The 58,998-nt window shown below is 42.2% G+C and overlaps 1 protein-coding gene across 5 annotated transcripts; it reads right to left on the bottom strand.

Annotated features, from left to right (window-relative positions):
• Nucleotides 1-434: 434 nt before the first annotated feature.
• Nucleotides 435-57,909, bottom strand: LOC112220702 (mitogen-activated protein kinase kinase kinase kinase 4-like). Of its 5 annotated transcripts, none has more exons than XM_024382545.2 (32): nt 57,711-57,904; nt 57,142-57,207; nt 45,177-45,233; nt 42,555-42,680; nt 41,933-42,043; nt 41,409-41,499; nt 41,141-41,271; nt 39,974-40,028; nt 38,811-38,889; nt 37,954-38,126; nt 36,646-36,718; nt 36,000-36,207; nt 35,354-35,485; nt 32,571-32,636; nt 30,550-30,735; nt 30,074-30,253; nt 29,122-29,253; nt 22,418-22,485; nt 21,074-21,153; nt 19,913-20,007; nt 17,530-17,642; nt 15,670-15,760; nt 14,517-14,708; nt 13,703-13,826; nt 13,153-13,320; nt 12,169-12,312; nt 11,841-11,975; nt 10,034-10,134; nt 8,524-8,673; nt 4,463-4,622; nt 3,509-3,648; nt 435-3,294 (listed from the first exon to the last, which is right to left on the bottom strand). In XM_024382545.2, exons 1-32 carry the CDS (start codon nt 57,765-57,767, stop codon nt 3,211-3,213), a joined length of 3,768 nt encoding a protein of 1,255 aa, XP_024238313.2. In that variant the 5' UTR covers nt 57,768-57,904; the 3' UTR covers nt 435-3,210. The 5 variants fall into 5 exon arrangements, with proteins under 5 accessions (XP_024238313.2, XP_042158800.1, XP_042158802.1 ...); XM_042302866.1 differs by having other exon boundaries at nt 14,517-14,606; XM_042302868.1 differs by lacking the exon at nt 14,517-14,708 and having other exon boundaries at nt 57,711-57,903.
• Nucleotides 57,910-58,998: the final 1,089 nt, after the last annotated feature.

Here is a 58,998-nt window from a genome sequence, read left to right as displayed (position 1 = left end):
CCAGACCCTAGCTAGCACACTGCCCAAACACTGTGACTGCTTCAGCAGATACAGGAATACTGTAATCATGTGGAAATTAAATGGAAGTCTTGAATCATCATGTGCAGGTGGAATGCATCATATGTAAGAAATAGCTCTTGTGTGGAAGTCCCTATTACATTGGGTGCCAGTCAGACTTGGTTCCGGGTGAAGATGGAACCCATGTTTCCTGTTTCAGCTCCCAGCTCGATCACTGATTGGCACAGGTGTTGTGTGACATTAATAACTTGGGAACGTTAAAAGGTCGGTCCACTGAAACAACCTCTTCCGTACTCTAGGTGCTGTTCTTAAAGTATAACCATAAGAATGACATAGTCCTAGACTACCTCCAAATGTATCGTTTTGGTTAGTTGATATTGTTCCAATGTTATTCAATGAGCCACTGAACATCACAATAATTTGTCTACATCTTTTATTGTTCAATAGTTTTTTTTTATACAATAACACCCTCAATTAGTGTTACTAATTAATTTCACGGGTTGAGTATACAGTACATGCTGTAAAATGATAAGAAAGTTCCAGTGCAAAAATAAAGCAAAAGAAAGACAAAAGAAAGGACAAAATAAAATACAAATGATATTGCAACACAATTTCAAAGACAAAATGGAAAAATAACAGGTAAGGAAACAATATATTTTGTGGATATTTATCAATATAAAGTGGTCAACTTTATTCTAATTGTTTTTTATACACTATATATATATATATATATATATATTTTGTAGGGGAAAAATGGATCAAGACTGATTGGTCTACCAGTCTTTGCAATAAAATCTCATATAACCGTCAACTACACTCAACATCAAAAACCTTTCGGAATTCTTTCTCCATCTTACTCAAATTCCCGAGAACAAAAACTCAATTTGCTCTGCATCATATAAAGCAGAGAGGAATCTTCACAGCTACACGACACACACCTGACACAAACCATCATCAACCTCCTCAGTCCTTCCTACAGCACACACCTCTCAATAGGACAAGCAAACCCATGATTTCATACAAGAGCACTTCCTGAAATATGGGGGTGGATAGGAGGGGAAATGACACAGTGAGTGCTATGACTCACAATCCTCAACTGCAATATAACTGTCAGTTGAAAAAACAAGTATTTAACTCAGTAACATGTCTGATATCACAACTTTTGCTTAAAATCCCTGTTTTTTATAGAAATAATTACCAACTGTTTACAAATGGACAATATAGTGACTCACTGTCACAAGTTCTACTTAGGCATAAAAAAACAGGAAAAGCTTGTTCAAATGTAAGTTCAGGATAAAAAGTTGAAATGGTTTAAATCTACCCATTCAATCTCTTATTTGAAATTGACAAATTATAACATTTGCATCATACATGCCAAATGAATGAGATATCAACTGAGTGCTCTGTTATTATTTTCAAAAATACTTAATTAAAACCGATCTATTAATAAAAACATTTAGTCAAAACTCAATGTGATTGATTCCTTACCACTTTGCCTTAACTACAAATCTCAGTCAGAATGTAAGTTCTGTAAAAATCTGCGAATTAGACCAATGACAATGAAAGCATTAGTTCATGGAAACTTCATGGAAATCATTATAGGGTAAATATACATTCAAATAATTGCTATGTGAAACTGAGTACCTAACTGGCTATTCCTTCTAATCTAAATATATTGTCAGTTGAATACACCTCATGAGTGAATGCTCACATAAAAATAGGAGATGCTTTTTGGTAACAACAAAATAACAACATCATTTCAAACTGTCCCTTGAAAAAGTTCCTTTTCAGTTGAAAATACAGAACCAGCTGCAGTATTTCTATCATGAAGATAAAGTAACTATAATTGTCCAAACTGGATTTGAAATGAAAATGTTGAGCTCCATTTGGTGGCAAAAAAATCTAAACAAAATAAAACTGGAAAAAAAATACAATTGATTTGAGTTTACATTTCACATTTGTGGTACAGATCAATTATTTCTTAACAAACATTTTTTTTTTTTTTTTTACAAGAGTATATATTTTATAATTTAAAGAGTTGAAAGCCTATTGCTGTTATAACATCATTTTTTAGATCATGACGTATTAAATACAAGATTTAGCTTGATCTAAATCAGATGCAATCTCTGTTTAATGTGATGCTATCAAATTGTTGTAAATAAAGGACTTCAAAAGGACTTCAAATGTATTACACAGTGACAATAAAGCATTTTACATTGAACATTTACAAAAGTGGTCATAGTGCAAAGGGCTAGATCATTTGCAAATCCATTAACCTGTACATAGAGATGACCAGTGGATATAAAATATCTAGAAAACAGTGCAAATAATATGTACATCCACTTACGTACAAAAATACCTATATAGCACGAGGTCAACATCCTGATCCTTTTCTTCTTCCTCTTTAACACGACTTAATGCAAAACATGATCTGTTCTATATCAAGAGATGCAACAGGGTATATAATGCCTATTTGGTCATCTAAATTACGACTAGAAAGTGGAGACCGTAAAACTAAGTATACACCATTGGAATTGCAAGGGCAGTAAATTGACTTAATAGTGAGAAATAAGGACAAGCCATTTGCAGTATCAGTGTCTACATTTAAAAACGATGACTAGCCCACTAATCTGCATTCTTTCTAATGCACTCTTCATTATTAAGGGACTTATGTCAGGCCCTTTGGAGTAACAACATTTGATTTTCATTTCCTGACGTGCAACTTGACTGTGCAACTTTAAAAGCACATAATACTTGCAAATAATACTGGATGGTAAATAGGATTTAACACCAACAATGGCACTTGCTAATAATACAGTGATGAATATACCAACAATCACTTAATAAAAAACGTGTTGATGCATTTCGGATATAAACAAAGAAGCAATTGTGCTTTTAAGTCCATGTGATATTGAGATCAATATGAATTCAAATGTAGGTTGCCAATGTATTTCAAAACATAAAGAATAAGCCCTGTGTATGGCTATTAAGGCGCAATATTCACTACTAGAGCTAGAGACTTGAAATAACCAGCATAAATCCAATGTGTTGGCCTTAGCCACAAAAATAATAAATTAATGCTGATTGCTAATGGTGTATCCTCATATGCATGGGGTTTTGTAGCTGTACTACTAAAGTGTAACTTTAGAGATGATCCCTGTATGAATGTTTGTTGTTTTCAAGCCCCAGAGCTCACCAGTTGAACAGAGAGTTTTGGCCCAGTGTCATGAAGTAGATCTGGCTGCTGCCACCTGACTGCACTGAGGCAAAGAACACCTTCACACAGAAAATAGATGAAGCAGTTAAACATTTACAACTTCCGGTATAATATTCAACACTTACAATATTAAGAACAACATACAGTATGCTAGGACATGTTTTCTGTATCTAGCCAAGCCCTATGTAAGCCCTACAAGTAATATGGGGGGAATAGGGTGTCATGTGAGCTTTGCCCAAGGTATGTTTTGGTGATATTGGGATGTTGTCTTACCTTGTCATTCCTCTCACATAGGAATTTGAGTTTCTGGGCCTTCTTGTGCATGAAGACTCCCTCAAGGTTGCCTGTGTTAGCTGACCTCAGCTCGATGGCTTTGTCTCCCCAGCCCATCACCTGGTTGGACTGCAGGTAGGCTGTGGAGACACACACACCATCACAGACTTAGATTTTGGCACAAATGGCACCTTATTCCCTATACTACTTTTGACCAGGGCCCGTATGGCTCTTGTTAAATGTAGTACACTATATAGGGAATAATGTGCCACTTGGGATGCACCCTTAGTCACTAGACTACACACTCAGGGTTTTAGACCCTCCAAGGGTTTCTGCCTCTCAGTGAGTGCCATGTTGTAAACCAATCTCGAGACGCATCTAGAGATGAAAATCAATAGGTTCCCCTTTACCACACTCTCCTCTTTAGAGCCTACACCCAGAGTTTATTTACACTCTATATACTCTGGTCCATACTCGGGCTGAGCGCTGTCCTGTCTGTGAGTCTATTCCCCACAGACACCCTTTCCCCTTGAATAATGACCTGGCCAATGGACCCAACTAAATGAGTCTAACAGAACTTCTTATTTTTAGAGCCACTGTCCCAAATCTGTCTAGAGGAGTTGGATCCAGCTTGACTCCTCTTTGCACCCAGTGATCCAAGTACAATAAACAAGGTTAACTTCTTGCTTGCGGCATAACAAAAAGGGTCAATACAAGAGACATGCTCTATTTTTAAAATGGTCTGGGTCTGCAGGTCTATCAAATCTATCCATTTTAATATACAATTAGACTTATAAGCGCTAGTTTTTCAATCCGAGTGGAGGTGGAATCTCTCTCTCTCTCTCTCTTTCTCCTGTCTTTCAAGAGATATGCAAACAAGCACGCGCACACACGTACACACGCACAGCCTGCAGGTTTTGATTTGGTGGGTGGCTACGATGTACAGAAACTCACCGACAGATGCAGGCATCTCTCCCCACTGCAGCACTGTTTCCTTGGTGATGCGTCCATAGGTGTCTATGTAGACCCCCTCGTCTTCATAACACACCAGAACCTCCATGCCACTGCTGTTGGGTAGGATGATGATGGCATGGGGCCGGATCACACCCTGGATCTAAGACAGACAAACACACACAGTCAGATGAGATGAGGATAAGATGGGTTACGTCTCAAATGGCATGGTATCCCCTATATAGTGCACTACTTTTGACCAGAGCCCTATGGGCCTGACAGGTGCAATTTAAGACACATCCATAATGTTTTCTATAGTGTAGCTCTCTAGTACAGTGTTATATGGTATTATTCTGTCTGCAAACTCAATTTCCCTGTTAGAAAATAACAATTGACTTGACTTTATTTGACGACAACGGGAAGTGCAGCACAGCACAGCACAGCACAGCACTCTCACTCCAAACCTCATCATCTCTACCAGCATCAGCAGTACTCACCCAGCTACATCCACATCACCAGGGGTAATCCTCCTAATACACCAACTAATAGGTTTGGACGGTAATCAAGACTTTCATACTATTTCTGTACCATACCGGGTATTATCGGAAGTGCACACAAGCGGTGCTATTCCTTAAAATAAAAAAAATATGGATCTTGATCCAGAAGGGGCTGGATTGTCTCTTCTGTAACCAAGTAGCTTGATCTTGCCATCTAGCCACTGAGCTAGCACGTTAGCAATCCAAATGCATAGCTGGAGTCCTGAGCTGGATATAATTGATTAGGCACATCTTGGATAGTTAACTTATAGTTAGTTATAAGCTGTGGCGTAGCACACACCCCTGCAGCCCCCGGTATTAAAATGAATCCGTCGGTATGTCTAAATACCCCAGTATACGGTATATACGGTATATCGCTTAAGCCTACCAGATAACATTGGCTAATAAAACAAAGTATCATTGCTCCCTCACACTCCCACTCTCCCTCCCTGGAACCATCTGGATTCATTCTGTTTGATGAGAAGCTGGTTCAGAGTCAGTGAACTGAGGCTAAACAACATGTTGAATCAGCCGAGTCACTGACTACAGGTGGCAACAGAGAGAGTGTGACAACGCTTAATTGATTCTGTCTCAGCTAATTAATTGCCATACAATGTTTTCACTTAATTTCTTTAATTACAATCTCATTTGCCAAAGACGCTCAGTGATCAGCTCTTTCTCCCCTGACATTGGGATGCAACTCAGGTACCCAAATGAGTGTTGTTACTATGGCTGGGTGAGCTCCACTGAGATGTGATGCAGAGCTACTCATGGGTTGCATGTTTCGTCACAATACTTGTTTTGAACGTTCGTTTTGGACTGATGCCTGATACTACTCAATGCTTCGTCAATGAGCGCTGATGAAGATTTCTTCAAAAGTGCATTAAAGTGGCTTGGAAATACAATGACATTCAACAGCAGGCAAATAATTGGTAGGAAAACCTTTTGTCATAATTTTGATGTCACCATGTTGACTTTAGATGCAGTATAACATTAGCTAGCTAGCTAAGATTGAGGGGAGGCCACTGGATTTTAGCAAGCTAACGTTAGCATTGCTTTGCTATCTAATGACAATATTGCCATCTGTCTAAAGTAAATTTGATGACATGATAATGCTGGCAAAGTTGTTTCCTAATAAATATTTGACTACTTTAGCAATGTCATCGTATTGCCAGGCACTACAGTGTAATTTAGCCTCTGTCCAGAATGACTTGGGCTTATCATCACTTTAGGGCACCATTATGGCGCCGCTGATAGAGGGCGGCTTGAGAACGTTCATAACAATGGCATGATGCGACCGAGTGACGGAGGTGCAACCTATGAATATAACCACTGAACAGCATCTTGGGTTGAATAAGTGGCAGCGAGGCGGAGGAGGGAGCCACTTCTGACCCCCCCCCCCAGGTCCCTCATAAGCACTTGCATAATAGCCAACATTCAAACAATGAGACTGTCTTTTAGTCTCTGTTATCTCTATGAGGATGCAACATTCACACATTCACATACACAACGTTTCTAAGACCACAAGAGATCTACAATAACCCCAAAAAGACCCCTTCGTATAAGAAGATTATAACAAAGTCGTTCTACATAAGAGCTGCTATAAGCGAGTCCACGTACTGGCTTAGACTAGTAGCTTAAACAGCAGGTATAACCTCAAACCCCAAATCCCCAAACAAACCAACACCTCAAACAACCCCAAAAGCTTCTATGTACAGTAAGTCACAGTCACCACAGGACCAGTGTAAGTTACCACAGGACCAGTGTTAGTCACCACAGGACCTGTGTAAGTTACCACAGCACCAGTGTTCGTCACCACAGGATCCCCATACTTGCCCGGCCGAGAGCCTGTCCCCCCAGCTGCCACCCGCTGTCCTCATGCCACTGTGGCTGTGCCACCACAATCCTCAGCATCAACACTGGCATCCACAGACGCAGCGCTATCTTAATCCGCTGCCTCGGTATCCTTATCATCTCATCATCAACCGCAGCCAGCAGGGAGAACGTACGTGGGAGAAAAGTTGTGTGTGTGTGTGTGTGTGAAGGAAAGAATGAGCGGACCAGTGAGTGCCAGTGAGAGTGAGTGAATATGAGAGTGAATGTGAGAGCGAGTGATCGGGTAAAAGAGAAGGACTCTTCTCTTCCGCTGCAGTGTAAGAGACTAAGGCACCAGTGTTATGGAGTGTGTGGTAGTGCTCTCTAAATATATCACTGTTATGAGAAAAAATGGGAGAATAACAGGTCACTTTAGCAGGCACATGGTTTGCCGGCGCTGCCAAGGTATTTTTAGAGCTATCTATCTGGTGAAAAGTAGCACACATGGCTGGAGACTGGGGCCAAAGAGAAGCAGCCAATGATAGCTATGTGGGCCAGCACAGTGGGAGAAGAGGGATAGAGCCACAGGACAACTCTGAGGGCACAGCACTGGGAGGTGGTACAGTGTGTGTGTACAAGTCTATATTTGTGTAGATGTACGCACAAAAGTGAGTGTGCAAGTGTATGTGTATGTGAGTGTGTATTGTGAGTGTGTAATAAAGCTAATTTCCTTCTGAGAATGTATTCTTCCTCTGCTCTGGCTCTCAGCTCCCAGCAGCTCTCTGCAGAATTGTGTGGGTGTGTGGGATTCTCATCAGTAAGAGTAGAGGCTGCCTCAGCTCCCCTGTCCACAGTGACTAAGAGTGCAACAATCTGCACATCTGCATTATTCCACCCTGCTACATCTTGAGCCTCATAGAGGGGTTAGAAGTTATAACTAACACAATAGCCATCACTTGGTTCAGCTGGCTACTCAGTCATTCTCAGCCTCATTCACTTCCTGGTAGTCAGCCAAACACAGCTACCACTGAGATTAACTGATAACTGACCAAGGCTGACCTCCCTGTATCTTCAGACAACTGTTGTGACCGCGGTAGATTACTGGAGTGAAGCTTGAGTTATTTTTCAGTAAATCTGTTTGCTCCCGAGAGGAAAAGCTCCCTAAATGCACTGTATCTCCTTTGCTCTGAGGTAAGTGATGTTTGAGCTTATACCGTGACAGAGCAGAATTTCTACGAGGGGCTTTTCGAGAATTTGACTTTTTAGTCATTTAGCAGACGCTCCTATCCAGAGCGACTTTCGGTTACTGGCCCAACGCTGTTAACCGCCAGTCTGCCTGCCGCTCCAAAGACAAGTGCCACAAGGTCAGATACTGACAGTAGCAGGCCTGGCTTAAACACAAACCCATCCTGTCGATATTATACTGTATCAACCGCATTAGTCAACTGGCTGTGGTGGCAAACAGCTTCTACCCACGTCAACTCTGAGTCAGAACAAAAGATCACGCTGAGTGGCGTGGGTGCAGAGGAGAAGAGCTGCTTATCTGCTATAGAATAGAGACACAGAAACTGTAGGCTGGAGGTCTGGCAGAGACCCAAAGACCCAGGCTGCATGGCCCTGAGAGGGAGAAAGAAGGCTGGGGTGGGGAGAGGGTGGAGGGGGTGTGGGAGAGTTTGGAGGAGGCTGGAGTTGAGTTGGGGGTGGAGGACTCACGTGCGTTGGCAAGTAGAGGTCGTAGGGCGTCCCCGAGTCCACGTCGATGGCGTGGAAGCCCGACAGGGAACCGTAGATGACCTTGAGTCTTTGTCCATCCTCCACCGTCAGGTCCACAGACAGAGGCCTCTGGGGGAGCGAGCCGAACGACTGGATACACACAACAAGGACAGACATTAGGAATGACTTCGGAAGAGTATACAGTATAACTATATTTATAGTATACAGTATAACTATATTTATAGTGTACAGTATAGCTAGAGCCAATAGTTCTTCCTGGTTAAGACATACACTGAGTGTACAAAACATTAGGAACTTTTGCCCTCAAAACATCCTCAATTCATTGGGGCACGGACTCTACAAGGTGTCGAAAGCGTACCACAGGGATGTTGGCCCATGTTGACGCCAATGCTTCCCACAGTTGTGTAAAGTTGGCTGGATGTCCTTTGAGTGGTGGACCATTCTTGACTCAACCAGAAAACTGTTGAGTGTGAAAAACCCACGGTGCGCACCGTTTTGATTGTGTCACGAATTGCAGCGCTGGGTTTTTCACGCTTTCGACACCTACTACCATACCCCATTCAAAGCCATATTTCAATATTTTGTCTTGCCCATTCACCATCTGAATGGCACACATACACAATCCCCGTCTCAATTGTCTCAATCCTTCTTTAAACTGTCTCCTCCCCTTCATCTACCGTGATTAGAGTGGACTTAAGGGATCATAGCGTTCACGTGGATTAACCTGGTCATTCTGTGTCATCGAAAGAGCAGGTGTTCCTAATGTTTTGTACACCCAGGAGCTAACACTAGGAGCTAACCCATGGTGACCACCAAGGTTAGTATATTTCATATCTTTCATGGTTTCTGTGCAGCGAGTAGAAATCATTAAAACTGTTCATTCTAGAAAGATGTGTAAGAAGTAGGGCAAGCCACTGAGGAGAGTTCAGAACTAGGACAGTGTTGTCAAGGTGACCTTAATAGCATTACATATTCTCTTTGCCTATCATTAGAGCATTCTAGATTCACAACGAAAGTATCCCGGTCCCAGATCCGTTTGTGCTTATGCCTACTCCAAGCCAAACATGGTCGTGACAATTCCATAAGGAGTGGCACCCAGGCTACAATGAAAGGACATCGCCATAGAGAAGAAGACAAGTGGAAGGTAGTGTTGACATTTGACATTTTAGTAAGGGGGAAGCTGTTTCCACCATTGGCTCAGCCAGGACAGAGAAGAGCTTGGACTAGGCTGAGCGTGAGCTGCCCTCCCGTAGGTGTGGGAGTGCAAAGAGACCTGAGGTGGCAGAATGGAGTGCTTGGGTTGAGGTGTTGGGTCTGAGCAGAGCCTGAAGGAAGGGATGGGCAGTTCCTCTTGCTGTTCCATTGGTAAGCACCGTGGTAGTGGAAAGTAGTCTTGCAGTGATGCACCATTAATAATATCCTATTCCGACCACTTCACTTCATGTGGATGTGATTATTTTCCTCCATACATATTTGATGTGACTCTCACCTTGAAAGCCATGAACTTGTGGTAAGGCTTGGGAGCCCATGCATACACCTCCACAGCATTCTTCAAGGCAATCACCAGGAACTTAATCTTCTCATATCGAACTGAAATGACATGTAACAAAAAAGCAGGGATTTCAATTAGGATTAGCGATTTCTCCCATAATGGAAACAGAACAAGATAAAGGCTTTCACTACATCAGTCTGTAATACTTACGTGTCAATGGTCTTGAACTAATGATCACTAGACAATCTCAACAAAGAGGTTTGTGGTTGTGCCCCAAATTGCGACCTATTCCATATTTAGTGCACTACTTTTGACCAAGGCCAATGTAAGGAATATGGTGCCATTTAGGACGAAACTCTTGTGTAAACTAAGATTTGAAAGGCAGGAAGCCAATTGCCTTTCACTGAGGCAATAGCAGCATGCCTCCGACTATGAGAAACAATACAGAGGGGAGTGCTGGGAAGGACTGGGAAGGACAGTGCTTCACTATGACATCACATCCTTCCTTGGTTGAAGTCCCTGAGCTGTCCTCACTCTGTCAACACTCTTACTAACCTCAGGAAGAGTCGCAGGAAAGAGAGGCTCACATCTCCTGAGCTCAGCACTAGCACTACACCGTGACACACAATCACTCCCTCACACCCAGTTCACATGCACCCACAATCTCACACACTGACCTATTGTGCTCTAATGGTGTCAGACACTCAGAGAATAGATCCAATCATCTTGAAATAGTTGTTTGCTTGTATTATACACATTGCTTTCGCTGCAGCCGATCACTGCAGCTGTACATAGTCCATCGTTAAATAGCCCACCCAATTTACCTACCTCATCCTCATACTGTTTTTATTTATTTTAATTTTCTGCTCTTTTGCACACCCGTATCTCTACCTGCACATGACCATCTGATCATTTATCACTCCAGTGTTAATCTGCTAAATTGTAATTATTCGCCTACCTCCTCATGCCTTTTGCACACAATGTATATAGACTATTTTTTTCTTTTTTTCTACTGTTATTGACTTGTTAATTGTTTACTCCATGTGTAACTCTGTGTTGTCTGTTCACACTGCTATGCTTTATCTTGGCCAGGTCGGAGTTGTAAATGAGAACTTGTTCTCAACTAGCCTACCTGGTTAAATAAAAAATAAAATACAACAACACAAAAACCTTTGGTAAAGCAGTGATATGTCTAAATATTTTAACATCACTCATATAGGCCTGTCATGCAATACAATGAAAGATTGATCCAACACATCAGTCGTGACGCTATTGTTATGATATGGGGGGTTAGTGTTAGGACATAGATACTTCCACCCTCCATCCCCCAGGTGTCAGCAACCGCGTCTAGTTGCTGAGCCAAGGCTTGACAAGCACATCAGGTTCAGCCAATTAATGGTATAGTCAGTCAGTGTCCCATCTTACAAGCCGTGAGCCTGCTGTTTTTTTTTTTTTTTTTGGAAGCCATGAGGCCTTTCGTTTGTTTTTGAGTCTTTAGTTTGGACATATTTATGTTTCGTCACCATCTGAACAAATGAGAATCCGCTTGGACAGGCCGACTAAGAGGTCAAGAGAGACAGAGCTGGCCCTGGACCAAGGCAAGGTTGCTGTCTCCCTGGGCACATGTACATTCAACACCTAGGTGCATATGCTGATTTCTCATATAAATGCACACATTCATTCAGGTTACAGACAAGGTAACTAGGCCTACGACGCCTAGACGAAGCGAGTGCAACAATATCCGTAAGCTAGGTATTGGTTTCGTAACACATTCATGATCTAAGGCCAGGTAATGTATACTCACCAACTTTGTAGTGCACACATCCTTCCAGATCTCCTACTGAGGTCCAGCCCTGCCTTTTCTCCACCTCTGGGTCGTTCCGTAGGATCTTGTTCCGTAGCCACGACAGGTAGTACAACCTCAGCTTGTTCTTCTTACCTGACAGAGAGGAGACAGTAATGGAGTTTAGAGGACTATAGAATTGGCTGCAAAAGTAGGTGCAAAAAACATTCCAAGACTGACTATTTGTGTGTGTGTATGTTTATCTGTGTGTGTGTGTATGTTTATCTGTGTGTGTGACAGATGTACTGTATATACTTGTGTGTGGCACTACTGTAACTAGTGCAATTACCTGAGATGGTGATGAGCACATTGAGGCCCTCCAGAACGTCCATCTGTTGGAAGCGTCTCCTGCTGATCAGAGAGTAGACCTTCCCCTGACCGCTCCTGTCCAGCAGCCACAGACCATTCTCTGTCCCCACCAGCAGGTTCACACCTGGACCAACACACCATGCCCCTGCGTTAGGCCTCAACATCACAAGCCTCAGCAACAAACTAGGGATGGGCATTTTAAATGATTTCACTATTTCGAAAAACATTATGATATCCGGATATCCGGATAGAGATATAGAGAGAGAGATAGAGATAGAGAGAGATTTGCGCTCTGCTTTTTTAAGCAGAATGGTGGGGGAGGGGCAAGAGAAGAGCAGAGGCCGGTGTATGTGACAGTCTATGTCTGTGGTATGGAAGGAGGGTGAGAGAATGTAGCCAAACCGACTCATGCTAATTAGACAAACTTGTTGCTGCCATAGGTTATCTATCATACCATCTGGTAGTTCCTATTTTGACTGCATCAAATCCTTTTTAAAGAAGCTAGCTAGCTACAGTAGCACGGTTAATTGTCCTCGTCTACAACGCCATTCATATGAAACAACAGGCTACCTGTTGGTTGATCATTGTAGCCTACTCTTTTTCATTTAGACAACTTAATTCCTTAATTTCTATTCCATTTTGCATTGTTTAGAAATTTTCCACTTCACTTGCTACACATGGAAATAGATGATGGAGGTCATTACCACTAAATACAATAATAGGGACATTTTTGGTGTGGGGTGTGCCACGGTTCAAAAAAGGTTGGGAACTACTGCTCTAGACAGTATTGTAAGGTAGAGCTACTACCATATCACAGTAATACATATCCAATCCTTTCAGATCAACACAGTAAGTGTCTAGGGGATGGGGGTTAGGATCAGATTGGGTGTTAATCTCAATGTTATTATAAAGGTGCCTTTCTAGGGGATAAGGGCTAGGGGTCGAGTGTTTAACTGTTGCGTACCCCACAGTCCAGCACAGAGGATCTCGGTGTTGAACTTCTTCTTGTACTTGCGGATCTCGGGGGTGTCGCTCTGGGGTCTGATGTTGGTGGGGTTCACGTTAACCACGGAGCCCTTCCTGTGCCCCTCTCTCCTGATTGGCTCCTGATTAGCGAGCGGCTTGCCACTCGCTGGAGGGGAAAAGCACAACCAATACTCGTATTCACAACCATGGGACGTAATTTTGATGTCAGGCATCTGATCTTATACTAATTACTGTAAACATGTACAGGAGAAAAAACATATGTGAGAGAATCCCTCCCCTCTGTCCCCTCTTATTTTACAATACATATATAAACATACATTGAATGAGATTTATGATAAGATAGTCCTTTTTATAGACCAAAGCATGCTGTTTAGAGACCACCCTAGCATGCAGTGATTTACTGCAGTGCTCGAATGTCTATGGGGCATTTCCTTTGTAGCATAGTGTGTGTGTGTGTGTGTGTGTGTGTGTGTGTGTGTGTGTGTGTGTGTGTGTGTGTGTATGAGTGTGTATATGTTGGCACTCACTGGGACTGTAGCCCACTGGGCTCTGAGGGGGAGAGATCTGCAGCAGCCTGGGGTCAATGAAGGGAGTGAAGGAGGAGGAGGAGGAGGACGAAATGCTTTTCCCTGGAGGACTGTTTACAGGCTTCTGCAAAGGCATCCAAAATCATAATTCATATAAATGAAACAACATCAACAACAATAAATCAAAGACTCCCAGTAGGCTTGATATCAATCTTGAGATGGAAGGGGGAGTGCAAGTCTAAAACTGCTACTTCATCTCCCCCTAGTGGAGAAAGATAAACTCACATCAAATACAAATTCAGTGATCCAACCACTGCACTCTATAAAGTATTACTCTTAAAGGCCCATATTCTTAAAGGCACATATATCAATATCAAATCATTTCTGTCTAACAATTACTGTAATAGTTTTCCATTAAAATGGACAAAAATAGGTTTTTAGCAAGAACAAAATTCTCAAGCAAGAATTTTGCTAGGACTGTCTGGGTGGTCTTCAGTGGGGAGATGAAAATATAAAACTAGCTGTTATTGGCAGAGAGGTTTGGAACTCTCTTTGTTATTGGTCTATTAACCATCTGGTGATGCTACCAGGTAAACCGAAATCCCGCACATGCAAACAGGCCATGAAAATAGGCTGATTAGAATGTCCTATGTAGATTGTATTTTCAAGCAGCAACTATTAGGAAATAACACTGATACATTTTTTTTCACACTTTTACAGTGTTAATTTCTTCAGTTGTTGTACAAAACACAGGAAAAACAGGATTGTGACTGCGCTGGGCCTTTAAATATTTTATGACCTCTAGAGAACTCACATCAAAGTGCGGTCCTCGTCCGCTCGGAGACTGGGGTAAGATGACGTCATGCAGTACGTGCTGCCCCAGGGGCTCATGGGCCGGGCTCTTCTGCAGAAGATCAGGGAGAAGGTAATTCTCATTGCATTCTGATCCTACAGCCATGGGCCTGTGTAGTGGCTGGCCACTCTTAAGGCCTGATGCCACGCTGCTCTGCTTAGAGAAGAGACACACAGCAGAACAGCGGCATAATCCCTCGTTAATACTGCCCGTCTGTCACTCTGTATTCCCTGTGTCACAACAACACTGTGTGGAGGAACAGGCAGCGGCATCTACACACACGCCAATGCTAACGCTGTCTTATGGCAGGAAGGCATTGTTTAGGTTTTCATGACACTAAGTCTCCAATGACTGTTTTTTTTAAGTGGGTGAGTTAAACAAGGATATCAGGCCCTGCTTACACCGTGCCAAGTGGCATTGCATTCATCACTGGAGGTGGAGGAGGAGGCTCTGAGGGGCCTGTGGGAGAACGGCATCAATGGGCTCTGCTCTGCTCCGCTCCATGTTTTAGTTAGTATGCACAAAGTGCCCTCTAGTGTTTGTCATGCAAATGACTCACGCAGGACCGGGGACACGGCTGAGCTCAAGTGGCTCCCTATTCCCTATATCGTACACTAGTTTTGACCAGGGTCTATATGGCTCTGGTCAAAAATAGTGAACTTTATTAGCCAGGGAGTAGGGTACCATTTGGGTCAATGCATGCTGCTGCCTGTGTGAGTAAGTAACAAGATTTCACACTGCATCTGCTCTGTTACAACAAGCCTGAACTCTGACAATGACCCAATTTCCAAATCAGCAGTTCAGGGAAGCCATGTTAAGCAACCTATTAGACCGATTTAATGAAGCTGACTGTGGTATGAACCTGAAGACAATGGACACCACCATCTGTTATCTGACTAAAATATCGATTGAAAGCATGGAACATCATCCCGTTCAATGTTAAGAGTTTGAAACTTATTTGCTATGAGTTTTCATCAAGTGCAGAATAAATATCCGTTACAAGTGAGAGAAGTTCTCAAAGCTAATAAGTGAGTGCACTTTTACACAAAATGTCCTAGAGGTAGTACTGTATGGATGTGGGGGTGTGTGTAGACAGAAGGGTGTGTATGTATACCGTGGTCTGGTTGAGATTATGATGGGGCTGCAGGACAATCCCATCGGGGGCTCCTCGGAAGAACTTGCCCTTCCCATTACTCAATGGAGACCTGGAGAAACACATACAACAGCAGTCAGAGAGAGGAGGCTCATGCAACGTTTAACAAAATTTGACTCAACCTTAGTACATTTTATTCATTCAGCAGACAGTCTTATCCAGAGCGATTTACAGGAGCAATTAGGGTTAAGTGCCTTGCTCAACGGAACAGACAGATTTTTCACCTAGTCGGCTCAGGGATATGAATAAGCAACCTTGCGTTTACCCTCCCAACGCTCTTAACCGCTAGGCTGCCTGCTGCCCTAGTAGTATGCTAGTCAGTGAGCGCTGGTGAGGTTATACTGTATACTGCTTGTTTTTGGCTGTATAAGTATAAATAAATAAATCGATCAATCAATCAAGGTGAACCTAGGGCTGTTGCGGTGACCGTATTACCGCCACACCGGCAGTCACAAGTCATAACCGCAGTCAAATTCCATGTGATTGTCGAGTCACGGTAACTAGGCTTCTCCAAAACTGTGCTCTGATGCCACTGATGGTCAATAATAGCCTACCAAACTTCCTATTGCCTCTATTGTCCCTCTAATTAAACTGACATCAATGCAATCAAAAATCAAACACTTCATCAGGGCCCGGGCATTTAGAGTTTGAGCGGAATGGGATCACCTGTTGCGCAGCGAGAGCCAGCTCCTCATAGCTGTTTGATGCATGGAATGAAATAAGTGTTCCTATAAGCCCATGTTGTGCAAATTTCTATAGGCTTTGCATGAGAACTGAGTTTTGATGGCCTTTATTAAAAAGAGGAGGATCCCATCAGCTTTCTATAGGCTAGGCCTATTATATTTATTTCTCAAGTTTCCTAATATTAAGCACATTGCTTCGCTTTACAACCGGAGTAGCTTACCTGGCTGGCATGTACTGGGGGAAAAGCGTCCTCCATTCGCTATTTAAGTGCATACGGTGACATGTTTTTTCCCCTGCCCCTGTTCCGATAACAGCCCGTTCAGAATCCAAACTAATTTTACACATATATTATATGTGATGGATTAAATAGAGAATAGTCTGATGGGTGAGAATATTATCAAGTGCTTGTCGAATTGTGAATGAGAGACAGATGAAGTGTGTGCAGCCTCCCAAAAAAACAGAGCAAAGCGCATGCCTTTCATGCAACCTTTTTCAAATCATCATTAGTCGCATCATGCAGCCTTAGAATGTATTAGAAATCAAAAGTTATAGCCTAAGGTTTGTATCACAACTAAAGTTGTATAAATAACTCTAAATTAAGCATTTCAATTGATCACTTTGTTAACTGCTCAACACAGAATAGCAAATGACGCATGTCTGCGCACTCTCACGGAAATCGTTTAGGAAAAATATCCTTTCTATTTTATTCAGCTATGTTCAATTGTATTCTTCTTTCTATTAAAATAACATAAAATAATGCCACTGGAAGTATAAGAAAATCTTGTCTGCAAATGTATATGGCCCAGCCAGTGTATGGCACAGCCAGATCAGGGCCTAACATGAGGACAACTCAGAAGCTATTCTGTTCTTCTGAAATAGGCTACAATTTCTTCATATCATAATGTTTCTTTAGACCGGCCTAAAATAAATATTGTGATGGTGTAGGCTATATTAAATAGATTTTTTTTGCTTTTTAAAATGTAGATGTTCCAAATGTCCTCATCAGTGGCTTGTAGGCCATGCATGGAAGCCTGGAGATGTTAATTACCTGTCAATTACTGTAAAACCGGCACTTATGTGCATGACAGTTACCGGTTGACAAAATGTCATGACCGCCACAGCCCTATGTGAACCCACCTGGTTGTCTCCTCATCGTCACTACTCCCGACTTCATCACTGGAAGAGGAGTACTCTGTTGCCTTGACAAATGGACTGAGATTGGACTTGACCCCAGATAAGTGCCCGGAACCCTGAGACAGAAACACAGGGAATAACATAAGAGATAGAACACCAGACATCAGGATTCATGAGACAGACACGTTTATGATAATAATACAGGACTGCTAATGCTAATTGAATATAGGAATAATTGTCACAAGAAGATGACAAACGGCTGAATGCTATTGAATAAAACACAAGGACACTGTGTGTCCCCTGGAGGGAATCAGATACGGGACAGAACGGGGTCCCCATCTGCTGCCTTGTCCTCTGGTCCCGTCGGAATGACCGGAATCTTAACTGGCATTACTTCTCGGAATGGCATACCTCTGACATCAAATCAATAGGCCTAGTCATAAGATGCACTATTTGGTCTAGAACGGATAAGAAGGAATGATACACTATTTAGATGAGGCTATTTATATAGATGAGTCGACGAGGAGGAGTTCCAGCATTCTTTGTTTTGATAAGAGCAAACGCAGATGTTAGACGGTCAGATAGATTCTCCTAATTCAAATCCAGAGGTAATCGGATTCATCAGTCTCTTACCTTTGGTTGTTTTAACAGACGGTCACAAACAACAGTAACCGAACATCTGACGAATACCGAGGCGAGACCAACACGATTGCCTTGAGACTTGGTGACCAAGTTTTCATGTGTTACAAAATGCAGATCTTTTCCACAACCACGGGGCAACTGGAGCCAATAAAGAAAAGAACAACTTGACCCACTGGAAGAGTTCTGATAATCATGGCTGAAAACGACATTATAAATCTAATGTGGGTGAACGAGTAAAGTAACAGATGTAAAATAGTGTTCTAGATGCCGGGATAGCAACAGATGCCGTCCTCTGTGGCTTAGTTGGTCCGCGAATATGTATGCACGCATGACTCTCACTTTGGAAAAAACGCGTCTACTAAATTACATTTTTATTATATATAGATACTAGGGTTGGGCGATGTCAAGCTTTGTCCTATCTTGATGATGTACTAGTAAAACATGATATGATGGTATCGGCCCCTATTGGCCAACCCCAAAAACATTTTATTGAAAAAGTTAATTAAAACAAACTTGCATGCTACAACTTCATGAAAGATAATCTTGTTGAAAGCCTGGTCAGAGGCTAAGTGGAGGCAAATATATATATTTTTTGATTTCTGATGGAGCTTCAGCATGGCCAGGTAGGTGTGTGTTTGTGTGGGGTGCACACGATGGAGTGACAGTCTATACCGTAGTGAGTTAGGTTATAAATCATGGGCTGGATAGAGGCCGTCTTCAGAACGGGTTAATAATTGCTTTATTTGCATCATCCTCCTTTCTTAAAAGGCCTATGGTTTGTTCTATCTCTCATAAAGCTGTGATTGAGAATAGCATATGCCTAAGCCTATAGATTCAGACTTTTATTCGTGTTCTTTTTGAAAGTGGCAACTTTAGGTCAACTCTTTCTTAGGCTATTCAAATATTTGGAAATAGGCTACTGTTCATAACTTTAACTTATGATAGGCCAAGTAGGAGGATAGTTTATTGACAATTTTGTTTTCAACCTTGTATGCATAGCCATGTAGGGTGCTGCTGCACCACCTGAAAAATAGTACAAAAAATAATAATAAAATAAAATAATAATAAAATAATAATAATAATTTGCAGAACCCCAAACTGCTTCCGGCCGCACAGATCATTTATTTCTTAATAAGCTTAAACTTGATTTTTCTATGGACTATTGATACAGATTGTTCTCTCTCATTATTAGTCCCCTGGCTACATTAAGTTTTTAGGCTATTCAAATACATTTATGAGATGGTTTTCCATTAGATTAATTCATTGTTTGATCGGGAGAAAGCCATGCATGCATAAAACGATGAAAGTGTAGGCTAGTCTTGTCCAAAGTAGTTTTAATATCGTATGGCGAGAGAAGAGAGTATAGCCCAAAAATTCTACAGCTCGACATAAGATAGTTAAGGAGTGTCCGTTATAAAGAAAATAGGTTTAGGCTATAAGGTCCATGCATCCGAAATGAGAGAGAGAGAAACAATATGGGTGGAGTTCTCTCTCCACTCTGTCTAGCCTACTTTCCTCTCTTGTGTTCTGTATATAATAAATGTATTGCTAGAGCAAATAGGAATAGGAAAATTACTCAGAATGTCACTCGTGTGCAGTCCTGCTGTGCGCTGTCCGACCCCGTTCTTTACTGCGTGGCGCCAGTCAAGTTCAAATAGGCTAAACCATCGATTATGGCTGTCAGTCATCGTCGATAGACGATGCTATCGTAACATAGCCCAACCCCAATAGATACTGTACACACCCGTTGCTGCAGCAGGGCTGCTTGAGAAGTCTCCTGAGACTTCTTGTACTGTTGAAGACGGCTCTGCAGCATAGGGCTCTCCAGCTTGAAGTAACCTGAAAGAGTCAAAGGAAAATCTCTATCTCACGTTTCATTATGTTGTCCACTCTCTATAAATATTACCAGAGCCATACAGATACTCTAGATAGCTTTGGTGGCTCATTATGTGATCTTTCCTCAAACTATGTATGCTCTGCTAGTATGATGAACAAGTCTAGATAAGGACTAAGGCATGAGGATACATTGTATGGGATTCCTTGTTTTTCTTCTGGCTTACTACCTGAATGCTAAAATGTAAAGCCCTTGTAAAGGACTTGGAAAAGCACTATCAAATGTATCATTATCACTACTCTATTTGAGCTATTGCTCCCTCTTCATGTACAGTATATGAAATCCTTTTACATTTAAACAAAGACATTTATTTACTATATTGTGCGGGAGGCTCCTGAACTGCTTTCTTAAAACTGACGATTACTGGTAAAAAAGGGATATTTTAACATATTACCCAGTCTTTCTTTCTTTCTTTCGCCATCCAAAAGGCATTTATTTTGAGAGTCTGTCTAACCATTAATTGTACTGGTTTTCCCCACACCCATTCTACCACAGGCCCTGTTACTCACCCACACGCCCTCATAAGCTCCCACACACCCCAAAACACACTGCACTACTCAACAGACAGAGCACAGGCCAATGCTACCACTACACAGAAAGTGTTAGACACCTTTTAGGTCTTTCCTAAAGACAAGAAACTAGGTAAAACGTTCAACTATTTTTCTGTTTCAAAGCCAAACAGTGAAGCGGTGGCACGGTGCGTGGTTCAGAGTTTCACTTTCAAACACTTTCAACTCATGGGGGGGGAACAACTCTGACAGGATGTTTAGGTTCCAGTGAGAAATTTCCTGTGTATTGTGGTTATAGTCTGATTTGTAAACACCCAATGCTTTCTCACAGGCTGTAGTTCACCATGTAGTAACACTATGCAGCTGATGGATCTACTATGAATCGATGTGTTGAAAGGGACCATCTATGAGTGGTGAGTGGTTTAGAGAGAGAGAGAGAGAGAGAGAGAGAGAGGGAGAGGTGAAGCAAGTGAGTAATTGTGGAGGACACAAGGACACAGACCTGACTGGGAGCTGTTGCTGGAGCTTCCGTGAGATGACATGGATTTCCCACCCTTCTCCACAGGAGACTGAGGGCCCCCACTGGACAACAGAGAGGGAGAGGGATAGGAATCAGTGCCACAGGTAACTTCTACAAAGCTGTGAACGATCTGAGAGACAAGGCAATAAGGGCCTTCTACGCCATCAAAAGGAACATAAAATTCAACATACCAATTAGGATCTGGCTAAAAAATACTTGAATCATTGCCCTTTATGGTTGTGAGGTCTGGGGTCCGCTCACCAACAAATCATTCATAAAAATGGGACAAACACCAAATTGAGACTCTGCATGCAGAATTCTGCAAAAAATATCCTCAGTGTACAATGCAAAACACCAAATAATGCATGCAGAGCATAATTAGGCCGATACCCGCTAATTATCAAAATCCAGAAGAGAGACGTTAAATTCTACAACCACCTAAAAGGAAGCGATTCCCAAACATTCCATAACAAAGCCAACACCTATGGAGAGATTAATCTGGAGAAGAGTCACCTAAACAAGCTGGTCTGGGGCTCTGTTCACAAACAGACCCCACAGAGCCCCAGGACAGCAGCACAATAAAACACAACCAACACATTGGAAAGAATAAACAAAAAAACTGAGCAAACTAGAATTCTATTTGGCCCTAAACAGAGAGTACACAGTAGCAGAATACCTGAAAGCTTTGACCATGTACAGACTCAGTGCGGATAGCCTTGCTATTGAGAGGCTGCCGTAGGCAGACCTGGCTTTCAAGAGAAGACAGGCTATGTGCACACAAAATTAAACTGAGCTGCACTTCCTAACCTCCTGCCAAATGTATGACCATATTAGAGACACATTTCCTTTAGATTACACAGACCCACAAATAATTTGACATAATATCTATCAGGGTAAATATAACAGTGTGCCATCACAGCAGCAAGATTTGTGACCTGTTGCCACAAGAAAAGAGCAACCAGGAGAGGGAGAGAGGTGACAAGGATCAGGCACACACAAGTGTACTTCAAATGATGTAACAGAGATATCAAATGTCCATAGAGTGCCAGTGAAAGTGATCCCCTAAGCACATGGGGCCTGTCAAAGCTGATCTATGGATCATCCACCCTGTGACTGTTTTTTTAAAACCTTTATTTAACTAGAAAAGTCAGTTAAGAACAAATTCTTATTTTCAATGATAGTGGGTTAACTGCCTATTCAGGGGCAGAACAAGAGATTTGTACCTTGTCAGCTCAGGGAGTTGAACTTGCAACCTTCCAGTTACTAGTCCAACGATCTAACCACTAGGCTACCCTGAATGATGTGTGATGGTGGTGAAAAACATACCTTGATGAAGTCCGGTGATGACTCATCAGCTCTTTACAATAGAATTTCGATGTTGTACGCTCCGGAACCTTCAAAATATAATTTTGACATGTGAGGACACAGTATATGCCTGACTGCCTTCAACAAAGCATGCTGTATATTAGGACATTACAAACCACTGCATACTATGTAAGGACTGCAGAAACAATATAGTATGTGGAACTGATCCAAATGAGGCAACCTGGACTGTATCACCTTCTATAGTAAGTTGATATTTAATTACAATATAGCTGCTACATTCTAAGAATTACAACTTCAGTCAAACTCAGGAGAAGAAACATATGTCAAGCAGGCACACAGGCCTTGTGTTCATGTGACTAATGCTTAAATTTCTCAACGTGGTCCCCTGCAGCTGTCAACCTTTTCACCTTGCTCTCATGTGTCACATCATCACATAAGAGGAAAGGAAGACTGCACCCCCTGAAAGAGGAAGTCATTCTGAAAATACGCATCTGACTACTGACACTCCTTCAACAGGGCTTTACTTGCAGCTCTGGGTTTCATAAGTGTTTCTTTTATTTTCCTGTGATATGAATGCAACAAGAGAACTTGTAAGCAATTAAAGCCCATCAACTCCATATGCTAAGGATACAAATCTATGTTGATTAGAGGACCCAGAGCAAGGATGGGCAAATGGTGACCCGCGGACCTACAGTACCTTCTGTAGGAAATTCACTTTAAAACATCAATGTGTAAAATGTCAATGTTTTCTCTCCACTGTCAATAGGGGGGTTGCACTTTTTTTGTTTGTTTCAAGGTGGCGTGGGACCCCCAACAAAATTTCGCTTGGGGCCCCCAAAATGCTAAAGCCGGCTCTGACTGCACTTGAGGGTATGGAGGTGGATACCCAGACCCGCGAGCCACTGTGGTCCCTCATGATGAGTTCAAATTTGTTGTGGTCCCCAAACCCCATCAAAGTTACCCATACCTGAACTAGAGAAATGTTATGAGAGTTTGTTATTGGAAACACAGAACGTGCATCACATCATCAAATGTGTTTGCTGTAAGTCAGGGGTGCCATAGGAAGCCTGAGGGCACTGCCAAACTCGTGCTGAACATTCCACTTCCTCTAAGCTTGCATGATCAACATAATCACAAAAACAACAAACAGCAGAACCACCTAAGAGATAATATCACACGCACATGGGGTTATAGTCTCACCAGGCACACACACACAGACACATATAGAAACATTCACCACACATACAGTACCAGTCAAAAGTTGGGACACACATACTCATTCAAGAGTTTTTCTTTATTTGTATTATTTTCTACATTGCAGAATAATAGTGAAGATAATAGTGAAGATATCAAAACTATGAAATAACACATATGGAATCATGTAGTAACCAAAAAGTGTTAAACTAATCAAAATATATTTCATATTTGAGATTCTTCAAAGTAGCCACCCTTTGCCTAGATGACAGCTTTGCACATACTTGGCGTTCTCTCAACCAGCTTCATGAGGTAGTCACCTGGAATGCATTTGTCACGTCCTGACCATAGAAAACCTGTATTTTCTATGGTAGAGTAGGTCAGGGCGTGACTAGTTTTTTTTTGTTATAGTTTATATTTTCTATGTGGGGTTCGAGATTTGATTTTCTATGTTGGTGATTTGTATGATTCCCAATTAGAGGCAGCTGGTTATCGTTGTCTCTAATTGGGGATCATACTTAAGTAGAATTTTTCCCACCTGTGGGTTATGGGATATTGTTTATGTTTAGTTGCCTGTTAGCAGTGCATTGTCGTCACGGTTCATTTATTCTTTATTTGTTTTGTATTTGCTTAAGTCTCACTTTATTCATTAAAATTATGTGGAACTCTACGTACGCTGCGCCTTGGTCCGACCATCATTATTACGAACGATGTGACAGCATTTCAATTAACAGGTGTGCCTTGTTAAGAGTTAATTTGTGGAATTTCTTTCCTTCTTAATGCGTTTGAGCAAATCAGTTGCGTTGTGACAAGGTAGGGGTGGTATACAGAAGATAGCACTGTTTGGTAAAATACCAAATCCATATTATGGCAAGAACAGCTCAAATAAGCAAAGAGAAACGACAGTCCATCATTACTTTAAGACATGAAGGTCAGTCAATATGGAACATTTCAGTAAATTTCAGTTGCAAAAACCATCAAGCGCTATAATGAAAGTGGCTCTCAAGAGGACCGCCACAGGAAAGGAAGAGTTACCTCTACTGCAGAGGATAAGTTCATTAGAATTACCATCCTTAGAAATTGCAGCCCAAATAAATGCTGCACAGAGTTCAAGTAACAGACACATCTCAATATCAACTGTTCAGAGGAGCCTGCGTGAATCAGGCCTTCATGGTCTAATTCCTGCAAAGAAACCACTACTAAAGGACACCAATAATAAGAAGAGGCTTGGGCCAACAAACACAAGCAATGGACATTAGACCGGTGGAAATCTGTCCTTTGGTCTGATGAGTCCAAATTTGATATTTTTGGTTCCAACCACCATGTCTTTGTGAGACGCAGAGCAGGTGATCGGATGATCTCTGTATGTGTGGTTCCCACCACGAAGCATGGAGGTGTGATGGTGTGGGGGTTCTTTGCTGTTGACACTGTCTGTGATTTATTTAGATTTTAAGGCACACTTAACCAGCATGACTACCACAGCATTCTGCAGTGATACACCATCCCATCTCGTTTGCACTTTGTGGGACTATCATTTGTTTTTCAACAGGAAAATAACCCAACACACCTCCAGACTGTGTACGGGCTATTTGACCAAGAAAGAGAATGACGGAGTGCTGCATCAGATGACCTGGCCTCCACAATCACCCGACCTCAACCCAATTGTAGTCATAGCAGATAATATTCTAATCTTTGGTGACTTTAATATTCACATGGAAAAGTCCACAGACCCATTCCAAAAGGCTTTCGGAGCCATCATCGACTCAGTGGGTTTTGTCCAACATGTCTCTGGACCCACTCACTGTCACAGTCATACGCTGGACCTAGTTTTGTCCCATGGAATAAATGTTGTGGATCTTAATGTTTTTCCTCATAATCCTGGACTATCGGACCACCATTTTATTACGTTTGCAATTGCAACAAATAATCTGCTCAGACCCCAACCAAGGAACATCAAAAGTCGTGCTATAAATTCACAGACAACACAAAGATTCCTTGATGTCCTTCCAGATTCCCTCTGTCTACCCAAAAATCAGTTAACCACCTAACTGAGGAACTCAATTTAACCTTGCGCAAATACCCTAGATGCAGTTGCACCCCTAAAAACTAAAAACATTTCTCATGAGAAACTAGCTCCCTGGTACACAGAAAATACCCGAGCTCTGAAGCAAGCTTCCAGAAAATTGGAACGGAAATGGCACCACACCAAACTGGAAGTCTTCCGACTAGCTTGGAAAGACAGTACCGAGGAGTACCGAAGAGCCCTTCTTGCTGCTCGATCATCCTATTTTTCTAACTTAATTGAGGAAAATAAGAACAATCCGAAATTCCTTTTTGATACTGTCGCAAAGCTAACTAAAAAGCAGCATTCCCCAAGAGAGGATGACTTTCACTTTAGCAGTGATAAATTCATGAACTTCTTTGAGGAAAAGATTATGATTATTAGAAAGCAAATTATGGACTCCTCTTTAAATCTGCGTATTCCTTTAAAGCTCAGTTGTCCTGAGTCTGCACAACTCTCCCGGACCTAGGATCAAGAGAGACGCTCAAGTGTTTTAGTACTATATCTCTTGACACAATGATGAAAATAATCATGGCCTCTAAACCTTCAAGCTGCATACTGGACACTATTCCAACTAAACTACTGAAAGAGCTGCTTCCTGTGCTTGGCCCTCCTATGTTGAACATAATAAACGGCTCTCTATCCACCGGATGTGTACCAAACTCACTAAAAGTGGCAGTAATAAAGCCTCTCTTAAAAAAGCCAAACCTTGACCCAGAAAATATAAAAAATCTATCGGCCTATATCGAATCTTCCATTCCTCTCAAAAATTTTAGAAAAGGCTGTTGCGCAGCAACTTACTGCCTTCCTGAAGACAAACAATGTATAGGAAATGCTTCAGTCTGGTTTTAGACCCCATCATAGCACTGAGACGGCACTTGTGAAGGTGGTAAATGACATTTTAATGGCATCGGACCGAGGCTCTGCATCTGTCCTCGTGCTCCTAGACCTTAGTGCTGCTTTTGATACCATCGATCACCACATTCTTTTGGAGAGATTGGAAACCCAAATTGGTCTACACGGACAAGTTCTGGCCTGGTTTAGATCTTATCTGTCGGAAAGATATCAGTTTGTCTCTGTGAATGGTTTTTCCTCTGACAAATCAACTGTAAATTTCGGTGTTCCTCAAGGTTCCGTTTTAGGACCACTATTGTCTTCACTATATATTTTACCTCTTGGGGATGTTATTCGAAAACATAATGTTAACTTTCACTGCTATGCGGATGACACACAGCTGTACATTTCAATGAAACATGGTGAAGCCCCAAAATTGCCCTTGCTAGAAGCATGTGTTTCAGACATAAGGAAGTGGATGGCTGCAAACTTTCTACTTTTAAACTCGGACAAAACAGAGATGCTTGTTCTAGGTCCCAAGAAACAAAGAGATCTTCTGTTGAATCTGACAATTAATCTTAATGGTTGTACAGTCGTCTCAAATAAAACTGTGAAGGACCTCGGCGTTACTCTGGACCCTGATCTCTCTTTTGAAGAACATATCAAGACCATTTCAAGGACAGCTTTTTTCCATCTACGTAACATTGCAAAAATCAGAAACTTTCTGTCCAAAAATGATGCAGAAAAATTAATCCATGCTTTTGTCACTTCTAGGTTAGACTACTGCAATGCTCTACTTTCCGGCTACCCGGATAAAGCACTAAATAAACTTCAGTTGGTGCTAAATACGGCTGCTAGAATCCTGACTAGAACCAAAACATTTGATCATATTACTCCAGTGCTAGCCTCTCTACACTGGCTTCCTGTCAAAGCAAGGGCTGATTTCAAGGTTTTACTGCTAACCTACAAAGCATTACATGGGCTTGCTCCTACCTATCTCTCTGATTTGGTCCTGCCGTACATACCTACACGTACGCTACGGTCACAAGACGCAGGCCTCCTAATTGTCCCTAGATTTTCTAAGCAAACAGCTGGAGGCAGGGCTTTCTCCTATAGAGCTCCATTTTTATGGAACGGTCTGCCTACCCATGTCAGAGACGCAAACTCGGTCTCAACCTTTAAGTCCTTACTGAAGACTCATCTCTTCAGTGGGTCATATGATTGAGTGTAGTCTGGCCCAGGAGTGGGAAGGTGAACGGAAAGGCTCTGGAGCAATGAACCGCCCTTGCTGTCTCTGCCTGGCCGGTTCCCCTCTTTCCACTGGGATTCTCTGCCTCTAACCCTATTACAGGGGCTGAGTCACTGGCTTACTGGGGCTCTCTCATGCCGTCCCTGGAAGGGGTGCGTCACCTGAGTGGGTTGATTCACTGATGTGGTCATCCTGTCTGGGTTGGCGGCCCCCCTTGGGTTGTGCCATGGCGGAGGTCTTTGTGGGCTATACTCAGCCTTGTCTCAGGATGGTAAGTTGGTGGTTGAAGATATCCCTCTAGTGGTGTGGGGGCTGTGCTTTGGCAAAGTGGGTGGGGTTATATACTTCCTGTTTGGCCCTGTCCGGGGGTGTCCTCGGATGGGGCCACAGTGTCTCCTGACCCCTCCTGTCTCAGCCTCCAGTATTTATGCTGCAGTAGTTTATGTGTCGGGGGGCTAGGGTCAGTTTGTTATATCTGGAGTACTTCTCCTGTCCTATTCGGTGTCCTGTGTGAATCTAAGTGTGCGTTCTCTAATTCTCTCCTTCTCTCTTTCTCTCTCTCTCTCGGAGGACCTGAGCCCTTGGACCATGCCCCAGGACTACCTGACATGATGACTCCTTGCTGTACCCAGTCCACCTGGCCGTGCTGCTGCTCCAGTTTCAACTGTTCTGCCTTATTATTATTCGACCATGCTGGTCATTTATGAACATTTGAACATCTTGGCCATGTTCTGTTATAATCTCCACCCGGCACAGCCAGAAGAGGACTGGCCACCCCACATAGCCTGGTTCCTCTCTAGGTTTCTTCCTAGGTTTTGGCCTTTCTAGGGAGTTTTTCCTAGCCACCGTGCTTCTACACCTGCATTGCTTGCTGTTTGGGGTTTTAGGCTGGGTTTCTGTACAGCACTTTGAGATATCAGCTGATGTACGAAGGGCTATATAAATACATTTGATTGATTGATTGAATTGAGATGGTTTGGGATGAGTTGGCCCGCAGAGTGAAGGAAGAGCACCCAACATTTGCTCAGCATATGTGGGAACTCCTTCAAGACTGAAAAGCATTCCAGGTGAAGGTGGTTGAGAGACTGCCAAGAGTGTGAAAAGCTGTCATCAAGGCAAAGGGTGGCTACTTTAAAGAATCTAAAATCTAAAATATATTTTGATTTGTTTAACACTTTTTTGGTTACTATGTTTTTTGGAATCCATATGTGTTATTTCATATCTTGAGGTCTTCACTATTATTCTACAATGTAGAAAATAGAAAAAAATAAAGAAAACGCTTTTGACTGGACCTCTGCATACAACATGTGTGTGTACACACCACAACATATACACACATATCACCACACTGATAGATGGACAGACCTTTGGTGGGCACTCCATGGAGCTTTGGAAGTCCCAGAAGACATCGTCAAACATAGGAGACATGGGAGTGGTGGCCATGTCAGACATAGAGCTGCTGTGAGGGGCGCCTCGACTGGAGTGAAGATTGGCATTCTGAAATGAACACGTAGTTTAGATCAGGCCAGCTATATTTTTATATATTCATACGGCTCTGGGTAAGATTACTTTATTTAGTGACACATTGGTCGCGTTCCAAGTGGCACCCTATTCTCTATAGTGCTTTACTTTTGACCAGTGCCCTATGGATGCAATATAAGGGGAATAGGGTACTATTTGAGACAGAGACTCTGAGTACTATAGGACAAACAAGATGGAAAAAAGGAAGTAATCGTTTTCGGGTTCTGGATAAAGTAAGAGGAAGGACAACTAAGTTATCAACCACAAAGCACAAGATGGCATAGGATATGTATAGATCCTTGACTAATACCTTCCCAACAGAAGAGCTGACAAAAACTGTGAGAGTACAAAACGTGGGTTTTCAAAATGTTGAAATGGTCAAAATATATGTTGAAGCCTTGACACCCGTTTGGTTAGTCAATAGGGTCTTGCAAAATACGTGTCATAACTTCTAAATAAATTGAAAGAGTGACATTTACAGAGATTTTTAATCTAATGTTTGCAGTTACTAATATAGAGATGCAATACCTATTCTCTGACTTGTTTGCTAAGTTAACCCTTTACTTTGAAACAGGCAGCTGTTTTAACTATGTGTCATTGTCACGTGGTGATGGTGTTGATGTCGTCAGTACTTATAATGTATGAGGTAAGTACACCATATTGCATATTGTGAATGCCTAGCTGCGTAATGATTTTCCAAACTGGGGCAAATAAAGATATTGACTGATTGAATTGATTGGTGGTGTTAGGAAGGGTACGGTTATTTGGGCAGGGGATGGGGAGTGGGCTACTGTACCTGTTGTATGGCGGCCCTCTGCATGGCAGGGGTACAGGGGCTGGAGCTGCTCCCGGAGCTCAGTCTGGTATGGATGTTTACGGGGAGAGGAAGGGGGTGTATGGGAAGGGGCAGCCCAGCCAACACTCTGTTCAGGTTGACCTGATAGCTGTCAGATGTCTTCCCCCTATCCATCTCCATCTGAGCAACATGGACAAGAACAGTCAGAACCAGACCCCTGGACACTGTAGTCAAGACTATATTATTGCATACTGGATTATGAATTATAACTAATAATCCAAAACATACTTCCAATCTATCTTTGAGCGACTAATAGCTATCTGGCACACTAATGCACAAACGCAAACAAACACAACACTAGACAAATAGTGATACAGACAAGGCGGTGAGAGAGAGAGAGAGAGAGAGAGAGGGAGGCAGCAGATAGTGAGGGGGTGCTCGGGGAGACGGGGGGAGTGGGACAAGGGGGACTTTACCGCTTTGCACTGGCTATTTGCAGGGCAGTTAGGCGTGGCACTAGCAGCCTTCTGGGGCTCCCTCTGTTTGTGCCTGTGGTCGTGCTGAAGCGAAAGCAGCTGCGTTTGGTCTTTGGGCAGCGTGCGGTGGAACTTTTTACCCTGCTGCTGAGGATGAGGCAGTAGAGGTGGAGGCTCGGTCCTCCTCTACACAACGACAGAGACAAACACAGGACACTGGCATTCAGCAGCCTCATCCCGTGCCTGCAGTACAGCCCCAAGACAGATAGATGACAAGGCCTTGTGGCCAATGCTGCAGCCTGGAAACAGCTGCTTTCAATAGAGCCTCTACTGTAGCTAGCAGATCCAGGCCCAGTAGGAGCCTCTCATTGAAACTGAAACTAGGCTAAACTCTCTCCAGACGTCAGAACTGGAGGAGGTATTGTTTCAGGAGGGGCACTCCCAGGCTTTATGATCAGCACACATGAAAAGCACACACACATACACTCACATAGAGCCCTCGCCCCAAACACACACACCCGCAAGAAGCACATAAATACAGTATCAACTGAATTTCTTATTATAGTAAACCACCAAGGACATTTCTCCCACTGTTAACTGCATGTCATGCTTTTTCACTTCAGATTCAATGAAGTGATTACAAGGTCACACTGACATGAAGACTACATAGAGAGAAAGAGAAGTTGAGCTAAATCAATTCCACACCTGTAATCCCATATAAGCTTGGATGTTTGTCATCTATGATTTATGATGAGTTCACCATAATTTCATGCTATTTGCTAAATCAGATTAAATGAGAAACAAAAAGCCCCTTCATGTTACTTGGCATTTACTCTCTCTTTTACCAGCGTTGACAAATGTAAGGAGAGCCTTTTTCTCCAGGCACTGCATGCTATTTAAAGACTAAACACAAGCCATGGAATTATATCACAGGGATCAAGACTAATGTTCACAATAAGGATATTGTGAATCGAGATACATAAATAATCTAATAGGGTTCTGGCTGTTCGGCACAGCAGTGGCCTTCTCAAGGAAACGAGGAGACAGGATTCCATACGCAAGTGATGAACACATAGGCTGTGTTTGAGAATGCATTGTTTTATTCTCCCTACCATAGCCGCGAGAAGTAGGGGTGCTGCAGCACCCCCTGAAAAATTGGAATGAAAAAATAAATATATATTAAAAATCCCACAAAAGTGGTGCACTGGGCCTTTACTAGTCCTGTATTACCGGACCAATATAGTTATCGGTAGCATGGGCAATTTTTTTTCATTTTCTTGTTGTAAGCCTAAGCATTCCTTTTCAAACATATTTTTCTTTACATCGCGGTAGGGGGTTGCACTTGCATCCACATATCAAGCAGTTACAATCCGTCACGCCTAAATAGGATTCCTCCTGTGAATTACTTCAGATGCAACTTTAAGTCGATGCCTTTTAAAAGCAAATGATGCCTTTTAGTACAAGGCTCCTTGCGGATTAAAAGTCAAACAGAGCCGTTCAGAGTTCTTAAGTGTTTTCTTCTACAGTACATAGTCTTTATGTTGCCTTTGAGTACGCAGGATTGACTGTGTTTCCAGTTAGCCTAGCATCTATCATCATTAGAAGTTAGGGAAACAGACCTTAAGAGAATGTGGCCTTTAGCTACCCATGCTAAGTCTGGGATAGCATAATTTAACAGGACCTGTGGTACAGTAGTATACACTGAGAAAGCAACAAGGTCTTGACCTTGAAATCTGCCATGGTAGTCTAAACATGGAATTTTCCACCATTCTATTTTCTCTACTCCTTCATTGACAGCAACAAACTTGCTCTTGACACACCGGTGTTCTCACATTCTGTGTCGTTTCATGCAGAACCAGTCATAATATTTCCCATAGACCAAGACACAACATTCATACCAAAACATTTGAATTCAATAACCATCCATGTCTTTCATAAAGATTGGAGTGATTTCATGGCACGGTTTGATGCATTTCGTTCTATGCAGGTTGAGTGACAAAAAAACAGAAGGCAGTTATTACCTGTTCATTTAAAGGACCTGCAGGTCTTCCTCCGACATCACTCCTCTGTGTGCCACAATCCTCCAGCTACAATTCAACGAGAGAGAGAGAGATTTATTTTTTTGATAACGTCAAGGTTTCTGACTTAGGAAATCCAATGACTGAATTCCGGTGAAAAACCTAAAATATTCAGTGTCTAGCTAGCTTGCATAAGGCTCTTAACCCCCCTATTTTAAATATTTAGCCATGAAAATTAGTCCACTAAATGACCCTGAAAGAGTGAATGGCTGAATCAAAAGCGTGCAGCGAGTTCTTCCCCCCTGGGTTAACACAGAATGGGTTAAAAACATGTTCTAGTCAATAGATGTTAAATGGTACACGTTGCATCTCCAGATGCGCTTGAGGATGCTTGAGGATGAGACGGCGGAAATCCATGTAAGCTACAGCTGAGACAGGCAGACAGGAGGAGAGAGAGCAGTACAGCCAGGCAATCAGCCCTACTGACCATCTGTAATTAATTGGTAGCCGGGCCACTCTCTAGGATTCTGTCTAAACTCATTAGAGCTGCCTTCTACATCACTCTCACCAAGAGAAACACATGCATGGAGCATGTCAAGATACATACAAAGGATGCATCCCAAATGGCACCCTGTTCCCTATATATTGTACTACTGCTGATCAGAGGTAGTCAAAAGTAGTACACTATATGGGGAATAGGGTGCCATTTAGGATTCAGCCTATGTGTGTGTATCTTGAAATGCTCCATGCATGTGTTTATATTGTTCATTGTTCAAGTTTTATTGTCATGCACACAGGGTTGCCAGGTCTCACTTAAATTTCAATACCAATGATCTCTCAAAACCCATCCCTTAGGCCTGAAAACTAGTGACTACATTTTTTTCCGCAGCAAGAGCAGAGTTGCCACATTTATCCAATAAACCCCCTTTCTATAACGTTATCAAGCGAATTAAGAAGGAATATCGACGTAATTTGTAATGACGTAAACTAAGAAGCAAAATTTGTTTTTCCATCAAAATAATAATTATTGCGAGCTTAAGAATCAGTTGCAAGAGAAAATATATTTTGCCCTTATTAAACACACCTGATAATTTCCATCAATGGATATCTATTTAACTTGTTTTGACTGCTATGATTAAGCAATAAGGCCTGAGGAGAAGTGGTATATAGCTAATATACCACAGCTAAGGGCTGTTCTTAAGACACAGCCCTTAGCCGTGGCATATTGGCCATATACCACAGACCCCTGAGGTGCCTTATTGCTATTACCAACGTAATTCGTCATTTTTTGTCATACCCATGTTACATGGTCTGATATACCATGGCTTTCAACCAATCAGCATTCAGGGTTCAAACCACCCAGTTTATAATTGGAAATAAATCCTGTTTGCACATGTGCATAACTATAGATAAATCTGACAGCAGAGTTTGAGTGATGAAAGATGGACAGAGGATCTCGAAATCTCTGTGCAAGAAACACTTGGACGATCTTCAAAAAATCTTAGGCTATTTTCGCCCCAGTCCTCTCAATAAATTATTTATGTTTTTTATTTTGAATACATTTGCAAAAATTTCAAAAAACCTGTTTTCATTTTGTCATTATGGAGTATTGTGTGAAGAATGATGAGGACAACATTTTATTTAATCCATTTTAGAATTAGGCTGTGAAGTAAAGTAATGTGGAAAAAGTCAAGGGGTCTGAATACTTTCTGAATGCACTGTATAATAAAACAGAGAGAACAGAGAATGATTTGTGGGCTATTGCTCAGCTGATGGCACATTGAACTGACTCAAAACCACCGCACACCTTAATGATCCCACTGAACATGACTGTAATAGACTCGCACAGACTGACATGGCATCTACTGTACCGTACTGCAGTCAGGTAGGCAGGTGTGGCTCATCCAGAGCCACTGAACTGTGGGAGATTAATCAACCGAGTGTTTGAATTAAACCGTCTAATTAAAGTCCTCAGAACGACACGACAGCCCTTTACCTCGGCTATAGGATGCTGTAATTGTCACTGACTTCTCGCCATGGCGCTCAGCCCAGCTCCAACTTCTAATCATGGGAAATGTCAATACAGCAGAAAAAAGTAAGAGATGTTTAATTATTTTCTTTCAGGATGGTCCCGCGGGCAATTTCTTTCTGATCTTCCATAGTGTTTCTAACTTCATCAGTGGCGGTAAACGCTACCTTGGTGGATTTAATCACCAATGGACTGAAACCTGACACAACTGAAAGTGCTGCGTCAACACCCTTCATATCAAATGCATATAAAGCAGTTTTTGTGGAGGAACACGTATAAAATGTTAACCTGCACCTGGATTAAATATGCATTGACCTTGTCACAATGCATTTTTCAGAGCTGGTTACTGACAAAACAAAGTGGGTCCCGTCCCAGTGAAAACCACAGTGTTATGTGTTATGATGCACAAAGCAGGTTAACAGACTTCCGACACACATTATGTATGGACCAAAAATGTCTACCGAGACTAGAATCTAGATCATATTGGCCCATGACAATGCTATTTGAACTTCAGGAACTTACAGCTTGTAGCAGCTTGTAAAGTACAGTGTTATTACACAAGAAAATAAATATTTATAATCCTCCTTAGGGATCGGGCACAAAAGACCATCAAATCAGCACATACTTGTTAGGTTGTCTGCCTATCACATGGAGCAATACGAGCGGATGAGAATTGAGTGGGTAGGGCAGGTGGTCTACTACTTTTTTTTTTTTTAAGTGTTTTTTTTATGGAGGGGGGGTCAAATTTGCCAGCTACCTGTTTCTTGTCCCTTCTCTTGCTCCTCTCATTGAATAGACCTCTGTCATTAGCTTCAGTCTCCTCCCTCCATAGCATTTCCTGTAGCTCTGGCCATTGGAACCCAGAATCCTGCAGCTGCCTCCTTTGTTGCTGTAACACAACACCACAACGTCATTAAACATAGCATAACCTCATTCAACAGAATATATTTTCTCTCCCAATTCTCAATGCGACATCACAGTCCAACACGGCACATGACATCATTCTCCATCCATCTGTACTGTACATCAACAAAAACGCTACAGAACACACCATAGCTCTGTATGCAGACCTAATACGACATACAGTATCACGTCAGTCGTCTTTTGTGCAAAGCAAACCACACAAAAGCATCACTCCCGAAAGCAATCCCTCCGTATTTGGAAACCCCAGTATAATACTCTATATTGTTCTATAACACAATTCTTTGGTTTGTTCAACACAAAAGAGTCCTTCTCATTTGAGCCAAATAAACAACAGGAGGGAGAGAGAAAAAGAGAGAGCCCGTTAGTCTCTAGCCAGCCAAGCTCATTTGCTGGCTGGGCAGCAGGTGTTTGGCTCTGCTGCTCTGCTCGAGAGGGCTGCAGAGAGGAGCGGAGTGTTTCAACTAAAGAGTGTCTCTCACATCCTCCAGCCTCCTGCGCTGCTCTTTCTGCTGTTGGATCCTCTTCTGCCTCTCGGCCAGCAGCTGCTGTTTGTACCTCTCCTGGTCCTGGAGCTGCTGCTGGAGGACCTGCTGCTGTCGCTGGGCTTCTGACCGGCTCTTGTTCTCCTGCTGCAGACGCAGGAACTCTCTCCTTAGAGTGGACTCCCCCGGCAGGTTCACTATGGAGCTATGGATACAGGACAGATTATGGTAGCAAGGCACATAGTGAGTGACGGGCAGGAGTGAGGAGGCACATGGTTATATGGCTAGGAGTAGAGTTACACACAGGAAGGAACACTTGCATGCACACGCACACAAATATATTTTTTATAGTCACCGCCATATGACGCTCTGTGTCCAGCTAAGGGAGCACAAGCAGGAGCGAGCACCTGGTGACATGCTAATGTCTTCATGGACACGCCCATGCATTCACACACTGTGCACTCTCAGATGAATATCCTTTATGACAGTTCTCAGGGTCAAGGCCTGCATTAGCTATTACATAACCAGTAAAGTGAGGACTAGTCACAGACAGGGTCAGCTGGCTGTTGGATGGATGTAGATGTGATGTCAGACCTAGAGTCTGACCTTCGTTGCAGACAGTGTAAACGCTGTGTCACCATACCTGGGTTCACCTTCCTCGTCATTCATCTCCTCCTCCTCGTCCTCACTGCCGCTGTACTCATACTCCGGGCCCTCTGTGGACAACATGTGACTATTTCAGACATGAGGGATGCATGTAATCCCAATGATACCATCATGCACATGACTCTACATACTGAGGAAACAAGTGTTCTAAACTGTACAACACTTTCACACATGCTGTACTGTTCCCACAGTTAGCTAGTCAGTTCCTCCTCTCTCATGATCTGAGCAGGGAAGGTTTCAAGCATCAGTAAACCAACCTAATGTCTCCCCTCCAGGTGTCTCCTGCAGTTAACCGACATGGAACTAAAACTCGTCATGAACTGTCTCTCTCACTTCCTTTTCTTCAATAGGATTGCATTCCAAAACGCTTGTCATAATTGACTAAATACGTCTACATATTAAGTAAGGCTCATTCTTCCTTCTGAAGCCTCATGAGAGATTGTGAATTACACAGAGAGAGAGAGAGAGAGAGAGAGAGAGAGAGATGCTGGCCTCAGAGAACGTTTCTAATTCCAAGTCAAACTCTAGTAGGTTATGAAAACAGGGTAATGACTGAGTGTATCTGCTGCGTTAGGAGCTGCCGCTATCAGCGTCTCACATGGTCTCACTACAGGCTTGGCTCCTCTCTAAAGGGTCATCTCTCTGTCCGTCTGACCAGTTAAGCAGAACGCCAACCAACAAACCAACGGCACAGGGTCGAGGAAACTGCTGTTTTGGTATCGGGGCGAAGCCTGGAGGCTCGGAGGGCGCAGGCAGGCAGGGAGACGATGTCATTATGTGGCGTGGGGAGGAAGACGGAGCGAGGGAGGCCGCTGGGGGTGTGGTGCAGTCTAGGAGATGATTAAACACGGCTTCCTCCGAGGCGCATTCCTCTCACATGACACGAGTGTGCAGTCTCACTGTGAGAGGGCTGACAAGGAGCAGTCCTGCTGCTGCCTCTAAACCCAAATCCCACCACATTACCAGTGGATAATGGAACCCTTCATTAGAACCTTTCATTAATGACAGTCATACAGTAGCCTCTCCCTAGGCCTAGAGACATTAAACACAAGGGTAAACAGAGAACTGGGAGACAAGATTGAGAATCAAAACACCTTTCTACTGCCACTTTCACTGTCGCTGCCAGTGTGACCAAAAAGGCCAAAAAGTTGCCCCATGGTCATTGGCAGCGCAAGGTATCATACAGCACTAAATCATGATATTAATTATAGCCTTGACTGCCAGACTCAGTTGTTGAGTGAAACTAGGTAATCTCTGATATTCCATTATGACAACATGGTCTCACCTTTGTCTCTCTTCTTCCTGGTTCTGTCCAGGTGGTCTTTGAGCATGATGCGGACCTGCCGTTCGTTGGGCAGGTCTTTGATGAATGAGTGTCTCAGGAGGGTTTCTGTGGCGGGACGGTGGAGGTAGTTTTTTGCCAGACAGCTCTCCACAAAGGTCAGGAACTTTTTGGACCTGGAGAGGACAGAGGGTCACAACTTACAGGCTCAGGCTGTGTCCGAGATGGCACCCTAACCCCTATGTAGTGCACTACTTTTGGCCAGATCCTCATGGGCTATAGGGAATAGGGTGCCATTTCAGACACAGCCTCAATCAATTCTCAATGTATGCCATGCAGCTGCTGGTATGAATTAATATTGAATTATCGAACTCCATGGGTTCAAACACAAGGCTTCACACATTACGAAAGGTAAAAAACCAAGGCTGCTGAAGACATGTGAACAGGAAGACAAAAGCTTATCCACTTTCCCTTCCCATTGGATATAAAAGGCCTTATTTTAGAGCATTGCATGCAGTCAACCTGTTACTGTGGGGATTGTCATCTCACACTGTGATGCTAAAATTACACCCAAGAACGTGACAATAAACAATATGTGCTCAGCCTGAACTAATGCTACAGTACACAAAAAAACAGTAAGATAAGGGGTGAATAAAGGGACATTGTATTGTGGCAGTTCTGTTGGCAGTAATGTTATCGGAGCGAGCTAAGAAAGAGAAAAGGCTGTGTGTAAGGGAAAAGGAAGGCGAAGCAAGGCTGTATGAGTTTTGGCCACTCTGGGGAAAACATTCCTGCTGTGTTGCTGAGGCTCTGTGGGGCGTGGTGTCGCTAAGCGAGAGAGGCTGAGCTGTCTTTCTTACCATTTCTTTGATTTGAGCTTGGGGGGCGGGTTGCGAGGAATGAGGAACAGGGCTCTCATGGGATGCATGTCACACAGGGCTGGGAACAGAGACAGACACAGACAGAGAAACTATGGTTGCGTCCCCAATGGCACCCTCGAGGCCTTGGTCAAAAGTAGTGCACTAATGTAGGCAATAGGGTGCCATTTAGAACTCATACAGACAGACAGGGGATCGAGGTTATGAGAGGCTCCATTGTGGCCTAATCACATGGCAGGGGATGGAAGAAGTGTTCCACAATGTTGTCAATGTTAGGCTAAAGTCCTGTCCTGTTGCCCTTGGCCTGCTTGTTGTGTGTGTTTACTACACAGTCCTACTACAACACTGTTTGTTTTTCATTCAGTGATTGTGAACTCCCTCTCGGTCATGGTGCAACACTAGGCTTAACAGACACCAAACAGTCATGAGTTTATTTCATATGTTTCTCTGTTTTTTGACTCAAGGATTTTCAATTTCAAAATGCGAGAGAACTGTCTGACCTCCGAGACATCATTGTGAGCCCAATCACTTTCAATGACACTTGGATTCAGTCCTTGACTGGTAATATGGACTGCAATATCTGACAACTCTGTGAAGTCACTCACAGAGAGAGAATGAAAACATACAGTGAGTTAATCCAACAAAACTCTAAACTAGAACTTTGCAAGAGTAAAAATACAGCATAATAACATAGGATATGCTTAAAGGGATACTTCAGGATTTTGGCAATGAAGCCCTTTATCTACTTCCCCAGAGTCAGATGAACTCAAGGATACCATTTGTATGTTTCCGCATCCAGTATGAAGGAAGTTAGAGGTAGTTTCTCGAGCCAATGCTAACCATAGACATCTAAAATTGCGCTAACGCTAGTTAGCAATTGCACAAACGCTAGGTGGCAACTTCCTTCAAACTGCACGCAGACATACAAATTGTATCCACGAGTTCATCTGACTCTAGGGAAGTTGATATTTTGACTTCATTGCCAAAATCTTGAAGTATTCCTTTAAAAGAAAATAATCTTTAGAATTACAGTAGAGCATATTAGTCATGGCCTCCAAATTCTTAGATGTGTAGGAGAAAGCGAAGATTCCTTGACGAGACTGCAAAGTGTATGGACAGGAGGGGAAGGACAAGGTGACACTTACGTGGTGCTCCTTCAGCCATCTCCAGAGCTGTGATTCCCAGCGACCACAGGTCACTCTATAGAGGGGAGAGTCATCCAGTCAGATCCACTCAACAGACAAGCGTGGGGACTCATCTTGACAAATCAATCAATGTCAGATGTTTGTTTTCACTGAATCACATTTGGATATTTGGCCACAATTAGGCTGGGAAAATACTAGTTAAGTTAAGGTGAGTGTTCATGGCCATCTTTATTCCAGTTAGCTCATATATTAGCTGATAAGCAGATTTTGTTATGTTATGTAGTTTATCAAGTGGATTTTTCTCTTCAGTCGCGTAGTAGCCTGTCCTACTCCCAAGCCTATGACTTGTCTAATAATCACTGATCAGAAACACTTAGAATGCAAAAATGTAGCCTAAATCTAATGTATTATTTTGCTCTTGACTCACGTAGTAGCCTTATGTAATCTATCCACCACCGAGCTGTGAGATCGCATCCTTTTTTAGTTGTTTTATCGTAACTTAGCCTACTTCAATATAATCAATCAATCATTAATTAATTAATGTCATTACACAGCATACAAGTCATTCATGCCTTGAAATACAATCAAGCATTTTTTTTGAATAATTAAACAATACATTTAAAAAAGTAGATTTTCTACCAAACATCCATTTTGAATAATGGCTCAAAAGCCCTGTTTTAAATGCATGTTTGATTAGGAAAATATTTGTGTCAGTTATGGGTCTACATTCGATAGTTTACAAGGTCCAGCAAGGCACATTAGCAGGGCAGTCATAGGGTGCATTTTGTTAGGATGTACTGGCGTTAACAGATGCTATAGGAATATGGGCTTCTCCTGATACAGAGATGTACTGCCTGTCGTATTCTTGTGGATCATCATTCTCCCGAGTTCACTCGAGTCTATTCGTATCCCAATTTGAAACATTTCAATCATCAGAAAAAAAAGTTGAATCATGGTCACAAATGTCGTATTAGGCTAAAAGATGCGCAGACACGCACCACTTTTCTTTTCTCTAAACAGCACGGTAAGACCAAAACCCGCCCGGCCCGAATCAATTCACAGAATTTGTGCTGTCGGGCCCCGTCGGGTTCGGCCTCAGAATGAGAACACACATACACACACACACACACACAAACAGCATTTCCAGTAGAGATGGCGGCCTCTTACCCTGTAGTCATAAGTAGAGTCTGGGTTCTCGTCACAAGCAATGACTTCAGGGGCCATCCAGTACGGAGTCCCAATAAAGGTGTTCCTCTTCCCTATCGTCCTGTCCAGCTGAGCACTCACCCCAAAGTCAACTGGCAAAGACAAGACACAGTGTTCAAACAGATTAAACCACATCTACAAGGGGAGAGCAAGCAAATACTGAAGTGACAGTGACACTGTGGCTGTGTAGGTTGTGAGTTGAACTTTGACCCTGTCTCCTAGTCCTTACCCAGCTTGACCTCTGCGTTCTCAGTCAGCAGCACGTTCTGGCCTTTGATGTCTCTGTGAATGACGTGGTGTGAGTGGAGGTGAGACAGGCCCTGTGTTGACACACACAAACACACACACAATATCAGGACACGACACACGCATGCACACACATTGTACACATCACATGATTTCTCTCTCTCTCTCTCTTGGGGCTTGGGAGTTGTCCAACAGAACAGGCACAGAAATCATACACTGCTTCAAAGGAGTTAAAAATAAACACAGGAAGTTTATTTTATTTAAGATAATGACTTCACCGTGCTTCGCAGCTATCTGCCCCTGTGAGCCATCGTCTAACCCTCCATTACCGTTCTACCATAAGTTTATAAGCAAAAGCTCCAAGTCCAATGCAATAACGCACCCACTACAATATGGTCAATATAGGATGAGAAGAGCTCTCTGAAATGATTCTCAGGACCTTTACATCTCCCCAGGGGTTTGTGGAGAGTCCTATTTAAATGGCTTATCTCCAGCAGCAGTACTCACTCTGAGGACCTCCCTGCAGATGTAGGCGATCCAGTCTTCTTTCAGGCAGTTCCCTTTAGTCTTCTTCACTAGGTCAGTGACTGAGCCCGCCCCACAGTACTCCATCACCAGCTACACAGCAAGGGCACACACAGACACAGAGGAAATGGCTCAGACAGATGCCAGACCACCAGCAGAACCCTGTTACTACAACTGCGAGGCCTAAAACACACGCACATCCAGATACAACTTGGACTTTAGATGAGTTAAAGGGCTCTGAGGTTTCCCTGGTCAAGTCACGGTGTCAGGAAAAACTCCTGGCCCTTGTTATGCATTCTGGAACCATGTTCTGCATACCACAGGAGGTTGGTGGCACCTTAATTGGGGAGGACGGGTAATGGAGCGGAATAAGTGGAATGGTATCCCATTTTTTCCTGACACCCTTCCATCAGCTCCGTTCCAGATATTACTATGAGCCCTCCTCCCCTCAGCAGCCTCCACTGGTGCATACTAACCTAAAGAAGCTGTATGAGCTGTACATACATATAGATAGAGATACAGGCTCTCTTAAAGATGATGGCGTTATTGAGATGAGATGATTGAAATGAGGAGAAATCAACAGAGATGGAAAGCAGCCACTCACCCAGAGCTGGTCATCCTGACCTGCAGGACTCTTCTTCACAAAGGCACCATAGTATGTAGCTATATTCCTATGATGGGAATATGTCTTCAACATATTAATCTCTAACTTTATTTCCTCTTCTTCCTCCTGCAAACAAAAAATGATATTACATTGTTTTTAAATATCAAACTTGACAACGGAAAACAGCAGGCTGTAATACAGTCAACCCAAAACCCAGTGAGTGAAAACCCTGCTTCTCTTGCTGCCCAAGCACATAACAGTTACAGTTGACTTTTAAGCCAACATTCAAGTTAAACAGAGATGGTGGATATGTGCTGGGCCCGCCATACTGGTGACCCACAAGCCTGCCAACACAATTGCAATCAACAGCAGTGATAATTTCATCACTGGCTCAGTCTCTACCAATTATGGCATGTGGGCTTGGGAGTCCATTTCAGCATTCATATTTACATTGCATGGGGCACTAAGGATATGTTGATTTGCTTCTTCCCATACACTCTACTGATAGACCCTCACTAAGGCTAAGGGAGGGCTCATGTAGCAGAGTCCGTCTTTGGCGTGGAGATAGAAACAGACAGCTCCTCTTTAAGAAGCAGTAGTGTGTGTCAGAGGGGCCTGAAGGGGATTTGTTTCTGTGTGAAGCCTTGGAAAAGCATGACACACTTATGCATTGCGTTTCTATTCCCTGGGTTTTTCATACTGTAGTAGGCCTATAGTCAATGGACTGTAACGTGACACTGTCTTTCCTGACAGGAAAACCACAACATCCCTTAGCTACTGCCCAGAACATATCTTAGAAATTCAGCCTAATGTGCTTTGATTTGGTCAAAATATGTACATCTACTGTAGACTAGTTCATTCCAAAAAAAAAGTAAAAGATTTGTTTACAGTGTATCTTGTGCATATGACCAATTAGACTTTGATTTGATTTACAGGAGATGATAGGTTGTGTGGTTTAATAACGATACTGAGCTCCCAAAAATAATAACAGGATAATAAAAGTGTTGTTTTCTGCCAATTCACATATTTAACAACAAATACACACCCAAAATAGCCTACTATATAACAATATGACTGGGAAATGACCTTTTCCCGAAACGGTAGCAGCACAACAGGTTTAAATGGGGACACCCGGCAGTTTTTCTCTCTATTCTCGCCTTACCAACAGCCTCCCTGCTCCTGTCTCCTGACCCCGAGAGAAACAGCCATTCCATTCAAGATAGGCATTTGACCCTTCATACAGCTGAGTGACCTCTCTTAAAGAATGGTACCTTTCTGTCCTGGAAAGGGAGACAACCACATGCCTTCACTGAACCTTCCTTTCCCTTTAAATCAAACCAGGAAGAAGAGAGGACATTCCTGCTCGGAAAGGACCCGGCACAGCTGCTCTCTGTACAGGACAATGTCTCAATCCCCAAGAGGGGTCGAGGCAAGTGACCGGGCTGCGGCTGGGCCCTAGGTCTGGGGCCAGGCAGCCTGTGGAGTAGGGGCTAATGAAGGGGGAGTGAGGGAAGGGGAGTGAGGGTGAGGGTAGGGTATGGGGGGGGTTTAGTTATGTGACTGTCAGGAGGGATGTGTTGAAGCAGAGAGTAGGAAGCCTGGGCCCTGGGCCTTCAGTGAGGGGCCATTCAGTTTTACAGGAAATGTCCTGCTATTATCGCCCTGGGCAGATAGACAATAGAAGATGGACAGGAAAAGGGCAAAGGCATTTGTGTGCTGAGAAGAGAGAGATTATTGTCCGAGAGCCTGTGGCGTTATCTCCTCTGCTTTTACTCTCTGGGGTTCAATACAATGAGCTGGGCCTTTTAAACTCATCTCGGCACCTCAGACATTGTTTACGTATTAGGCCAATACAACACCTTTAGTTTCAGCCAGCAATTCAAGGCTGATCTAATAAAAAGCAAGTCTAGATCAAAACACAGATATTGGAGAACTTAATATCAGTTTTAATGCTATGTTTTATGATGATACATTTGAAACTGTGCTGTATTGATTAACTGTGTCTTATATTCTCTGTTGAGTAAAATAATAAGTTGTTCTTCGTGCGGTGTGTTGAACTTCAGTCACTCTATACAGAATTTCAGATTGCACTGCAGAGACTGATACTGTTGATCCTTCCTCAGGTCCCAAAAGTCAGATCTTAGTTTAAAATATACCTCAAAGCCACACAAAAAAAAAACGGATTTAATTAAATCTTTGGCCATGTACACATTGCGCTATTGTAATAATGCTCCTCTTTGTTCTTGTAGCGGGCCAGGAGGGCCAAATCAATCAGTTTCTATACAGTACATAGTCTCATCACCAGGTAGCTTTATTGCCCTGAGGGGAACGAGATGATTAAACTTTCCCTGAACAAACATGGCTCCCAGTGTTCTCACCTGCTGATTGACAGCTCAGGATATAATAACCTTTGGTGCGCCGTGTTAACCGGGCCTCATTTGCATTTCTTAAATAAAACACGGTCTTTGAAGGTAAACTGATCTGAGTGTGAAACCCCTCCTTGCCCCTTCGACTCGGCAGAGTGGCAGTCCCACGGCCGTGGCCCTCCCTGCCTATGTCTGGGTGGCTTTTCAGTGCAAGGAGCAAGGGATGGAGACAGGAACCAGGAAGTGGCCTTCTTACCTCTGTCACGTCCATGACCTTGATAGCAGCCAGCTGTCCCGTCTTCACATGTCGCCCCTGTTGAGACCCAAGGACAGTCAGTGGAACAGTTAGGGACAGAATGGCCATCGGACGCCAATAATATCTAAGACAATCGAGGACACTCAAAGTCTATGATGATGATGGCGAGTATACTGTGAAGGGTCATTAAGCAAATTTGGTACTGTGACCCTAGAACCTTAGGTTACAAAGTCACTCAAGACACATTGGAAAAAGTAAGACAATGAATTTAGTGTATAATAATTACAGTTGGGCTACTTGCACAAACATTATGCAGTAGTTAAGGTTATTGTTGAGACAACCACAGCATTTTATGAAACATATATTTTTTAAACATACACATCATTCAATACAGGGCAACAACCATACTGGCAACCGCAACGGAAAGTCTAGCGCCTAAGACCATGTCTACCAGTCAGGTGAGGTAAATTGAGGAAGGGGAAAATGTAGCTATTTCTGTAACTGAGTCTGGTGGCAGAAAAAGAGGAAGAGAGAGGTAGGAGAGCATTTTTTAAAAACTTTGTGTATGTGTCAGAACCTAAGGAGCAGAAAACTAGATACAGCAACTCTTAAAGCAATTATTTGTGAAAAGTGTGTAGAGAAAATGGAACACGGGCCTGAGCTGGAGCAGTACATGTTTCACTAGACTGACCTCCATTGTTTGTTTATTTGAAAAATGGCTCATATCATCCAACACAATTGACTGTTGTCTACGGAATATCATGTACATATGGCGAGATTGAGTCACTTGAAAATACCACAAAATGATGTTATCCACCTGAGAAATCCCAGTTTTACTCCACCAATCTTGAGAACAACTCTTATAACCTATGCTAAGATTGTCATTTCTTATTTCACATACAAAAGCGTACTATATTTCATATGTCTGATTTGGCAAGCAAAAAGTCACACTTAGTATGGTGTAAGAGTTTCAGTAAAATTCTAAAGAGAAAATGAAGCAATACTCCTTGTGAATCTAATTCAAAGAAACAGTTACACTGTCCATCCTGAAAACTGTTGCAATGAATGTCAATTTGTGGGGGAAAAAAAACAATCCCCACGTGAAATGTTTTTCTTAACATATGAGTCAATATCCTATTCTCAAATCAGGAGTGTAGCGAGGAGCATTCAGGTGGGAAAATCACATAATCAATACAATGCATTTAGCTGCGTCTCGTAAACCAATAAGAGGCTTCTGTAACATTCCCATTGACTGCAGCCATCTCGTCTATGTTCAGTCACAGCACAGTGGGCTGAGGCATATTGATGTTCGTCCATTGCACTTTACCGTTATTTTGCAAATGAATTTGCAATTTTGACAGATTCCATACATTTGAGTTACTTATGCAGTGGAGTGAATGTAATGACTATGACGGTTATTCTCCAAATTAAAAAATAAACAGAACACAGACTACAGGCATAGCAAGCACTTATCATCCAGTATTGTTAATAGCACTGTGCAGTTTTGCTCTAAATGCTAGAATCACCTATCCCCGAGGAGAGAGGAATGGTCCTGAACTTTCATATGTGTCTATGCTCACTGACAGAATGTGACATGACAACTGTAATACAGTGCACTTGTGCACATCTGTAATAAAGTGTACGATGGAGAATAATTGATGAAGATAGTTTCCCATGTTAAAGCTTGGCAATGCTGCATATACACTACGGATGATTTATAAAAAAACTCAGCAAAAGGTTCAAATCACATTCATGGATATGTAATTTTGTGACAACAGAGCTATTTATTTTAACAACAGTAAGAGGACAACTGTGACCAACATTCCTTTTTTTAATAAGAGGACAGAATGCAAGCAGCATATGTGTCTTTCTTGCCTCAGTGCATTTACACAAATTATTTTTCCTTACTTTGTCATTCGGAATTACCCACTGCAAGCATTATGTTTGCACATACGTAGCAGATCAAAGACTACCATTCCATTCAATTGTATCCAGGAAGAGCAATTCACACAGCTATACCAGGTGTGAACTACTCACTTCACCCCACAACACAACAATGCTCTCACTAGTCTGGTGTACAGTGCCTTCGGAAAGTATTCAGACCCCTTGACTTTCCCCCCATTTTGTTATGTTACAGCCTCATTCTAAAATGTATTAAAATGTTTTTTCCCCCTCAATCTACACACAGTATCCCATAACGACAAAGCAAAAACAGGTTGTTGAACATGTATTACAAATAAAAATGGAAATATACCATTTACATAAGTATTCAGACCCTTTACGCAGTACTTTGTTGAAGCACCTTTGGCAGTGATTACAGTCTCGAGTCTTCCTGGGTATGACGCTACAAGTTTGGCACACCTGTATTTGGGGAGTTTCTCCCATTCTTCTCTGCAGATTCTCTTAAGCTCTGCCAGGTTGGATGGGAACCGTTCCTGCACAACTATTTTCAGGTCTCTTCAGAGATGTTCGATTGGGTTCAAGTCCGGGCTCTGGCTGGGCCACTCAAGGACATTCAAAGCCACTCCTGCGTTGTCTTGGCTGTGTGCTTAGGGTCGTTGTCCTGTTAGAAGGTGAACCATCGCCCCAGTCTGAGGTCCTGAACACTCTGGAGCAGGTTTTCATCAAGGATCCCTCTATACTTTGCTCCATTAATCTTTCCCTCGATCCTGACTAGTCTCCCAGTCCCTGCCGCTGAAAAACATCCCCACAGCATGATGCTGTCACCACCATGCTTCACCGTAGGGATGGTGCCAGGTTTCCTCCAGATGTGATGCTTGGAATTCAGGCCAAAGAGTTCAATCTTGGTTTTATCATCAGAGAATCTTGTTTCTCATGGTCTGAGAGTCTTTGGGTGCCTTTTGGCAAACTCCAAGCGGGCTGTCATGTGCCTTTTACTTTATGGCCACTTTACCATAAAGGCCTAATTGGTGGAGTGCTGCAGAGATGGGTGTCCTTCTGGAAGGTTCTCCCATCTCCACAGAGGAACTCTAAAGCTCTGTAAGAGTGACCATTGGGTTCTTGGTCTCCTCCCTGGCCAAGGTTCTTGTCCCCCGATTAATACGTTTGGCTGGGCGGCCAGCTCTAGGAAGAGTCTTGGTGGTTCCAAAATTCTTCCATTTAAGAATGATGGAGGCCACTGTGTTCTTAGGGACCTTCAATGCTGCAGAAATGTTTTGGTACCCTTCCCCAGATCTGTGCATCGACATGGCTTGGCTTGTGGCTTGGTTTTTGCTCTGAAATGAACTGTCAACTGTGGGACCTTCTATAGACAGGCGTGTGCCTTTCCAAATCATGTCCAATCAATTTAATTTACCACAAGTAGCCTCCAATCAAGTTGTAGAAACATCTCAAGGATGATCAATGGAAACAGGATGCACCTGAGCTCAATTTCGAGTCTCATAGTAAAGGGTCTGAATACTTATGTCAATAAGGTATTTCTGTTTTTTATTTGTAATACATTTTCAAACATTTCTAAAAACCTGTTTTCGTTTTTGACATTATGGGGTATTGTGTGTAGATAGTTTTATTTCCCCCATGTTAGAATACAGCTGTAACGTAACAAAATGTGGAACAAGCCAAGGGGTCTGATTACTTTCCGAAGGCACCGTATTTTACCTTAACAAAACAGGAAAAAGGGAGTGAAATGCATAAGGAGAGAGAACACTTTGGTTGTCTTTTAATTCACAAGATGCTTTCTGTACTCTAATATTATGGATATTACGAGTATAGGCAGGAGATTTAGCTATCCAATTTAGATCCAAGCTACCTATCTAAAGCAGAGTTTCTAACTCAGCTTTGAAAACTATGAACACATCTGGGAAAACCTAGAGAGAGTTTATCTGTTGGTAGCTTGCCAGTATTGTTCCAATATATCCCAATGGCAATTGACAAGACACCTACTCGTTCCACAAATGCAAACGTGGTGTCTAGTATCAATCACATTCCACTGGGCAAAAATTGATTGAATAACATTGTTTCCGCATCATTTCAACAACAAAAATGAAATGTGATGAAGTTGAGTCAATGTGGAAAACTGTTTGCAAAAAGTCATCAGCCTAAGGGATTTTTGTATTTTTTTCACCCAACTTGTAACCTAAATCTAATGACATGGTGATTTTTTGTTGTTGTTGATTTAACATTGAATTCACATTAGACAACTCAAACAAATGTAATTCAAAACTAGACGTTGAACTGACGTCTGTGCCCAGTGGGATAGTATTGTGCAGCTGCACTGTTGCACAATATGCTCATCTACGTAACCACAGACTTGCACATCCACAGAAATGAGGGATCACTAATCACTCACATATGTGATAACGATCCAAACCACAGATTGCCTTGGAATAAACCCCTATTTTATTTATGTACAGTTTGCAATAAAAAATAAATACACATGCAAACCTTTGAGTGCCTTTGAGTGATAGCATGTTCATTGCCATTTCCTGCCATTGACTGCCCATGTTTATCTTTGATAGCTGTGTGTACTGTAGGACATCAATGTGAGAAGATACTAGAGAGCGGTCTGTGCAGACTGCTGTTTGGCAGTTGGGCAGACAGCAGCAGGCCACACCATGTGAACAGATTTCTGAAGCAGACACTCAGCACCAGGTTCAATTAGGATGTGGGCCAGTGTTCCCCAAAAGCACGGGCAGGAGTTAAAATGGACACAGCTTCCTGTGCCAGACTAGCAGAGTGAGAGAGCAAGCACATATGGGAAAATAACAAGAGCCCCATAATCAAATCTGATTAAAACATGATTCTCTTGAACAATAATAATGAGCTGAAAACTGTTTGGGCTAATGACCAAATACTATCAATAGACTTCTAGGCAACGTCACTAATATTTACTTTGATAATAGTCTGATCAGAATAGGATTTTTTTAAACATTTTTATTTTATTTTTTACAATTGCTTTACATAATTACAGATGTATTTGACTTCTGTAGAAAAACATGTTAGTCACAAGAGGGATTGTGGCACACAGTCTTGCATTGATCAAAAATGAGTCTTAAACATTCAAGCTGGCTATGTTCCATTGCCACAGGCAAACTCTCCAAATACAAAGCCAAGCTTTTATAGAGGCTATTTCAAAGGGAAACAAAAATGAAGTTGGTTAATAAACGGTTGAAAAATGCTTTTGGTGGTCAGACAATTCACCATCAGTTGTGGGCACTGCAGAGTAGACCATTTTTTTACAACATAGAGGAATAATTCCTTGGGTTAGTGTGATGTGAGACATTGAGACCTTGAACATGCATTACATACAGTAGGATAATAGCTAGGTCTCAAGCTCACAAAACGACTGTAGAAGTAGCAGATCATTTGATTTCCCATTTACAAAATGCTTCTTGTTGCATGCCAGCAAAACCTTTGCCCAACATGTCAGGTTAAAGTTCAATAATAATACATGTACCATAGTCAACTATTTATTCATGTTGTAAAAATACACTTCACTGGCATTGTATGCATGCTGCCCCAGAGTCATTAGTATTTGACAAATAATGATTGCAAGCATGTGCACATGATCCAAAGCAAGCCATAAAGAGACTGCATGAGAGCACATTCCTACTGCTGATCAAAGGAGAGGAGAGAGAAAAGAGCAAACTGTCCACTAATCGGCCCGCGGCTCAAACCCCTACAACCTCTTCAGCATTCCACACAACACACAGTCACAGCATGCTCTCTCTGAAACACATTCAATTTGTGTGTGAGTGGGGGGGGGACGCATTGCATAAATCACATTCCCCATTCTAATAAAGAGACACTCGAGCAAGTCATCCAACAAAGAGAAATTGATCGGCTCCTAAACCAAATGTGAAGGGCTCACTTTAACTACTGGCATATGGAAAGTATCCATCTATATTATCTTTTCACTGTCGATATTTTCTGGGTTCAATCAACACTGAAACTCAATCTGCATGGTAAAGACCTAATCTTGTGCAATGAACCTCTCATCACAATACACTTCTTATCAACACCTTAGTAGTGTTGATGGAAGTGCCACTGCCTTTCTTCTGATGGAAATCTGCTTTTTCTCATTCACTACTTTCTGCTTGGTCATTAGCTACAATGCGATGGGAGATTATGGGCTTCACAGTTGGGTTAGGGAATAATGAGGAAATCCCCCTTTGGACAGAAATATCTCCACCAGAGACAGGCTGCCCCCCAGTCTCCAGGGTACAGGGGTTATCACCCAATACCACAGTTCCTACCCCGTGCGCATGGAGGGCATTCTTCTTCTTTCCCTACCCAAACATAGGTCTACTTGGTGGTCACATCTCAAATGGCACCCTATTCCCTATGTAGTGCACTACTTTTGACCAGAGCCCTACGGGAACTGGTCAAACGTAGTGCACTAAACAGGGAAAGGGGTGCCATTTGGGATGCATACAATGAGCCCACATCTCAACACCACGGCGGGGCCCTTTCATGGCCCTTCCAGAGCTGAGGGCACTGGGATATCGTCACCAGATCCAGGCAGGCGTCCAAGTGGTTTGAACAGTGACTGCGGTTCAGGAAGTGTGTGTTGAGAAAGACGCTTCCTCTCTGTAGGTCAAAGTGGAGCCTGCCTGCTTCGTGATGATTCCCGACATACTGGGACTTTCTCAATATCAGACCTTGGAGGCATGCAAGTGACGACAGCTCGCCAGCCTTGCATCACTGTCTTGCTCTGTCACTGCAGTGCAAGCCTGGCCTGACCCAATTTTTCACACTTCATGAGTTTGCATCTCGCAAGATAGGGAAGTACCCATTTAAAAGAGGAATACGCCCTAGATGTAGCCACCCTAAGAACAAAAGGATGAGATATTTCTATATGCAATGAGACAGTCATATTACAATAGTATCTTTGAACCCTACAAAACTAAATGCAACTTTTGAACATTGAAAATGGCACGGATTAAACCATTTACTGTACGGCTAATAATTCCACACCCTTGATTACAGTATCCCAAGAAGACACAGATGAGATCACTGGTGCAACAAATCACAACCCATCTCCCACTCATACTAACACAGGAAGGTCACATGATAAGGTTCACCCTGGGATAAGTGAGAGAGATCCTATCACACAAGATCCTCTTTTAATATGAGGTATCTCTAAATGGACCATCCTATTTTGCTGCCAAAAAATATGAAGATCCCAGAGGATAAACGACCTCAGGGAAACTACGCTCATCATGTGACCCCTTGCTTACAAACCACCCTTTTAACCAGCATGGATGGGTCTCTGTAAGATTTACTGGGGGGTTCTAAAAATGAAACCAGCGAGACACAAGATAAGAACAACAAGAGAAACTTACTTACAAGAGAAAAAAAAAGAGTATTCAGCGTTTAACAATGAGATGATAACAATGCTGTGTTAAATAGCAAAACAGGACAGGGTAAAAAATAGCCTCCCATGTAAGTGAAGGCAGACTGGAAACAATAGATCAACACTAGTGCCAAGTCAGCTTCTTCTGAGCATAACAACAAACCAGCTACCTTAGAATAAAACTGCATGGTATTATCAGTATTATATGAACTGAAGCAGTGGAGGCTGCTGAGGGGAGGACCGCTCATAATAATGGCTGGAATGGTGCAAATGGAATGGCATCAAACACATGGAAACCACGTGTTGGACGAATTTGATACCATTCCACCTATTTTATTTGTATTTATTTTACCTTTATTTAACTAGGCAAGTCAGTTAAGAACAAATTCTTATTTTCAATGACGGCCTAGGAACAGTGGGTTAACTGCCTGTTCAGGGGCAGAAGGACAGATTTGTACCTTGTCAGCTCGGGGATTTGAACTTGAGGTTACTAGTCCAATGCTCTAACCACTAGGCTACCCTGCCGCTCCAGACGTTTCCACGAGCTAGTCCTCCGCAATTAACGTGCCACCAACCTCCTGTGAACTGATGTCATATTCTTTTCTAACAGATACCATGAACGAGAAATAATCAAAGAATAGTAAGTAATATGTTGTTTGTATTTTGTGTTGCTTGCAATTGCTATTAATAATTTAATTTGGATACATACTATCTCATCTTTCATGACGTATTATGGACTGGAGTGTTGAAGAACAGACATTGAACATAATTTGACAAAGGTCACCAATCTGAGAGAGTTTACTGGGTGGACATTCTCATCAGTGTTTCTCTTGGCATGACCTCTGCCATTTCCACTGCTCTCACCAAAGATCACACCACACATCATGCTAACAACAGCATAGCTTTGCATTGCAAACTGCTGAAGATCTACCATGAAGTGTACTGTAAGACTGAAGAAAATTAGATGCTAATTTTACCAGTGTATTGCTTTGGGACACAGATAAAGTGATAGTCCTTTATTAAGGCCTTCGAAGAAGCAGAGAAGCAAACTAGACTGTTCTTTGTTTTCTCAGCCTGCCAGTAATTGTCACGTCTTATACATTCAACATGGAACAAAACTGTGGCATCGATCAGACATCTACCCTGAAATCCCAAGGGGACGGATGATTAAAACCGAGACTTCAGACTGTACTGAAAAACAAGACTCGCTGCCTTCAGAACAAGCCCAGTAAACAATTTCAAAATCAATATTTTTCCACAGACGCGCATTCCCTGTGATGTTCTATTTTCAGAACGGGTAAATTGGCAGGAGAAAAGAAAAAGAACAAGATTCTGAGAGGAGAGGAAAGCCACAGATGCCCTGATGTAGTGGCTTCAAAAATAAAATTTCCTTTTACATATGTAGGATCTTAATGTGAGCCAGTTTGCTACAACAGGAAAATAATCCTTGAGCAACAGGAAATGTGAATTATTATGTGGATTATAATTAATGTATATTCTTGTAAGGGGTTGATACACTTTTCATATGGGAAAATCAAGTTTGAAATTTCTAAGTAGAAATTACAAACTTCAGAAGCCTTTTGAAACCTCAAATACACTACACATTTGACATTTCCTGCATTTCAACAGGGTGATCCAATTAAGATCCTACATCTGTACACTATGACCAATGCCCTCTACCTGTCTGTAGCCAACAACCACTACTCTACTAACGTAATGAATCTATGCTGCCTGCAGAAAACACCCACAACCTCATGTTTCTCAACAATAACCAGGTTTCCATCCAACATCTTTATGCAAGTAAAGTACATGCCGGTAAACTTTCCAAATGTCAACAAAACAAAATACGCTAGACAAGGTGGGATCTTTTTGTGCCAAAATATTGATATAATTACCATCATTTCGAAGTAAACTTGGGAGTCATGTGATGATATGTTGTGTGGTCCTCCACTATGACTCGGGAAAGCATACAGTTTATTAAGCGACAGTTTAAATAAGCTATGATGAACTTCATAGGATGGTGAAAGTGCACTGTGAGGAGCTTGATGCTCCTTTCCAATAAACACAGGGGGTCTTATTCTGGTGACATGATGATCAATGCTTGGCTGCCGTTTGACCAATAAAAAAAATAATCTCACCATGTAGGCTATGCCCGAATTGTATCTGCGAGCTGTTGGCTAGCGCGCAAGTGCCAAGAACACCCGTGGGCACTTTTAGCTTTAAAAAAAATGAAAATTGTGACAAAACCATTAGTAAAGTTAAAAATGCAATGGAAATCCATTTAACCTGTATTTTTTATTCAGTAACAGCAAAAGTTATTTTTGCACTAGGACATCACAATCCGCAAGAAGTCAATTTTATGGAAAAACATCTCTGGTGATAAAATGCTCGTATTGTTTTTATGCAGATTTTAGAATATTCACATGAAAATCTGCCACAAATTGGATAGAAACCTAGCTACAGATAAAATCTGATGCACTTTTTGGAAGTACATAATGTGTTATAAACCACTTAGATGTGTTACACCACTTCAATAAATGTGTTATTATTTATGGTTTCACAGATCCTCAAAATGATTCTACAGCTGCACCACTGAGAGTATCTTGACTGGCTGCATCACCGCTTGGCAAGGCAACTGCTCGGCATCTGACCACAAGGCACTATAGAGGGTAGTGCGTACGGCCCAGTACAACACTGGGGTCAAAATCCCTACCATCAAAGACCTCTATACCAGGCGGTGTCAGAGGAAGGCCCGAAAAATTGTCAAAGACTCCAGCCACCGAAGTCATAGACTGTTTTCTCTGCTTCCACACGGAAAGCAGTACCAGAGTACCATGTCTGGGACCAAAAGGCACCTGAACAGCTTCTACCCCCAAGCCACAAGACTACTGAACAGTTTATCAAATGGCTACCCGGACTATTTACATTGACCCCTTTATTATTTACTTACCTTAATTGTTTTGCACTGAGTCCCTTACACTGGCTCTATGCACACTCAATAGACTCTACCCACAGTCACACATACTACACTGACACTCCAACACACACACACACGCGCACACGCACACACACTAAATCTACTCACATCCTCTCACAAAACACACACACACTTGCATATTGACACCACACACACACACAATGACACATAGACACACTTCACATACGCTGCTGTTACTCTGTTTATTATATATCCTGATAGCCTAGTCACTTTTACCCCTACCCACATGTACATACTGTATTATCTCAATTAGCTCAACTACCTCGTACGCCTGCACATTGACTTGGTACTGGTACTCCATGTATATAGCCTCGTTATTGTTTTTATTGTGTCGCTATTTCCTTTTTTATTTAGCAAATATTTGGCTTACTTTTTAACTCTGCATTGTTGGGAATGGCCTCGTAAGTAAGCATTTCACTGTAAAGTCTACACCTGTTGTATTTGGAGCATGTGGCCAACAAAATTTGTAATAACTTAATATGATTGTCTTTGAGTTAGGCCCACCACTTTCTTTAGATTATTCTAGTGAAACAAAATGATTCAGAGGTTAAAATCCAAGAAACAATCAGCAATATTTCTCATACATGTAAACAATACAGAATGTATGACCATGACTTAATAAACACATTAGAGGGAAAGTGTTTGGCTGGGTAATTAAAGTGCACAGTACTACTAAACATACTTCTTGGATTTTATATAACCTAAAGAATGGCTAGGAATTTGGAAAGTACTTTTCGGGTAGTTTGAGTGGAGGATAAGCTATTGCTCTGTGTAAAGTCACTGTTCCTGTTAACATGGGGCTGAAACTGTGCACTGCACACAGAAGTGGAAAAGGACACTAATGGCCAACTCTGACATTGATCCACATGACAGGAGGTGTATTTAATTCAGCTGAGATACCTGCAGAAACTGACAGGCTGTGTACTACATCAACAAAACATCACAGTCTATTTATTGGTACTATGTTAACTAATGTGTAGGGACTTTCGTGCAATTTTGAATATAACTAGACGAAATGTGATTTTCTCCAGTGATATTAAAATAATGTACACTTGATAATGATAGATATTCTTTATGTTCTTTGCACTGGATCTTGAACAGGTTCCTTTCTTGTAAATCAAAGGCTTGTGCAACCTAAGGTATCCACCCAACTGCTACCTTACCCACTGAGTTGACACATATGTGAGAACGTGGCAAGAACTACTCAAAAGGCCCAGCTTTGTCAAGATCATTTAAAACACCTCAATGGTTTAAAAATAATAATAACCACAAACCATCACTGAAGCGTTCAGTTAAGCTGATTTCGATAAGGAAGTTGACTCCACCCAAGAGTGTTGAAGATGCTTGTGTTGGTAAGCCAATTTAGGTCACAGTTTCTCTCAGTGTTTCTTCTCACTTAGTGAGTGCTTTCATGGGAACTACACCAAGTTTCATGCCATCAACTGCTGACAGCTATAGTATTATGAGTAGTATTGCTATATTCATTTTCTTTCTTTTTACTTAAAGATTAAGAGGGTGCCATACAATGTTTGCATAGTATATATTGCTATATGCTCCTTAAAATGCAAATCATTGCAACTGACAACACAACTGCAATTGTAATCATGGTCAAAGACAAGAATAGGAGAGTGGGTCTGACACAAACTACAAACCTTGTAGACTTGCCCATATGTTCCATTTCCAACCACTTCTACCAGCTCAAATATTCCGGCAGGATCCTGAAACAAGACGACAACATTACATTACTTCAAATGAAATGGAAGAGCACAAAAATATACAAATAAAGTAATTTTGAATTAACCTTATGTTTAATAATATCTGACCTTTAGGTCATCATGGTTTATTGCATGGCATAGCTGGCTACAAGTATGTTCCATTTGTTCACACTTGTAACATGCCAACATGTCATATTACTAAATCTTACTTAAAAAAGTTACTACTTCTGAAACAGCTGTAAATCCAGTAAACCAAAAACATATTAACTTCTGAAAGCGAAACGAACCCGAAAACTGTAAGATTCATGGTTTCTTAAAAGCCTACTGTGACATGAAAGCTCTAACTTTTTGTAACAAAGTAGCTAGCTAACTTAATTTTACGTAACGTTTCCTAAAATGACTTAAATAGAGATTGAAACTGTGTAACCCACATCTGCAGCAACAATGTTTACACAAAGGTCTGTCTACATTTCAGTTAATTAGACTCTGGCATATCCAGAACTCACCCTCAAAGCAGAGAGATCAATATTGTCCAGACTTCGTGTTGTGCAGTCTCGCGCCATAGCTATGACTTTGTCCGACTAATGCGCCTATAAAGAGTACATGTACTTGATTTTGCAAAAGTTAACGGTTTCGGCGTGTCAGTCCATACTGTACTGTTTCTGCAGCGTCTCTCACTAGCAACCAAAACAGGGGTGTAATCATTAGTACAAACAGTTGGTTTCTATTGGACAAATTCAGGTAGGTTCCTCCCCGTTTCGTTCCGTTTGCTTAAATTTAGAAATGTTTTGAAACCAAATTGGCGTAATGAATACGCCCCAGGAAACTTCTCAACCAGCGAAACCCGGAAAATTCCGAGGAAGCTTTAGCCCTCCCTACTCTCCCGAAGAAAACCAAATTCGAAAAGTGAACTTTTCTGAACAACTTTATCCCCTGTTGAACAACTTTATCCCCATGTTAAATGCAAAATAAGTTGTTGATTGTTCAACGCTTCAGTTAAAAACAAGTCTTTATAGTTTTACCAATAACACAAAATAGTTGGCCAAGCATAGTATAATGTTGTTGTATTACTGCAAAGGAGTGATGTTGATTTATGGTGGGAAAAATGACAGTCACATATCCTACATAATGATTTCAAATCAAATTGTATTTGTCACGTGCCAAACACAACAGGTGTAGACTTTACCGTGAAATGCTTACTTACAAGCCCTTCCCAACAATGCAGAGTTAAAAAGTAAGAAAAATATGAACTGTGAAATATCAAAAGCATTGTATACATTTTCACAACACAAAAAGACAAGAGATTTTGCTGTAAAATTCAGCTTCTGTGCATTGCTATGCTGTTCCTACAATCCTTCCTGACTAACATGGCTGTGCTGAATGACTGACTCACATGGTTAACGATGACTAGCTTGTCTCTGTGACTGTATTATTCTGCGACCGGTGGCAGGAGCAGCGCAGGGCGAGAGGCAGCTGACCCCTGAACAGGACCGCTGTGTAAGGCCACAGAGGGCCCATTCTCTAGCCAGGACGCAAACAATGCAGAGCCATTATGAATTAGCAGAAAGTAATTTCTTATGCTATAATGGCATTCGTATGTAAATTTGAATTAGAGAATAAATGAGAGTTTGAGAGAGATGGTTCTGTGTCTGCCTGCCTAAGAGTTTAAACATGGATGTTTTAACATAGAGGGGATCCAATGTTGTCGGAGTGAATTTGACATTTGTATTTTTATGCAGCCACCTCATTGCCATTCTCTCCACTGCCCATAAAGGACCTGAAGTAGTACAACAA

The sequence above is a fragment of the Oncorhynchus tshawytscha genome, linkage group LG21 (assembly GCF_018296145.1).
Source record: "Oncorhynchus tshawytscha isolate Ot180627B linkage group LG21, Otsh_v2.0, whole genome shotgun sequence".
NCBI lineage: Eukaryota > Metazoa > Chordata > Actinopteri > Salmoniformes > Salmonidae > Oncorhynchus > Oncorhynchus tshawytscha.
The sequence above is the reverse complement of the archived record's forward strand: the minus strand, read 5'-3'. Positions and strand labels throughout refer to the sequence as shown.

What these genes read in the sequence shown, in the direction of transcription:
- LOC112220702 (XM_024382545.2), bottom strand. Translation starts at nt 57,767, where the DNA reads ATGGCGCGAGACTGCACAACACGAAGTCTGGACAATATTGATCTCTCT. An exon ending in TTGATCTCTCTGCTTTGAGG is followed by an intron (nt 57,208 to 57,710) that starts GTGAGTTCTGGA and finishes GTCTTGTTTCAG; the next exon opens with GATCCTGCCGGAATATTTGA. An exon ending in GACGATGAGGAGACAACCAG is followed by an intron (nt 15,761 to 17,529) that starts GTGGGTTCACAT and finishes GTGTTTCTCCAG; the next exon opens with GTCTCCATTGAGTAATGGGA.